The sequence below is a fragment of the Solanum dulcamara genome, chromosome 2 (genome assembly GCF_947179165.1).
Source record: "Solanum dulcamara chromosome 2, daSolDulc1.2, whole genome shotgun sequence".
NCBI lineage: Eukaryota > Viridiplantae > Streptophyta > Magnoliopsida > Solanales > Solanaceae > Solanum > Solanum dulcamara.
This window is the reverse complement of record NC_077238.1, coordinates 8,818,533-8,869,462: the sequence shown is the minus strand read 5'-3', so window position 1 is coordinate 8,869,462 and position 50,930 is coordinate 8,818,533. Positions and strand designations below refer to the sequence as shown.

At 33.0% G+C, this 50,930-nt stretch overlaps 4 protein-coding genes across 11 annotated transcripts; 3 read left to right on the top strand and 1 right to left on the bottom strand.

Moving 5' to 3' along the window:
• Nucleotides 1–586: 586 nt before the first annotated feature.
• Nucleotides 587–7,085, top strand: LOC129880237 (uncharacterized). Its single transcript, XM_055954189.1, has 5 exons — nt 587–1,036; nt 1,541–1,894; nt 3,874–4,482; nt 5,931–6,221; nt 6,829–7,085. Exons 1-5 carry the CDS (start codon nt 797–799, stop codon nt 6,886–6,888), a joined length of 1,554 nt encoding a protein of 517 aa, XP_055810164.1. The 5' UTR covers nt 587–796; the 3' UTR covers nt 6,889–7,085.
• Nucleotides 7,086–13,074: 5,989 nt separating this feature from the next.
• Nucleotides 13,075–19,426, top strand: LOC129880235 (uncharacterized). Its single transcript, XM_055954185.1, has 6 exons — nt 13,075–13,351; nt 13,976–14,328; nt 15,867–16,463; nt 17,240–17,519; nt 18,317–19,072; nt 19,177–19,426. The coding sequence occupies exons 1-5, from the start codon at nt 13,120–13,122 to the stop codon at nt 19,057–19,059; spliced, it is 2,205 nt and encodes a 734-aa protein (XP_055810160.1). The 5' UTR covers nt 13,075–13,119; the 3' UTR covers nt 19,060–19,072; nt 19,177–19,426.
• Nucleotides 14,815–21,666, bottom strand: LOC129880236 (pentatricopeptide repeat-containing protein At1g59720, chloroplastic/mitochondrial). 2 transcript variants are annotated; one of them, XM_055954186.1, is made up of 2 exons: nt 19,927–21,666; nt 14,815–15,319 (listed from the first exon to the last, which is right to left on the bottom strand). In XM_055954186.1, the coding sequence occupies exons 1-2, from the start codon at nt 21,569–21,571 to the stop codon at nt 15,090–15,092; spliced, it is 1,875 nt and encodes a 624-aa protein (XP_055810161.1). In that variant the 5' UTR covers nt 21,572–21,666; the 3' UTR covers nt 14,815–15,089. The 2 variants fall into 2 exon arrangements, with proteins under 2 accessions (XP_055810161.1, XP_055810163.1); XM_055954188.1 differs by lacking the exon at nt 14,815–15,319 and having other exon boundaries at nt 19,717–21,666.
• A 13,925-nt stretch (nt 21,667–35,591) lies between these two features.
• Nucleotides 35,592–47,333, top strand: LOC129880233 (uncharacterized). 7 transcript variants are annotated; one of them, XM_055954183.1, is made up of 14 exons: nt 35,592–35,942; nt 38,605–38,783; nt 40,995–41,360; nt 41,690–41,772; nt 41,894–42,029; nt 42,730–43,214; nt 43,331–43,378; nt 43,587–43,761; nt 45,256–45,368; nt 45,480–45,576; nt 45,652–45,871; nt 46,104–46,257; nt 46,482–46,928; nt 47,030–47,333. In XM_055954183.1, the coding sequence occupies exons 3-13, from the start codon at nt 41,150–41,152 to the stop codon at nt 46,878–46,880; spliced, it is 2,121 nt and encodes a 706-aa protein (XP_055810158.1). In that variant the 5' UTR covers nt 35,592–35,942; nt 38,605–38,783; nt 40,995–41,149; the 3' UTR covers nt 46,881–46,928; nt 47,030–47,333. The 7 variants fall into 7 exon arrangements, with proteins under 7 accessions (XP_055810158.1, XP_055810157.1, XP_055810154.1 ...); XM_055954182.1 differs by having other exon boundaries at nt 47,015–47,333; XM_055954179.1 differs by having other exon boundaries at nt 38,610–38,783; nt 46,482–47,333.
• Nucleotides 47,334–50,930: the final 3,597 nt, after the last annotated feature.

Here is a 50,930-nt window from a genome sequence, read left to right as displayed (position 1 = left end):
TTGCCTCGAAATTTCATCATTTAATAAATTCAACGGTCTGCCTTCACTCTCCTATTTTCTTATGGCTTCTTCTTTTTCACATCTCCATCATTTTCACCTCTTATGTGGAACTCAACCATTAGCCATAGTCTTTACACTAATCATCATTACCAAATTGATTTTGAGTTCAAATTTATAAATTCAGTGTGACAAAAAGTTATCTTTTTACTATTATCATCACTTAATATATACGTACTTTATTCGTTCATTTTTTTAATTTTTTTTTCACACCCCTTAAAAATAATGATTGATATCAATTGTTTATCATAATACTCATATTAATTCACATTTAGTATTGAGTCTTGAATTTAGAGAATAATTTATTAATACAAAAAGTAAAATATAAAAGATTTTATTTTTTTGATAGTTAAAAATAATAAATAAAAATAAAAATCTATTTTTAAAATATCGTAAAAGTGATCAGAGGTAATAATTATGCGCTTACAAAATAATTTAAGTTTGGCTATTAATAAATCGCCATAAATAAGAAATATAAAATGAATAAGGAGTCCACTATATTATATTACAATAAATATGAAATGGACTTTTTTGTCCCTCTGACCTCTTCCTTAATCACCTTAGCAAAGAATACAAAAACCATCAAACAAAACCTATCTTTTCTTCCCTTTTATATAAACAAAATCACTACAATTATTTAATTCTTCTATATTTGATTCCTTAATAAATCCATTCTTCTTCGACGATTTTTTTTACTTAATTCCATATATTCCATACTACTAATTACAAAGTTTTATTAATGGATTTTTTCTACAAAGCCAAAGCTGTAAGATTAAAAAGTCATCTAGACAAATATCTCGTAGCCGATGATGATCAAGAAAACATCCGACAAAGCCGAAACGGCTCATCAAGAAAAGCACGGTGGCTTGTTGAGCTTGTCGACGCCGAAAACAGCCACTTTATACGGCTCAAAAGTAGCTCCGGCAAGTATCTCACAGCTTCCGACGAGCCATTTCTTCTTGGCATGACCGGAAAAAAGGTATGTTAAATTAAATTATAATTAAGTAGTAATATCTATTCGATTTCGATATTTTTAATTACTTAATTATATTTTCAAATGCGAAAACAGGCGTAGAAAGGTTTTAATTGAATTTTTTTTATCCAAAAAATTGTTATATATTATTTAAATTGGGTAAAAGATTTTTTTAAAATTGTTGTTGTTATTATTCTATAAATAGTTAAATCGTTTCGACATAAGAAAAATATTCATTCAGTAATAAAAGGATTTAAAAATTATATTAGGGCACATGTTTTAATTCTTATTGTGGATATTATTTTATTTTTGAATTTTGTTATATGAAGTTCTGATTTTGCTACTGTTTTCGTGGCAGAACATATTTCTTTCGAATCAAACAAGAGATATTTTTTGTAAAAAAAAAAAGAATAGTAGTGAGATTAGACTAAGAATTTTCACTTATGCTTTTATATATATATATATATATATATATATATATATTTTATTTATTTAATATATTTTTAATAGGTACTTCAAACGTTGCCCGAAAACACGAAGGACTTGAGAATAGAATGGGAAGCAATACGGGATGGATTTCAAGTAAAATTAAGGGTGTTTGGAGGAAAATATTTACGTGCAAATGGAGGGATGCTACCATGGAAAAATAAAGTGACACACGATAATCCTTATAGTGGTAGCACAAAAAATTGGATTTTGTGGAACGTTGAACCCATCGATGTGCCAGAAAATGAATCGTTAACGGATTATTTAAGGATGGTTTCGAATTTTTCATCAGTTTCAGATGAACTTTCAAGCTTGGATTTGGGATCTCCAAATTCTGTACATTCAACTTGTTCTTTCTCACCTACTAGGATGGCTAAGGTATGTTGCAATTTATAATTATCAAATAAATGAGTTTCCCTGAATAATTGAAATTCACATTAAATAAGATTCATCAAAGAAAAACCTTAATATTCAAATCTTTTAATTAAGAATAAAGTATTCATCCATTACAACATGATTCTAATAATTAACATAGTAGCATGTGCTTTGTGTTTAATGTTACCTCTTTGATTTGTTAGCTAAATGGGGACGACTAATTACTAATTAGGAAAATTAATTACTTCTTTGTAGGAGTTTATGTCTCATGTCGACATAATTAAGTGGAAGTTGTTTTCACTACATAATTACAACTAACAACAAAAAAGAAAATTGAGAGAAGAGGTAATACATAAAGGACATAATTATGATTGCTAGCTCAACTAAAAGTATTGTGTGAAGTAATTAATTAACTATATATCACCATTTAAGTGTATTGAACAAGTCACTTTTTTTTTTCTTTTTACTCTTTCAAGGTAAAGTTAATTAAATAGATAGTTTGCCTTGTTTATACAAAAGAGCATACAAATAGAGTTATAGTTTGTTTGATCAAGTTTTCGAAGGTAAAAAACTGTTTTATTTTAAAAAGTTAATTTAGAAAGTTATTTTCAAAAATTGAAAAAAGTAATTTCTTTCTAAAAGTATTTTTGAAATGATTGCTTCGCAAATTATTGTTATAGTATTAAAAAGGTATTTTTAGAATTGATTAATCAAATACAAACTACAATTCACTAAATGTAATCTTTCAAAAAACGCTTTTGATTAAAAAAAAGTTCTCTAAAAAAATAGGATTTTCAAAATTTGCCCAAATTAAGCTTGAATGTCGAATCGTACAATTTTGTTTAGAAATTGGGTGTAGCTTGTTTTATTAAACATTTTGGATAAGATTTTTTTAAAAAAAAAAAATTGAAAAGAAAATTTTGTTGAGAAGGATACAAAACTAACCTCCTTTTGATTATTATTTATTGCCTTATCATTTTGATATTATATTTGAGAAGCCTTACTTTTGTGTGATAATTGTTTACTCTCTTTTTTGCCTTTGCCTTTTCTTGTTCATTAAACCAATAACCTACATTCCAATGATTCTACTAGAATGACCAGAACGATTGATGGTCGTGATAGAATGGTTGAAATCCTTATAGTTTTATATAGAGATTTTGAGTTTGAATTCTAAAAATTATAAAAAAAATTATGTTAAAAATGTTATTTTCATAAATAAATTTTAGAATACATAAATTCAGATCAATCAAACTCTAATACAGATATTCGTACATCTATAGAAGCAAAAAGAACACCTAGAAAATAAGGGTATCATATAGGTATCTTCATAACAATTTCTTAAACTAACTTTTTTCTTCACGTTATATTAGATTGTAAACGTGTAATATAGGTCAATTTTCAGATCAACACAATTCAAACTAAAAGAATTTCAAAGTATTGGAAGTCAAAGCTTTTGACATAAAGTCTCACAAGATAAATAGGCATGGAGAAAAAGTTGATCCAAAAAGATCTCCAATGTCAAAAAAGACAACATCCTTTCCAATTTTAAGTTATATATATATTGAAAATATAAAAATCATTACGCTATCAATATAGTTCTAAAGTAGATTTTTTGTTAGGACAATTTACTATTTTTGCACCCTCACCAATCAATTAATTATGAAAAAAACAAACTATTATTATCTTTAAAAATAATTTAACCAAATATGAAAAGTATACATTTTTTTTTTCTGTTTCTTAATGAATCCAATTTTGACACTGTCTATAAATAGAAAAACTTCAATTGGTAATATATATATTTCTCACGTGTCAACATTGATTTTGTCACGTGCCAAATATTTAACGCGCTTTCTTTAAAGCGTGTCATCATTTCCTAAATTACTATAAAAATACTCAAAAAAAATCCAATCTTTTTTCAACCCCAAGTTCTGAATCATCAAAATTTGTCATAATTTCATCATTTTTTCTTGTTTTTTTGACAGAATTCTTTACCAAAAAGATCAGCAATGGAGCTATTCCACAAAGCAAAAGCTGTTCGTTTACAGAGTCACCATGAAAAGTACTTAACAGCTGAAGAAGATGAAGAATCAGTAACTCAAGATCGTAACGGAGCTTCAAAAAAAGCAAAATGGGTAGTTGAATTTGTTGAAAAAACCGAAAATGTTATTCGATTGAAGAGTTGTTATGGGAAATATTTAACAGCTTCGAATCAGCCATTTCTTCTGGGTATGACTGGTAGGAAAGTTCTTCAAACTTTGCCTAATCGACTTGATTCTTCAATTGAATGGGAACCCATTAGAGAAGGGCATCAAGTTAAGCTAAGGACGAGATATGGACAATTTTTAAGGGGAAATGGGGGTCTTCCACCATGGAGAAATTCTGTTACTCATGATATTCCTCAGAGGACTAAAACTCAAGATTGGGTTCTTTGGGATGTTCATGTTGTTGAAATTTTGGCTCATTCGGCGCCGGAGACGGCGGTGACAACGGCGGTGGTGGGTGGTAATTCAGATTCATTTGCTTCTGAATCTAGTTCTCCGACTACTATGACTACTGGTTCATCTAAATCTCACAGCTTTTCCAGACAAGAGGTACTACTTTATTTTTCTATTTTTAAGTTTAATGATTTATTGATTTTTTTCAAAAAGTTTGAATTTTTACCTTATGGGGGGGGGGGGGGGGTTATCTTAATTTTACAATTCAGTATATTTTGGAACCATTTTTCCGTAGGGAATCGTAGTAGCTTCGTTAGTTGTTAACTTCCACAGTTAAAGTTCGATTTGTTGGTGACTATCTTAATTTTACCCTCTATATATATTGGAACCATTTTCCGTTGGGAATTGTAATAGCTTAGTTAGTTGTTATGTGAACTTTCACCTTGTTGGTTAGTGTTCGATTTGTTGGTGAGTGTCTTAATTTTACCCTCTACTATGTTTTGGATCCATTTTTCCATTGGGAATTGTAGTTAGATCAGTTAGTTGTTTATCTAAACTTTTACCTTGTTGGTTAGAGTTTGATTTGTTGGTGAGTATCTTAATTTAACCCTCTACTATATATTGGAATCATTTTTCAGTTGGGAATTGTAGTAGCTCAGTTAGTTGGTACCTCACCTTGTTGGTGAGTGTTCGATTCAGTGCCTAGTAATTCCCTCCCCATTTCCCTTTCTGTGTTCCCAATTAAAAAAGAACATCTATTTTTCCGTTAGCAAATTGTCTTGTACTTGATGTTGATTTTTAAGGGGTTGTTTGGATCCTAATCCGGGATAAAATTTGGGATTACATTTATTCCTTGTTTGGTTATGACTATTAGTTATTCCCTTCGTTCCAATTAATACGATGTAGTTTGATTGAACACAAAGTTTAAGAAAGAAAGAAAAACTTGAAATTTAAGATCTAAAATAAGTCATAGATGTTTGTGTGACTACAAATCATCTCATCAGAGGTAAAATGAATATTTTAAAGTTAAATTGTTACTAAATATAGAAATGTGTCATTTTTTGGGACTTATTAAGAAAGAAAGTGTGTCATATAAATTGGGATGGAGGGAGTAATACTGTACGAAAATCTTGCTCTTAGCTATCACACATTGTATGTGGGAGAGCTAATAATCCTGGGATTATTATTCCCGGCATACTTCTCTTTGGTTCACCCTAAGAGAGCTCTGGCGTGGACCGGATGGAACTCATGTGCCAAACTATTTCGAAAAAAGATTTAAATTTATCCCTCTAGTGCTGACTGTAATTTGAAATTAGGCTCGGTTGCACTTTAGTTTGGAGCCTTGTTATGGTTATGGACAAACACGAGATGATTTATTTTATTTGAATAGTTTCGTGTAGTATACTAGTGATTTTACCCTTTTTGGCTTATGATTATTAGGAGTATTCTTTTAATATGTTGGTGTTCGAGTCAACTTATTTCATCACCTGCTATAATCAATCCATAAGTAGAAGTGTTGGGTGAACCTGTTAATTTGGGATGTGAATTTTATGATTATTATGTTATGGTACTCAATTATCTGTTTTTTCCTTTCCTTTTGGCAGTCAAGTGATTCGTTGATTAGTTCGCCGCCTAAATTGGTAGATGGAAGGCTTATATATTATCACATTATGGATGAATTTGGAGAAATTGATGAAGGAACAGAGGGACTTTGCATAACTTTCAAGGGAAATAGTGTTGAGGATCTAAAGAAGAGATTGGAGGAGGAAACTGGGCTTGAGGATATTACTGTGTGTACTCGGAGTCCTTTGAATGGGAAGCTTTATCCTCTCCGTTTGCAGCTTCCTCCCAACAATGCAAATATGAACGTTATTATTTTGCATCGTCATCTAAAGGTGAGATTTTACTGTTCTACTTGTCTTGAACTTGGTTTCATTTTGTGGAACTTTGGATTTTTAGGTCCATCGTCTGTTTGAGAATTTTGGTTCATAACGAGCTTATAATGTTTATATCAATCAAAATAACTTGGGGTCCTTTAACATGGAGTCTGTAGACAAATGAACAACATTATTGTGCATATTCATCATCACTTATTGATCCCTCAGCTCCCATTTGGAATTAACCAAATCACTAATGTCCCATAGAGTCATTCACACCTTTGTTCTTGAATAAAACGTCATCAATTCCAGCCCCCGATTGCCTTCTAACCAACGTCACATAGACAATTAAGGAACTTACTGAAAGCTCGTCTTAAGCTTACTTTGTTGCATCAATTTGGCTGTCAATTGATGGCTTGAATGCTCGTTCGAGGGTATCAATTGATGATAGTACTTCTTGTGTTCTATAGCCAACTAATATTTATATTACCACCCTATTTCATCATTCTTCCCCGTTACATAATTGGAGTCGTGTTGAATCCCATACACAATATATGAAGCTAATCTTACTGTTGAATTCGTCTTTGTTGCTAACATGTTCAAACTTCTTGTTATGGTGTTTCAGAGGCTAGAGATATTGCATAACCAAGAATGCCATTGTAAGTCCAACTCGCGGAGCACATAACGTGGATTGTTGCAGTAGCTGGATTTTTGTATCAGTAAAAGATGAACGTCGTGTAAACATATATCTCCATTGATTATTAAGCATTTGTATATAAGGTTTTGAGTGCTGAGAGAAATATAATAGTTACTAGAATATATGTTCTTGATGTTAATATCATCATACACTATTCCACAAGAATAATTGAAAATTGAAGAGAATCTGGTGGATTTTTTGGTTCATCAAATCTCATACAGGAGGAGATTTCTTCAACTGATTTATTTTTTTCTGGCAAGAATTTGTCATTAGCGTCTTAACGTTTGCAATAACGTCTACATTTTCAGATATTAATCTAACGTAAGATTTTCAGTTTGTTCAAAAAGATTCTTATAGCACCATTGAGAATTAAGTGCACCACTTCTCTCCAATCTTTCTAATAAAAGGATAAGCATGGAGGTCGTACTTTTTTTTAAAAAAAGTTTTTCTCATTTGTAAAGGATTTTTTTTTAATTTAAAAAAAGGCATCTTACTTAACATTGTTTGGTACATACTTTAAGTTAGGGCATAATATATAGACATGATCTTAATTGATATTTATGATTTTTAATTTTGGATATGTATAAACAGACATTTAAATTTAATAAGATTGAATAAATAGACACACATTCTACGTAACAATTTAAGTAAAATGGACTCAAACTAATTTGTATATTATATTTTAATTTGTTGCTTGTATTTCATTACGTAACAGCGCCTGTATATTGTCACGAATGCAATGAACAATTGCAGAATATATATTAAAAATATTTTAATTATATATTCACCATATTTATTGAAAGATGTCTATAATATGTATTATAAATTGATTTTAAAATGTACTATAATTATTTTTTTTTATCTTATTAATAGTGCTAAAATATATTATTATATTATAAATATTTTAGTTATATATTCACCACGTACATTGAAACATGCCTTCAAAGTATATTATAATTATTTTTTTATCTTATTAACGTAATATATTTTTGTCTAAAAATGTTTTAATTATATATTCACAACGTACATTAAGACATGTTTATAATATGTATAATATATTGAATTCAAAATGTATTACACTTTCGTTTATATTTATTTCTTTTATTGTGTTAGAAATGCATTATATATATATATATATAAAAAATATTTAATTTAAAAAGTAGTAAAAACATCATTTTTATAATATTTAATTCAAAATTAAGTTTTAAATTAGAATAATTAATTATTCCTTTTAAAAGAGAGAGTAACTGGTTAAGTTCTTGTCATGTGATCAGAAGGTTACTGGTTCAAGCCTTGGAAATAACCTCTGACAGAAATGCAAGGTAACGCTGCGTACAATAGACCCTTGTGGTTGAGCCCTTCCCCGAATCCTGTGCATAGCAGGAGCTTTAATGCACCGGACTATCCTTACAGAGAAAGAGAAAAAAATGAATAGAAAAAAAAGAAGGAAAAAACGGACAAAAAAAAAGAGAAGGAGAGAGAGAGAGAAAACAGAAAGAGGAAGAAAGAAAAAGAGAAAGAGAAAAAAATGAATAGAAAAAAAAAAGAAGGAAAAACGAACAAGAAGAGAAGAAGGAGAGAGAGAAAAGAGAAGGAGGAAGAAAGAGAATGAGGAAAAAAAAGAGGAAAAAATGGAAGAGAGAAAAAGAGAAAGAGAAAAATTAAAGGAAAAACCAAAGATAGAGAAAAAAAAATATTTTTGATACTTTTACTATTTTGAATAAGAAGAATACTGTTATTTTTTATAAAAATAAAATATATATTAAAATTCATAATTAATATTATATACTATATTATTTAAGTAAATGGACCAACATAAATTATATATAAATCTTAATGCTGCAGGTTTAATGCTGCAGGCCCAGGTATAAGAGGCTGAATTGACAATTGGATTGATACATTATTTTCGCCATTAATCTTTGGAGGTACAGGACCCTTTACTAATCAGCAATTGGATTGATACATTATTTTCGCCATTAATCTTTGGAGGTACAGGACCCTTTACTAAAGTGATGGAAATTGGAACCCAAAGAGGGACGGATTTAGAATATTAAATTTATAACATTATTTTATTTATTAGATTATGGACAAATTATTTATATATATTAGGTGAATTTTTTATTATAAATATAAAATTTAGGTCAAAGTTATTAAATTTTGCTGAATTTAAAATTTTTATCATAGCTCTGCCCCTTACCTAACACAATCCCTAATATTAATTGTATTTAATGATTGAAATAGAAAATAATATAATAACTATGCAATATCGACTGATACTCTATTTGTTCATTTTTACTTTGTCCAAATTGAATTTTGAACACTATTTAAAAAATAATGATTAACATGAATATTTTATTAAAATTCAGAACCAAAAGGGCCGGGCCACTTTTTTCTTCTAAAATGCACAAAGGACCACATATTTTTTTTCAGTTAACCAAAACGGATATTTCGCTTATTATTGAGCGACTTACATAAAAAAAAATTATATGCAAAAATACCAACAATGGAGCGAGACATAAGAAAGAAGAAGAGATGATCGCTCATAGTGGAGCGAGAAGCTTTAAAAAATAAAAGTATATAAATGGGTATCTCGTTCTTATGTGAGTGAGTGCAAACTTTAAAAAGAAAAAAATTAAAACTTACTCACTCATAATTGAAAAAAGAATTCACTGAAAAATCGCTCAGTAATAAGCGAGATGAAAAAAGAAATAGACGGCATCTAATGTCAGTTAAATCAAAAAGACAAATTGATCACTGTTGAAATGTCCGTTTTGATTAACTGGAAAAAAAAGTGTCCCTTTATGCATTTTAGAACTAAAAATGGCTCTTTTGGCTTGCATACTTTATTTATTACAACATATTAATTGATGTTTGGTTTTAAATCTTAAGTATAATTTGGAGAATATGTAATTAATATTAAAAGTAAAAACTAAGGGCCTAAGGGGAATGATTATTGTTATTTTTCCGTATCTTTAATCGGATTTAACAAAGCAGAGCGTCTGTAATGGCTAAATAGAAACAAAACAATAATATTAATATAAAATTCAATTCGGAACATAAATTATATTGTGTGTTTTTAATGAATTCAGTTTCCTTATAGTTTTGAAGGGTTTTGAATTATTTACTTTCAGGATAGAACAGAACAAATAATTTTATTATAGCGATATTTTAAATTATAAAATTTCCGGCGATTCAAAGAATGGAGTAAATTACACTCGATAATTACTTTTTTTTAGAAAAAAAAAACAATGCAAAAGGAGAAAAAAAATATGATTTTGAATTTCAAAAGAGTTAAAAGATTTATTTTCCTAAAGTTTTTAGTTTTATTGCGTGTTCAATACGAAGGAACGAAAAATGCTTTTTTAAGAAAATAAGTGAATTATTTTTATTTATTTTTTTGCGTTTGGTACATAAATAAAAAAATATTATTCTAAAAATATTTATATATAATTCAGATAAATATTGTTAAAGGTAAGATTGTGGTGGGATGTGACTACGGGGGTGAGTGTGAAGATGAGATTGTGTTGAAAAGTAGGGAGAAAACAATTAAAATATTAAATGCCACTTGTGTAATTTATTTTGTCGGAAGTCATTTTTTCCCCTCATTCTTAATAAATTTATTTTTCTAAAAAAAATACTTAAAATTTCAATCAAGCTAACATGAAAAAATTAAAAAATATTTTTTCCGGTACCCACCAAACACACCCTTTTAAGAGCCCATTTGGATGAGCTTAAAAAAATATTTTTTATGTATGAAGTACTTTTAGAACTTTAAAGTGCTGAAAGTTATTTTTATAAATAAGCAGTTGAGTGTTTGGATAAAAGTGCTTAAATGAGGAAAATAATGTGAATTTTAGGGTTAAAAGAATAAAAATGGTAGTTTGAGAATTTAGTTAAAATATAAGAGATATAAAAGTAATTTTCATGATTAAAGAAAAAGACTTTAAACACTTAGAAAAAAAAAGTTAGGAATTCTAACTTTTTATTTTTGACTGACTTTAAAATCTTTATGGCTTAAAGTTACCATTAGACATATACTACCTCTCAACATTCACACATTCTAACCAACCATATTATGTCTGAAGTGGTAAAGTAATTATTCATCTCAATTAAATTTTTAAATTTTGAGTTCGAAATTATATTTATTAAAGAACATTTAATTACTTCTTAATATGAAATTTTTGATGTAAATTTAAATTTAATCTGCCCCATATATCAAATACTAAATTTTTTTAAAAAAACATTTAAACATTCTAGGGCGTTATCAGAATATATCATGAAGAAATTATTAATAGAGAATTTTTTTAATAGACTATACAAGGTGTGAATATATTATTTAATCCGACCATCAAAAATATACAATATGATTATAATTAACATCTTTTTGGATGGTTGTTGGCTATTATTACTTAAATATAATATTTATTTTAATTATAACTTAAATTTAATTGTATCATATTATTAAATTATTATTATGTAATGATGAAAATTAAAAAGTACCGTTTATCGTAATGAACAATTTTGTGTAATTGTGTCGTTATATTTTTTATTCCCTCATCTTATCCTTATGTTTTACCTTTTTTCTGACTTTTTTTACACTTACAATTCTATTTCGTATCCTACTTTTCTTTTATAATATTACATGTATATTCTTAAGATCGTTGATGCATGACATTATGAAACGACAAAAATATTACAATTTATCAACATGTTATATTTATTAAAAATATTATACAATATAATATATTATGAAATGATATGTAACAACCATCTTATTAAAAAAAAAAAACTAAAAACTAAAGTAATCATATGTCCATATCAATATTCTAACTTAAATAAAGTTAGTATTACCTAAAACATTCTTTCTCCTTTTTTCTTTATTTATTTCTAATAATAACTAATTCCCTCACATCCTTTTCAAAGGCGTGGATAATTACATCAATATTTTGCCCTTCTACACCATGATTCAGACAACAATATTAGCCACCAATTGAAAATTTAATTCGTTCTTTCAATGAAATCAAAGGTCTGTATTTTAATTTAATGTTATTAATTCCATGGCTTCTTTTCATATAGTCCATCATTTCCCACCCCTTTGAAGAGCTCAAGCATTAGCCATGATCTTTAGTTTCATAATTTTAAATAATGAATGAATAATAACAAAAATATATGCATCGCGATTTCATAAATGAGGTATGGGAAGGATCTCTATGAATTTTTATTACTAAGTAGGTCTTTTGCTATTCAATCATAAAATTAATTTCAATCAAACTGAAAAAAGTCAATCATATATGTGTTTGTTATTAGTAAAATACTACAATAATCTTATTCCTATCTTGTGAGAGAAAATTCTAGATAATGATGTGTAAAATTAGATATTTTTGAAATCAAATCACTTAAAATATGACCAAAGGTGCTTAGAACTTAAAGAGTCATACCTTTTATCAAAGTTTGCTTCTCAAGGAAAATTGAATTTTTATTACGAGTACTATTTTCTAAAATAAATTACACCGCAAAGTAATTAAGTAGTTAATAGTTTGTTTGGCCAAAATTTTAAAATCGGCATATTATGAAAAGAGAATTTTGATAAAAATATTTTCTAAGAGAGTACTTTTGGAGACTAGTTGTTTATATATGTTTTGCTAATCAATTTGAAAAATTCTTTTATCAATATTATATATAATTTGTGTTTGATCAAGATTCTAGAAGTGCTTTTGTGATTTTTTTTTACAGTTTTTAGCTTATGTTTTTAATTAAAACACTTATTTTGCTCCTAAAAAGTTTGGTCAAACACCTTAACTCTCTAAAATAGGATATTTTTAAAAAATAAAAGGATAAGTATATTTGACTTTTCATAAGCTTGATCAAACAGACTATAAGTAAATGATTGAAAATATTATTGTAATTTGCTTAAGTTTGACTATTCATAAGTAACCAATTAAATTGTAAATTATTGAAAGAAGTGTCAACCAACTATATAGTATATTATTAAACCCACGAGTAATACATTATACAATATTATAATGGTTTTTAGTAACCTTGTCCCTCTTGCTTAATCAATTTGGCAAGAATAATACAAGAATCATCAAACAAAACCGATCTTTTTCCTCTTAAACAGTGACATCAGTAGGATTATTTTGTTCCTCTATATATACTACTATTTGACATCCCATTTGCTTAATTAATCCATTATTAATTAACACAAGTTAATTAGTACTAATGGAACTATTTTATGATGCCAAAGCTGTAAGATTTAGAAGTCATTTAAACAAATACTTAGTAGCAGATGATGATCAAAGAACTATCCGGCAAAGCCGCAACGGTTTATCAAGAAAAGCAAGGTGGCTGGTGGAGCTCGCCGACCCCGAAAACAGCCACCTTATACGTCTGAGAAGTAGCTCCGGCATGTACCTCACGGCTTCAGACGAGCCGTTCCTTTTGAGCTTGACAGGTGTTGTAACTTATAGTACTTCTCGTATAGTTGTTTTGAATGTCTATCTAAAATTTAACATGTTGAGTTGATCATCTTATTCAATTTATGCCTTCAAAAATTGGTTCAAATTAACTCCCGGGAAATGAAAAGTTTCACGTAAATTGGGACGTAGGGAGTACTAATTCTGAGTTTTAACTTATCGACATGGTCACATTTAATTACTTGTCATGACGAATAACTTGTCTTATTATAAAGATTACAGATCCTATTTTTTATGGAAAGTTATCAACATATATCCTTTGAATGACTTAATTTATCTATACTATCGACATATATATTATTCACGTAAATTGGAACAGAGAGAGTACTAATTCTGATTTAACTTGTATACGCAGATAAAATATATATTTTTTTATGGAAAGTTGCATAAACATATCTTTTGAATGATTTAGTTTATCTACACTATATATATGTATATTATTACTAAAAGCTCCATACAAGTCTAAAATCTATCCTCAAGTAGTAGCTATAGTCTATATGAATCTTTTTCTTTCCATTGTGTGTTATCTCGTTCAGAAAATTCCGAATTCATAAAATTAAAATTCTGAATCTGTCTTTTATATCACGTGTCATTATTGGTAGGAGAAAAGAAGGTTATTCAAACATCACCGGAAAATATGGAGGATGTGAGAATTGAATGGGAACCATTAAGGTATGGATTTCAAGTGAAGTTAAGAGGTTATGGAGGGAAATTTTTAAGTGCAAGTGGAGGGACACTAAGATGGAGCAATAGAGTTACTCATGATAGTCCTTATAGTGCCACTACACATAATTGGATTTTGTGGAACGTTGAACCTGTCGATGTGCCGGAAGATGAATCGTTGACGGATTATTTGACGATGGTTTCCAATTTTTCGTCGGTTTCCGATGAACTTTCTACCTTGGATTTGGGTTCTCCCATGTCTATGCATTCAAGTCTCTCTTTCTCGCCCAAGGTAATATTAGTTTTTTTAACTGTTGTTTTTTCTTTTCATGACTACTTGATTTGCCTCTCCTCCACGAGCTAAGGTCTCGTATACTTTACCCCTCCCCGACCCTACTTATGGATTTAAGTGTTAATGTTGTTGTTGTTATAATTACGTTGACTTAAGGTCCTTTTTAGTGTCATTTTTTATTGTTTTTAGAATTTTTCCTAAGAGTTGAAAAAAGTTACTAATTTCTACTTCTATTTTTGATTAATTTACAAGTATATGATAAGCACTAATTAGTAAATATAACAAAAATAAAGTATTGTAATTAACTTGCTATAATAAGTTAAACTATACTCGTGACCTGTGGGAAAAAAAAAGAGTTATATAGAATGATCCAAATAATATTTAATGTTTTGAATTCAAAAATGAAAAAAAAAAAAAGAATTCAAAAATGTCGCCAACTAGATTGTGTCAACATCATAGCATTAGGGGCACTTTGTATAATCCGATGTCTTTTCTTCAAATGGTCGAACTCACACAAATAATGCAATACTTAAGGGTGACAATAGTGGAAGTAGCTAGTATGAAATTTTTTGGGCATTTACCCGCATGATTTGGCCACTCTTTTGGCAGATATCCTTCTATCAAATAGCATTTCGGTAGCACTTCTCCATTCAACCATCCAATTTTAATCCTATGAGTAACATCTTCATCTATTATCTCATTCTCTTAAACAACAAGCCTAGATATCTAAATTTGTTTGCTTTTTGATGCTGCAATCTCATCTATAGTCTCTTATCAACTACTCTCATCTCATGCTGACTAAATCTGCAATGCATGTATTCAGTCTTATTTCTACTTATTCGAAAATCCTTACTCTGTAACGCGCTTCTCCCTAGTTCAAACTTTTGGTTGACACCCTCGCTAGTTTCGCCATTTAACACTGTATCATCAGCAAATAATATACATATTGGGACCTCCTCTTGTATTGTGTTGGTTAGCTTGTCCATAATCCCTGTAAACAAGTAGGGACTTAATGCAAATTCCTGATGTAAACCTATTGCTATGGAAATTCTTATGTATTAGTGTTTTCATGCTAGTGACGATTCCTTCATTCATATCCTTTATGGCGTTTATATATTTAAAATACAAATTCCTTTCTTCTCAAACACCTACCAAAGGACCTTGTGTGACACTACCATATGCTTTTTTTAGATCAATAAACACTATACGCAGATCTTTCTTTCTTTTCGTGATAGATTTACACTAATCTTCTTAGTAAAAATATAGCTCCCCTTGTAAATGTACTAGGCATAAATCCTAATTGGTTCTCCTTCACTCTTATTGAGTTCTTTAAGTCTACACTCTATCACTCTTTCCCAAAGTCACAAACTCTAAAAAACTTTTATCTTAATCTTTGTGCCTGTTAAAATAAGTTCACATAAATTGAAACGCAAAAAATGGTGATAATGGTATAGTCAGTAGCTAGAGCAAAAATGGTTTTATCAGTTATAAAGAACAAAATGAAAATAGTTAGTTAAACATATTTTTGTTTTTGGCAGAGTCCTCTAACGAGAAGACCAGCAATGGAGCTTTTCCAAAAAGCAAAGGCTGTTCATCTACAGAGTCGCCATTACAAGTACTTAACAGCTTCGGAAGATGGAGAATCCGTCACCCAAGACCGTAATGGCGCTTCACAAAATGCAAAATGGACTGTTGAATTCGTCGAGAAAACTGACAATGTTATTCGCCTAAAAAGCTGTTATGGAAAATACCTCACAGCATCAAATCAGTCTTCTCTTCTTGGTATGACTGGTCGGAAAGTCCTGCAGACTCTGCCTAATAGACTCGATTCTTCAATCGAATGGGAACCAATCAGAGAAGGGAACCAAGTGAAGCTTAGGACTCGATATGGGCAGTTTTTGAGGGGTAATGGTGGAATTCTTCCATGGAAGAACACGGTGACTCATGATATTCCTTATCAGACAGCTACACAAGATTGGGTACTTTGGGATGTTCATGTTGTTGAAATCTTAGGTGATTCCTCTGTTGTTCCTAAGAGGCCATCACCATTGGGTCTTCCTTCAGATTCATGTGCTTCTGAATCAACATCTTCCTCTGTTGTTTCCTTGGAATCCTCCAGCTTTTCTAGACAAGAGGTACTAAAGTTTCCAGCTTTACTTGGAATGTGAATTCTTGAGCTGACAAAATCAACTTATTTTTTTTTGGTAATTCGTTCAATCTGTCCAAGTTTTTGAACTATTGGATTGTGACCCGTCTGTTAACCTGACCAACGGATTGAAGTCAAAATGACCCATCAAAATATTGAGTTAAAATTGGGACAAAATGCAATTTAAAGTCAAACTTACAAAATCAGTTTTGGAGATTGGAGATTATATGAGTTTGAAAAATTTTGTGTTAATATTTTACGAAAGATATGAGTTATTTGTTTCGACAGTTCTTTCTTATGAGCTACTAACTTTTATTGTTGAGTTAGACCAATTAGAGTCGAGCCCATGTTATTGTGTGTCCAAGTGTTGTGTGCCCATATTATGTTGTCAACGCACCAATTGGCTTGGCAAGTCTGGAGGGTGTTAATTGTCCCACAATATTGTTTGTCTCCTAATATGATCTTTGACAATCACCTTATGGCTTAAGTTTCTTCACAAACATATTAGCTCTCACTCTTTTTTTTTCCCAAAAACAAAATAAAAAAAGAAAAGGAGGTTGGACGGGTTGGGTTTGACCTGTTATTTGACCCATCTTGACTTAACCTACTTTGATTTAACAAAATTCTGGACTGGTTGGACCATGACCCAATTATGAATTTGATCTGTTTTGACTTGCCCGGATTTGATCCATGCCATGTTTTGCCGCCTCTAATGAATTCAGTGATTTTGTTATAATACTCAGTTTTCTCCCTTTTTTCCTGCAGTCAAGTGATTCTTTTGCTAAGTTGGGAGATGGGAGGTTTATATTTTACTATATTGCTGATGAATTTGGAGAAATTGATGAGAAAATGGAGGAACTTTGCATAACATTTGATGGAAATACTGTTGAGGAGCTAACTAAGACATTGGAGGATGCAACAGGGCTTGAAGAAATTATTGTGTGTACTAAGAGTCCTTTGAATGGGAAGCTTTATCCTCTCAGCTTGCAACTTCCACCCAACAATACAACTATGAATGTTATTGTATTGCCATCTTCATCTAAAGGTGAGACTTTTACTTGTCTTGAGTTTGTTACATTTTGTGGAAGTTTTGTAGGTTCATGACTTGTTTGAGCATTTTGGTTCCAAATGGACTAGAATGTTCATTGCCATTAAAATAACAATGAGCTTGTTTTACATAGAGTTTTGTGTAAAATTTTATGTCCTTGTGTTGAGTGTAAACCCATAAAAGACTATTATAGGTAGGTTAGGTGTGCTTAAAATCAACTACAACTAGAAGGTGCCAAATCAATAGGGGATCCTTGGAGTATTGCTCGGACTCTCCAAAAATGTTGTCGCACCCATATCGGATCCTCCAAAAATATTGTTGATGGAGTATCCGACACGCACTCATATATATTTTGAAGAGTCCAAGCAACATAAATAAAATAGAGCAACGATAAAGTCGTCTCTGTGTGACCTATAGGTCACGGGTTCGAGCCATTGAAGCATCCATTAATGCTTGAATTAGGGTAGGATGTCTACATCACACTCCTTGGGGTGCGTGCCGACTCTTTCCCGAATTTTGCGTGAACAGGGGATGCTTTGTGCATCGAATGTGTTATTTTAATATCTTTTAATTCCCAACGGTGTTAACATTTTGGTGAAGATACTTACAGACAATTTTAATATTATTTATCATTTATAAGTTGTAATAACTGAACAAAAGAAAATTATAACTTTTAGGTTAATGGTAACACATCATATTCTGTCCAAAGGACAAACAAGGTGAATTAGTTATGTTTTGGGTTTTTACATAGTAGTCACAATATTTATTGACTTGTAATATTTTTTTTCCTCAAGCTATTACCCCAGATTCTCTTTCAGACCATATGTCCAGCATTCCCGAGTTGAATGGTTCGAATTTCAGTGAATGGAAAGAGCAATTACAAATTACTTTGGGATGTTTGGATTTAGATTTGTGTTTCAAAATTGATGAACCTTTGGAAGAATGCGCCAACTATGCTACTTGGGAACACTCCAACCGCTTAAGCCTCATGATCATGAAGTTTAAGATTGCTAAGAACATCGACAAATCAATACCAGATTCTACTCGAGCAAGAGAGTTCTTGGCATCTGTTGAGCAACAATTCAAGGCTTCTGATAAGCCATTAATAGGTACGCTCATGGAAACATTTACGACTAAGAAATATAATGGGACTAGTGGTGTGCGCGAGCACATTATGGAAATGGCTGATATGGCAGAACAACTTAAATCGATGGATATGACCATTTCAGAATCCTTTTTGGTGCAATTTGTTCTCAATTCTCTTCCTTCTCAATTCGGTCCATTTAAAATTAGCTATAACACAAATACGGAGAAATGGACCATGGATGAACTCATTGTAATGTGTGTTCAAGAGGAGGAACGATTAAAGAGAGAAGGATTGCTATCGGTTCACTTAGCATCACAAGGTCATAAAGGAAAAGGACCAAAGGAAGGGAAACAAAAGGGAAAGAAATCACCAAATCATGGAAACCTGAAGTGCTTCTTTTGCAAAGAGAAGGGACACTTGAAGAAGGATTGTCCGAAACGCAAGATTTAATTTGAAAAGAATGGTAATTCAATTGCTTATGTATGTTATGAAATCAATTAAGTTGATGCTTTTTTTATATTTGGAGGTTAGATTTTGATGCCATGATACATTTAACTTTTTTTGCAGGTATTGGTTACAACCTGAGACCTAGAGTGAAAATATTTTCATGGGGAATAAAGCTCCTTGAATTAATTCTATAGAGACCGATAGCTTATTTTAAGTAGTAGTTATTGACAAAGTTTGAACAATACCTACCTATTATATGCTTATATTTCTATGAATTTTGTTTCTCTGCCCTGATGATCAAGGATATTATGTTAAGTTTGGAAATAAAAGTATCAAGGTATATAAAAATAATATTTTGATTGGGGTGGTATTTTCGTGTATATAAAATTTTGTATTTATTCTTCCCTTTCTCTTAATCATTTTTTGCCTTACATGTGGTAACAAATAATGGCACCAAAAAAACACGTCAATTAGACTTCATCTATACTGTGGTATAAAAGGTTAGGACACATCTCTAAATTCAAACTCTGGCAGTAGCCAATTCCAGAATTAATAGTTCAATACCACAACTTGTTAGCTTTTACACATTAAAAAGTCTTACAAACGTCCTAAATAAATCTTGGATTAACAAAAGGGTAATATTTCAGCAGACCAAGATAGAAGTGTATGAATTGACAATTGGATTTATAAATGTAAATATACATTATTTTCACCAATAATCTTTGCAAGTACAGGACCCATTCCTAAAGTGATGAAACCGAATACGATCTCTAACAATAATTTCAACATCAAAGACTTTTGAAATTAATTTGGTTACATTGTGACAGTCACTGCATATACGCAAATTCTTGAAAATGCGTAAAGGAGTACCTGGTTTTTTCAGAAGTCCATAAGCAATGGCAAGTCTCTCACTATGCAGTTTAAGCGACTGTCTCTTCCCATTATCAAGTTCATCAACCGTTGATGCGTGTGACAGGTCAGGAACATACCCTGCTGCTTTGAGTCTTTTTTCTATAACATCCAAAAAGTCGTAAATTTCTCTAGTATGCAAATGAGAAGTATCTCCAGCGAAAAATTCATGGAAAACACCATTAATTTCAATGGAACTACAACCCGGATCTTTTCTAATACCCTTATCGGTCATCAATTTCCTAATCATTCCAGCTTCGTCCCATCGGTTAGCTGTTGCATATACTCTTGAGAGAAGAACATAAACACCGCTAGTGTCACTGCCTTCAGATTCAATTACTTTCCTAGCCATTTCTTCACTGAACTCTATGTCAGCATTTTTCTTGCAGCAACCATCAAGAAGACTCCTCCATATTGCTGCATCAGGTTTCATTGGCATGTTTGATACAGCATCAAGAGCTTTGTCAATACACCCCGCACGTGCCAGAAGGTCAACTAGACAACCATAGTGCTCTAAAACAGGCCTAATCTTATACTTGGAAACCATTTTATCAAAATAGCTACGACCCTCATCAACTAAGCCCCTATGATTACAAGCACTCAAGATACCAACGAATGTGATCGAGTCAGGCACTACTCTTTTATTAACCATTTGGTCAAAACAACGAAACGCTGCTTCAACCTCGCCATGAATTGCAAATCCAAGTATCATTGCATTCCAAGAATTCAAATCACGTCTGCTCATCCTCTCAAAAACCTGAACAGCTATATCCACCGAACCACATTTACAATACATGTTCAGTAAACAATTGTTCACCAACAAATCAAAATCCAAGTAACTCTCATACTTCCTCAAAATATAAGCATGACCCCACATCCCTAAAGATAACGCACCCAAACCAGCACAAGCATCAAGAACACTCTGCATCGTATACCCATCAGGCTCAAACACCTTTTGCATCTCCGAAAACATTCTCAAAGCATTTTCAAACTCACTCGATTGAACCAGAGCATCAATCATAACATTCCAAGAAACCAAACTTCTCTCAGGCATTTTATCAAACACCTTCCTCGCATCCTTCAAACACCCACAAGACGAATAAAAATGAACCAAACTGTTATTCACATACACATCTGAATCAAACCCAAGTTTCAAAGCAACCCCATGTGCTTGTTTCCCTTCATAAAGAGCAAAAAGATAAGCACAACCCTTCAGCACAAATGGGAACGTATGTTTATCAGGCTCAACACTCTTAACCATTCGATGAAAAAGCAAAAAGGCTTCACCTTTACGATCATTACTATGAGCACAAGCTCTAATAAGAGTATTCCATATGAAGGAATTGGGGTTTTGTAAATTACCAAAGACTTTAAAAGTATAATCAAGATCATTCAAGGAAGCAAAATGGATAATTCTGCTGTAGAGGAAAAGGGCATCTGGGTGGTCTAATGGGATTGTACGAAGAGTATAGGCGTGTACTTGTTTGAGCTGAGAAATGGAAGTGCATTGAGTTAAGATTTGGAGGATATGGCGTCGATGCTCACTAGTGTTGGTGTTGATGGAAACTAGAGGAGTTGGCCTTTGTGGTGTAGTTGCTAGAATCATCTTTTTCTCATATCCCTCTATAACGGGTGAATGTTTAAATTATCCAAATATACGTAAATATTATACGTAATGTATCAATCTTATATAAAGGTGTATAATAGTACATAAAAGATGTTTATGCACAAATATGAACTAAATCGGATACAATATTATATACTTTTTCTATCCCAATTTATTTGATACAGTTTGAATTGATACGAAATATAAGATGTAATACCTCAAGTTCAAAATATTCAGTATTGAAATTTTCACGAACAAGACAAAGAAAGAGAAACTTTTGAAACTTTTAATCTAAAATAAGTACTGCAAAATGAAATTCAAGATGTTTGTATAGCTATAAATCATTTCATTAAAGATAAAATAAATATTTTAAAGTTAAATTGTTATTAAATAAAAAAATGTGTCATTTTTTTTAAAACTAACTAAAAAGGAAAATGAGTCATATAAATACAAAGAGAATGATATTTTATATGAGATTAACTACTATCCACTGACAGTGGACAAGAAAATTACACGATTAGCTCATTTTTGGACATACTTATTTTTTTTTAATATATTCAGATATTATTAATATTTAAATAAAAATAACAAAAAGAGTATCATATGATAACTTGGACTGTAAATTAATTATAGAAATTTTGTTTAGGATTCTTTCACCACTTTTTACGTCCTCATTATTTTCATGCTGAAGCAACTAATCGTTGCATAGAACATTGAGGCATAAAATTATCTAAAACTCATTGTCACCACAACATATAAAATTCTTCATACATTGAAACAATTTTTTTTTTTCAAATAATGTTCAAATATTTGATAAAATTGACTTTGAGTATTATTTAAGTTGGAGTATATATGGTGGTATATGGAACAAAGTTGGTTTTCAGTTAATTTGTGTTGTTGATTGAATGATCAACTAAGAAGATAAAACACAGTCTGAATCAATGGAAGCATCTATCCAAACACTTTTCCTTGTTGAGAAGAAGACTTTTTAAGTTATGAATTTTTTTATGAGCTTAAGTAGTCTAGATTCTGAAAAAGAAAAAAATAATAAGTAAAAAGTTACAATTGATGATTATCTCAAATTGCTTCAATGGTCTATGTCAGTTGCTTCAATGGTGTTGGCAAAAAACAAGCGTGAAAATAATGAGGACAAGAAGGCGGTGAGAGAATCCTTCTATTTTTGGTAAGCCAAGTAAGAATCCTAAACAAAATTTCTATAATTAATTTAGAGTCCAAATTACCATGTAATACTCTTTTTTTATGTTTATTTAAATATTATATATATATATATATATAAAAGAGAATCTTAGACCCGCCTATGTGGCACTCTCCTAAATCAGTTAGAATTTTTTCGTTCCTCTTTCCTTTAAAAATTGATTAAATAAGGTTATTCAGAAGAAAAAAATTGGGTATTCAACAGTCGCCTCTTTTCATTGAAATTTAACCATTGCTTTTTTTAGTCGCTGCTTTCCATCCTCTTAATTAGGGTTTGCTTATTTTCCTCCTTCCACCAGGTGGGTCTCTTCTTCTTTCCCGCTTCTTTCTTTTAAAGCCATAGACTATAAGTACTCGCTTCTAAAGTCAAAAAGGGCTGCCAGCCCAGAATGCAAAAGTCAAAAAGGGCTGCCAGCAGCCTTAAAAGGCAAAGTTGGCAGCAACGTTTTTTGACAAATTTGTTGTCAGCAACCTTCTGTCTTTACACGTTTTGTATACGCGTTTTCTTTCTCCTATAAATAAAGGACCTCTTGCCCTCATTTATATCATTCAAAGAAAGTGAGAGTAAAAATACAAAGAAAGTTATACACCAAGACAAATATTGTAGTCTTGAGTGTCCTCTTTAGTAGTTGTTCTTTTTACAAGAGAGAAGTGTTAATTATTGTTTTCTCCTTGTATTTGAGAGCAGTGTACTCCATATTTTAATAGTGAGATCCTTCTACCCGTGGTTTTTCCCCTCTATCAGTTAGAGGGGTTTCCACGTAAAATTCTCGTGTCCAATTTATTTTCATATTAATTGTCATATCAAACTTTAGTTGTGGTGCTTCCTCCCCCAACAGTGGTATCAGAGCCTTCAATTATTCTGTTTGTTTTATGCAAAGGTACTATTCATAAATAGTAAATTTTTGTGAATAGTAAATTTGGTGAAAAGTACTATTCACGTGAATAGTAAATTTTGGTGATGGTACAGTTTGTCACGATTGTTCGCAAAAATATTCAGAAACAATCTAGAAGGGTGTGAAGCAAATAACAATGTCGAATACAACAAAGTTTGACGTTGAAAAATTTAATGGGACTAACTTCTCATTGTGGAAAATGAAAATAAAAGCGATATTGAGAAAAGACAATTGCTTAGCTGCAATTGAAGGCAGACCCACAAACTTTGTTGATGACAGCAAGTGGAATGACATAGACAGCAACGCAGTTGCTGATCTACACTTGACACTAGCTGATCAAGTGTTGTCTACTGTGACTGAAAAGCGGACAGCGAAGGAAATATGAGATACTCTTACGGGATTGTATGAGGCTAAGTCTTTGCATAGTAAAATCTTCTTAAAAAGAAGATTGTATACTCTTCGAATAGCAGAGTCCATGTCAGTTACTGAACACATCAATACTTTGAATACTTTGTTTTCGCAACTTACAACAATGGGTTGCAAAATAGAGGGGACTGAACGTGGAGAGCTTCTACTTTAAAGTCTACGTGACTCTTATGATCAACTAATCATCAACTTGACGAACAATACAGACAGTCTAGTTTTCGATGAAATTGCAGCCGCTGTCTTAGAAGAAGAAAATCGACGCAAAAATAAGGAAGACAGACAAGCAAGTTCGCAGCAAGCTGAAGCTTTGATGATGGTGAAAGGAAGACCAACGGAACATGGCCCCAGTGGGAGTCACAATCATGGTAGATCTCAATCAAAAAGCAAGAAGAATATCAAGTGCTACAACTGTGGCAAGAAAGGGCACTTCAAGAAAGATTGTCGGTTCAAAAAGAAGAGTGAACACCCTGAGCCATCAAATGCTCAAGGGAATGTTGCATGTACCTCGGATGATGGCGATATTTTATGTAGTGAAGCAATATCAAATAATGAAGGCAGAAAACGTTTCACTGATGTCTGGATCATGGACACAGGAGCAACATGACACATGACTTTCCGGAGAGAATGGTTCCATCAATATAATCCTATCTCAGGAGGGTCTGTGTTCATGAGAGATGATCATGCTTTGGATGTTATTGGTATTGGGTCCATCAAAATAAAAATGTATGATGGCACAATACGCACCATCCAGGAGGTACGACATGTAAAAGACTTGAGGAAGAATCTATTGTCTTTGGGACAATTACATGATAATGAATGTTCATATAAGACTCATGGTGGAGTCATAAAAATATCCAAAGAAACGCTTGTAGTGATGAAAGCGAAAAAACTTGCTGCAAATCTATATGTGCTTAAAGGTGAAACATACCAAGAAGGAGAAGCATCAACCGCGTCAGCAAGTTCATTTGAAGAATCAACGATGATGTGGCATTGTAAACTTGGTCATATGTCGGAACGAGGTTTGAAGATTCTTACTGAGCAAAAGCTTCTTCCAAGACTCAAAAAGGTTTCACTACCCTTTTGTGAGCATTGCGTTACCAGTAAGCAAAATAGACTGAAGTTTAGCAGTTTCTCTGCTAAAAGCAAGGAAATATTAGATCTGATCCACTCTGATGTTTGGCAAGCACCGATGGAGTTCCTAGGAGGAGCAAAATATTTCGTGTCATTTATCAATAATTACTCCAGGAGAAGTTGGGTATATCCAATCAAGAGAAAGGCATATGTTTTTCTAGTTTTCAAACAGTTCAAAGCGCGGGTGGAACTTGAATCTGAGAAAAAGATCAAGTGTTTGAGGACAGATAATAGAGGAGAATACATTGGTGATGAATTTGATAACTTCTGTAAACAAGAAGGTATTAAACGACAGTTCACGGTGTCATATACTTCACAATAAAATAGAATAGTAGAGCGGATGAATAGAACCTTGTTGGAACGAACAAGAGCTATGTTGGCAACTGCAGGGTTGGAAAAACAATTCTGGGCAGAAGCAGTCAAAACCTCATGTTATGTGATCAATCGGTCACCATCAACCGCAATTGATCTGAAAACACCAATGGAGATGTGAACAGGAAAACCACTTGATTATTCCCGCTTACATATATTCAGAAGTCTTGCTTATGTTATGTACAACACCCCAAAAAAATTAAAGTTGGATCCAAAATCCAGGGAATACATTTTCTTAGGGTATGCTGATAGAGTCAAGGGGTATTGCTTGTGGGATCCCACTGCCCGCAAGGTGGTAATCAGTAGGGATGTTGTATTTGTTGAAAACAAGATACAAGCAAAAGAAGGTAGCACTTCAAAAGAAAAATCAGAGACTACTACAGTTGAAGTTGAAGAAATAGAAGAAGTTTCAGTTTCTTCTGAAGCAGCACTAGAGCACAAAAAACAAGAGCAAGCTGAGATCGAAACTCCACAAGTTCGACGGTCAACTAGAGAGAGAAGAGAATAGCTTGGCACTCAGATTATTCTATGAAATAAAAGGCCCTAGTACTCAAAACAACCTAATAGATCGTTATATATTTGTACATTATTTTTAGTATTAGATTATCGAAGAAGAAAAAGAAAAGAGATTGATAATGAATACGGAGCTTTTTATTCACCAGCATGGGAGATAAAATAAAGCCAAGTTCACGTAAAACACAAGTGAATACATGACTTCACACTAATTGTATATTCTTTTAAAATTTAATTATATAATTCATAATAATCAATTTGTTAATATAGTTTGAAATATCGTTGTGTTTGAGACTTTTCGTTGTTATTTAACGATTAATTTAACCAATACGATATAATAAAATTTAAGTAACACTTAATCAAAACAAACATGTATTTAAATTAACAATACAATACAATATAATGGGTAACAACCATCCAAATAAGATGTAATATTTTAGAAAGTGCAATATATATAATTTTATTTTTTTATCTAGACTAAATTTACATAAGAAAAATATCCTATTCACTAATAAATTTATTCGTGCGGCTATGTTCACTAGGGTATTTTTGAGCTATTTCCAATAGGTTAGGTCATAGGTGTATTCTTGGCCATTTTCCCTTACTATTATTATTATTTAATTATATACTTGATCATCTTCTCTAGAGATCTCAGATGAGGGAATCCTACGAGAGCCGCTGCCTCCAACTATTGTTCATATACGAGCCAGATTAGATCTGACAGATCTCCCTCTCTCTCACACACAATTGTTTTACCCCTTTATGTATACTTTTAAATTATCTATTATTTGCCATATATATAAGAAAATTTTATCACATTAACTCGCATTAAATATAGGAGAATTTTCATGTGATACATGTGTCCAAATGATTTAATGTGCAACGTTGTGTAATTTATAAGTATGTTCAATTCACATAGACACTTGTGGAATATAAAGCGGATTGTTCGAGAGAAATTCACCCAAACACTTATGAAATATAAAGCAGATTGTTGGAGGGGAATGCACTTGGACACTTGTGAGTATAAAGCGGATTGTTCAAGGGGAATTCACCCAGACACTTGTGAAATATAAAGCGGATTGTTCGAGGTAAATCATCTCTCTTTATATTGATATTGATCCATCGCCTTGAAGTCTCCACCACATTTATTTTATGCTAGGCCTGTTAGAACCTCTCTACTGTTAGAACCTCTCTACAGTTCTCGATTCTGATTGAACTAAGGAGGATAAATATTTTTTGGCGACTATAGCAGAGCCGAAGAAAATTCTTTCAATCGAGATTTGCCTCAATAAAGTACAAGTAGCAGCCCTCAACCCCTTGTGGAGTATGACCTACTGTCTCGTAGAAGTAGGAAAGCGACCTGCCTACTAACCAAACTGCATTATGTGTTGATAAAAAGAATGTTAATCAATTCATTTTAGGGAGAAATCGGTGTTTTGCTCTACAGTTTCGAGGACATCACAATCCAGCTACCAAACCGTTTGATGAAGGATGAAAACGTCATAGCGCTATCGACACGGTATTTGATTTACTTATATAATTTTTTTGTTGTGTTTTTGAATTACTAGTGCATCCAAAAATCAAATTTGAAAAGTTTGTCTCTAACACATATTATAACTTGTGACTGTATATCAAATTATTGAAGAAGAGAGTAGAGTTCTGAAACAAAAGGTTATCAAAATTAGAAATAGATTAGTCCAAGCGTACCTTAAGCAGAAAAAAGGCAGAAAACACTAGACATAAGACACATAACTACAATTGTTCAAGGTATTATAGCATTACATACAAAAAAATAATCCAATCTAGCTTTTGTTATATGGCAATTTTGATACAGCACAAAATGTGAAATGTTCACAAAAAGAGTTAAATGTCATCATCATGTATAAACAAGATTCAACCACGTGCCATCTTGCCAGATTCATGATGATCATTCACAATTTTCAAAATTTCTTGACATACATAAGCTATGTCAAGATAATTGTCTATAGTGTTCAAAAAAAAAGTAGTAGGGATAAAATAGTTTCGGGCTACAGAAACTTATTCAATCAACTCAATCAATTTTGTGCTTGATCCTTAGCCTCCCAGATGTCCTGCTGAACTTTTTCACCCAGATTTCAAATATTTTGACAGATCTTCTCACCTCTTCTACTCTGCTTTGGGCTTCTTGGAAGCACTTTTAATCCATTTCTCTGTTGCTAAGAAAGAAAGAAAGTTTTGGCATTGGATGATTTATAGTGACAGTTGACTGTAATGTCATCATACTTGGCAAAAATGGCAGCAAGTATAAGATCATTGCTAACTAACAACATCATTGCATACTTGCTGCCATTTAGCTATACTTGAGAAATGAATTCCTCAATCCTTTGTTTGCTACTATTTGTGCTGAGTAAGAGCTTGGGCTACGTCAAGCTAAGTCATTGCACGCTAGCAGTTACTCTTTAGAGATATGGGATTCCAAGCCAATCAACAGGTCCAAGGAGTACTTCTGTACTTACTGCCATTTTTGCTGAGTGTGGTGACATTACAGTCAGTTGTCATTATAAATCATCGACTGCCAAAGCTTTCTTGATGTGGTTAGTGATGTAGTCAGGCGGCTGAAAACTAGTTATGTTAATTTTTCTTCCATTAAAGTTATAAAATCTTTTGTCTCTGATGTTGCGGATGTTAAGTTTCCATAAAGTCTTCCTATCTAATGGAGTTAAGCGAGACTGCCATGCTTGTCTCTAAAACAGCTAAGAAGGATTTGGTAGAAAGGAATAAGGAGGTCTTAGCAGTAGAGGAACAACTCAAAAAGGTTGAAAGGCGCTTGCAAAGGGTCCAAAGCTGAACAGGAGAGATGAAAAGTTCTATCAAAGTATTTGAAATATTGAGAAAAAATTCAGCAGAACATCACGATTTGACTGAGTAGGTTGAATGAGCTCATGTAGCCCGCAATTATTTTATCTCTACCACTTTTTCTAAACACTATTAACGGTAAGCTTGACATAGTTTGTTTGCTGAATTATCATCACCAAGATGGTAAGATGGCACATAATCGAATCTTTTTATACATGATGGTGTTTGGATCCACCCATGTCCCCTCCTCCCCAACCTATCTTCTTTGTTTTCTTTGTCTTGTTTGATGATGCTTGAGATAATTAGACATTTTATGTCTGGATAAAATATAAGTCATATAAGAAAAAGAAAATATGTCCATGTTTTTTAAACATTCGTCATCAGAATTGTTTAAATATTATTCTTTGTTAAGTAGTGGATTGTCCATTTATTTGTGTGGACACACCACTTTGCAAGTTGCTCAACTTGCCTTCTTTTGTATAACTATAAATATGACCATTCTTGGCCATTGTGAATTGCTAAAAAACACACAGAATACATATACACGCTACTTTCCTTTCTTTTCTGTTTTCTCTCCATATTCTCTTACTTTCTTTTCTGTTATAATATTGTCAACTTAGTTATTTTATAACACGTTATCAGCACGAAGTCCTAATTTTCTCCAGAAAATTAATCTCTATATCAGGTATATCTACTAAAGAAATTTTATTTTAGTTGTCTTTTCTATTTCTAAAATTAATTTCTATCCCAGTTTTATCATGTCAAATATATCAAAACTTGAATTTGTGGCACTTGACATTTCTGGAAAAAATTATTTATCATGGATCCTTGATGCTGAAATTCACCTTGACGCTAAGGGTCTAGGTGATACTATTAAACAAGATAATAACGCATCAAGCCAAGATAAAGCAAAAGCCATGATTTTTCTCCGTCATCATATTCATGAAGGATTAAAAACTGAATATTTAACTATAAAAGACCCTCTTGAATTATGGACTAATTTGAAAGATCGGTATCACCACCTGAAACTTACGGTGTTACCAAAAGCCCGATATGACTGGATTCACCTTCGATTTCAAGACTTTAAAACCGTGACAGAGTATAATTCTGCGATCCACAAGGTAAGTTCCATGTTAAAATTATGTGGAGACTCTATCACTGATGATGACTTACTTGAGAAAACTTTTTCCACTTTTCACGCTTCAAATGTGTTGTTACAACAACAATATCGTGAAAAAGGATTTAAGAAGTATTTTGAATTAATTACATGCTTACTTGTGGCTGAGCAAAATAATACTTTGTTGATAAAAAATCATGAAGCCCGTCCCACTGGATCTGCTCCATTCCCTGAAGCGAATGTTGTAGCAGCGCATAATCAGTCTGAATCAAGACAAAATAATTATCGCGGCCACGGTCGTGGCCGTGGTCGTGGACGTGGGAGAGGACGTGGTAGAGGACGAATCAATTATCGTCATCATGTTGAAAATAAACATGAGAACAATAAAGGTCCTCAAAATAATTCTTCCAGAGGTAAATCCAATTTTTGTCACCGGTGTGGTATGAAGGGTCATTGGGCACGTGAATGTCGTACGCCCGAACATTTTGTGAAACTTTATCAAGCCTCTCTCAAAAGGAGAGATAATCATGTGGAGGCAAACTTGAGTTTTGGAAATAATGATGATGAAGCAACCCCCTCAAATAAACATGAAAATATTGAGGCAAATATGGCTTATAAAGATGATGATTTCGCAGATCTTCCAAATATTACTCATTTGGATGCTGAAGATTTTATGAGTATTGATTAAGGAATTTATCATCTGACAGGGAATATATCTTATAATTAGTAACTTTTACAAAGAGACATATAGTTTGTAATAATGTGTAAAAGTTGAAAGCTCTATATTATGTAGTATGGTGTGTTATTTATTTTTGTTACTTATTTGTCATTTTTATGTAGTATTATCACACAATATTACTTGATGTTTTTTTAGTTGTATATTTGTACCATTCAAAAACCTAGATTAACACTTCTCACTATGACACTTGTTACCAAAATAAATTGTTAATTGAGTTTATTTATTAAAAGTTTTAGTGTATTGAGTTATATAAAGAAATATGAACCGAATTTCAAGCGTGTTAACATAGTAATTTATTTACGATTTGCAGCCAGTATCTGATGAACTTTATTAACACATATAATAATAAATGATCGAAGATGCTAAAATATGTCAAATTAGCCATTAAGTTATAAAATTAGTGTATACTGTGTATATATGATTTTCACATCATTTGATAATGGCACATAACAATCTGCATAGATATATGTTATCGCATGTGTTATAATTATATTCAATTAAGGTCATATTAGTACTAATGCTTTTTTTTTAATACTTTATATATACAATATTGTCAAAAATACATGTGAGTAAAGAATATTTTTCACACACATTCATGATATTATAGTTACTGTATTTTTATATTAAAGCACTTCAATATCTTAAAGTTTTTATGTTGTTAGTTTTTCACACTCTTATAATGTATCTCTTTTCATTTATGAAGAATATGGAAATTTCCCAGTCATCAGTTGGATCCAAAATCAATTATGATGATATGTGTCTTATTGATAGTGCCACAACACACACTATTTTAAGAGATAAGAAATATTTCTCTTATTTGATTATGAAAGAAGCTAATATTAATACAATATCTGGTAGTACAAAATTAATTGAAGGATCCGGAAAAGCTAAAGTTGTACTTGTTGGGGGAACAAATTTAACAATTAATGAAGCATTATATTGTAGTAAGTCTCAAAGAAATTTATTAAGTTTCAAAGATATTCGTCAAAATGGTTATCATATTGAGACTACAAATGATGAAAAGAATGAATATCTTTATATTACTACAATGATGTCGGGCAAAAGGTTTATTCTTGAAAAGTTATCCGCTCTTTCATCCGGCTTATACTTCACAAGTATTAGCATGGTTGAAACACATGCCATAGTAAACCAGAAGTTTACTAACTCAAATGATTTTATTATTTGGCATGACCGGTTGGGCCATCCCGGTTCTAATATGATGCGCAAAATAATTGAGAGTTCACATGGACACTCTTTGAAGAACCAAAAGATTCTTCAGTTTAAAGAATTCACTTGTGCCGCATGTTCTCAAGGCAAATTGATTACTAGACCATCAGTAATCAAAGTGGGCATTGAATCCCCAACATTTCTGGAACGAATACAGGGTGATATATGTGGACCCATTCACCCATCATGTGGACCATTCAAATATTATATGGTTTTAATAGATGCATCTACAAGATGGTCACATGTGTGCTTATTATCAACTCGTAATATGACATTTGCGAGATTACTTGCTCAAATAATTAAGTTAAGAGCACAATTTCCAGATTATGCAATAAAGGCAATTCGTCTTGATAATGCTGGTGAGTTCACATCTCAGGCATTTAATGATTATTGTTTGTCCACTGGGATAACAGTTGAGCATCCGGTTGCTCATGTTCATACTCAAAATGGTCTAGCGGAATCATTAATTAAACGTCTCCAATTAATTGCTAGACCAATGCTTATGAGAACAAAACTTCCCATTTCATTATGGGGTCATGCTATTTTGCATGCAACAAGTCTTGTGCGGATCAGACCCACAAGTTATCACAAAGTCTCTCCATTACAATTGGCTTTTGGTCAGGAGCCAAACATTTCCCATCTTAGAATATTTGGAAGTGCAGTATATGTTCCAATTGCTCCACCACAACGCACAAAGATGGGACCCCAAAGAAGATTGGGGATATATGTTGGGTATGAATCTCCTTCTATCATAAAATATTTGGAACCTATGACTGGAGATTTATTTACTGCAAGATTTGCTGATTGTCATTTTGATGAATCAGTATACCCAACATTAGGGGGAGAAAATAAGCAGCTCAAAAGGGAAATAGATTGGAATGCATTACCATTATATCATTTAGATCCTCGTACAAATAAATGTGAACTGGAAGTTCAAAAGATAATTCATTTGCAAAATATTGCAAATCAACTGCCAGATGCATTCACTGACCTATCAAGAGTTACTAAATCTCATATCCCAGCTGCTAATGCTCCAATTCGAGTTGATGTCCCAATAGGACAATTAAATAATGCAAATGAGTTTAAACCACATTTAAAACGTGGTAGACCAATCGGTTCCAAAGATAAAAATCCTCGAAAAAGAAAAGGAGCAAATAATCAAGATGGTCATGATATGAAAGAACCTCATGATATGAAAGAACCTGCTCAAGATGAGCAAGGAGACATAACAATTGATGAAACCTTGGAAGAGGTTAAGGCGCCTGAAAATGATAAAGAAATTTCAATAAATTATGTCTCATCAGGAAATATATGGAACCGAAATAATGTAATTATCGACAATAGTTTTGCCTATAATATTGCTATGGAAATAATGCAACAAAATGAGGATCTTGAACCAAAATCTGTCGATGAATGTAGACAGAGGAATGATTGGCCAAAATGAAAAGATGCAATTGAAGTTGAATTAGCTTCGCTTGAAAAACGCGAAGTTTTCGGACCGATAGTCCGAACACCTGAAGGTATAAAACCAGTGGGGTACAAATGGGTCTTTGTGCGGAAAAGAAATGAGAAAAATGAAGTTGTAAGATATAAAGCACGACTTGTGGCACAAGGATTTTCGCAAAGACCCGGCATTGATTATATGGAAACATATTCTCCTGTGGTGGATGCAATCACTTTCAGGTATCTTATAAATCTGGCAGTTTATGAAAAACTTGGCATGCATCTGATGGATGTCGTTACAGCCTATTTATATGGTTCTCTAGATAACGATATCTTTATGAAAATTCCTGAAGGATTTAAAATGCCTGAAATATATAAAGATTCCCGGGAAACTTGTTCAATAAAACTTCAAAAATCTTTATATGGACTGAAACAATCAGGGCGAATGTGGTACAATCGTCTTAGCGAATACTTGCTAAAAGAGGGATATAAAAATGATCCAATTTGCCCTTGTGTCTTTATGAAAAGGTCTGGATCTGAATTTGTTATAATAGCAGTGTATGTTGATGATTTGAATATTATCGGAACTCCTGAAGAACTTTCAAAGGCAGTAAAATGTCTTAAAAAGGAGTTCGAAATGAAAGACCTCGGAAAGACAAAATTTTGTCTTGGTCTACAAATTGAATATTTTTCAAATGGGATATTTGTCCATCAATCAACATATACAGAAAATATTTTAAAGAGATTTTACATGGATAAAGCACACCCACTGAGTACCCCAATGGTTGTGAGATCTCTTGATATTAATAAAGATCCATTTCGACCTCATGAAAATGATGAAGAGCTTGTTGGTGCTGAAATACCATACCTTAGTGCAATTGGTGCATTAATGTATCTTGCCAACAATTCTAGACCAGATATAGCCTTCGCAGTAAACTTGTTAGCAAGATTTAGTTCTTCCCCAATGCGAAGACACTGGAATGGAATTAAGCATATATTCAGATACCTTCGAGGGACCATTGATATGGGTTTGTTTTACTCGAATGAATCCCCGTCACAATTGATTGGTTACGCAGATGCGGGATATTTGTCTGATCCCCATAAGGGTCGATCGCAAACAGGCTATTTATTTACATGTGGTGGTACAGCTATATCATGGCGTTCAACAAAGCAAACTATGGTTGCCACTTCTTCAAATCATGCAGAGATAATAGCCATTCATGAAGCAAGTCGAGAATGTGTTTGGTTAAGATCAATAACTCAACACATTCAAGAAACATGTGGCCTTTCTTTGACAAAAGACGCTCCAACAATATTGTATGAAGACAATGGTGCATGTATAGCTCAACTGAAGGGAGGATACATCAAAGGAGACAGAACAAAACATATTTCACCAAAATTCTTTTTCACTCATGATCTTCAAAAGAAGGGTGAAATAGATGTCCAACAAATTCGTTCAAGTGACAATTTAGCAGATATGTTTACCAAGGCATTGCCAACTTCAACCTTTGAGAAAATGAGATACAAAATTGGAATGCGTCATCTTCGAGATATTAAATGATGTCTTCATCAGGGGGAGTATAATACGCGCTGCACTCTTTTTCCCTTAGTCTAGGTTTTGTCCCACTGGGTTTTCCTAACAAGGTTTTTAATGAGGCAGCATTCAAGGCGTATTACCAGATGTGTGTACTCTTTTTCCTTTACTAGGCTTTTTCCCACTGATTTTTTTTAGTAAGGTTTTTAATGAGGCACAACATCAATGGATGTTCAGGATAACTATGTATATATATATTTTTTACTAGCATTTTTCTTTACATGTGGACATCCAAGGGGGAGTGTTAAGTAGTGGATTGTCCATTTATTTGTGTGGACACACCACTTTGCAAGTTGCTCAACTTGCCTTCTTTTGTATAACTATAAATATGACCATTCTTGGCCATTGTGAATTGCTAAAAAACACACAGAATACATATACACGCTACTTTCCTTTCTTTTCTGTTTTCTCTCCATATTTTCTTTTCTGTTATAATATTGTCAACTTAGTTATTTTATAACATTCTTGACCTTATACAAAAAGATAAATAACTTCATTTAGATTATGACATAATTAATTTGATATTTGGATGTAAAAGTAATTCAAAAATACAATAAAGAATTTGTACAAGTAAATCACATTACTATGACTCTTTCATTGTTCATCGAGCTGTTTGGCAGCCAAGTTATGATATCCTCAATATTGTAGAGCAAAACATCGAAAAATTAATGGTGGATAGCCAATCAACCGGCCTGAAAGTAGTAAATGAGGACTCATTCAGGGATGAGGATGTCAAAAGTGGAGCAAAATGGAAAACCTCAGGCCGCGTTCTAACTATTTTTCAAGATTGAGCTCGGTTAATGATATGAAAGTTAAATATCTATCTTTCTTTCTTCTCCAGACAGTATTTTTCAGTGATTCAGGTGTATATGTTTCTTCCCTCTTTCTTTGTTCTTCTATCTTGTGCATCACCCAACCCGGAATTCCCTCATCCCCTCCACGTAAAATCTTGAATATTAATGGTTTGATGGTAAATTACATGGATTGAAAATTCATGTCAAAGGTGAAGTCTTGAGTAACCTATTGTTTATTCTACTATTGTTTCTTGATTGCTTATGATTTGGGGAGGTTGGGGCACTTAAATTTTGTGATTTGAGTAGGAGTAGAGTTGTGCACACCAACTGTTTGTCAAAATGTATGAAAAAAAATTCAAGTAGAGATATAAGCAATCTTTTGCTGCACCTATTGTTTACCCTTGTGTTTGTGTTGATTGAACTTAAGTGGGAAGGATTTTTAATGCTTGGTATGCTTGATTGCTGAAAGTTTGGAGAGATGAAGATACTTTGAATTTTTTTGAATTGAGAAGGAATAGAAGTTGTGCATGAATGAAGGTGAACAAGAATGAACCTTTCAAGCTTCAATAGTGATGTGATACTCTGAATTGTTTTGTGTCTTATTCCCTCATGTCCTAAATATGATGTTTGCTTTCTTGGTATGCTCTTTTATGATTGAGTCATCCAATTTTTAAGGGTGAAATATAGGGTTAGAGAATCTGCCCCCGAAGATCCCGAGGTCTTTGGACTTCTCAGAATGAGTTATGTACCCTCATATAATTCTATGCAATGTGGACGATGCATATTTTGTGTATGTGTGCGTGCGGGGTACCTTTTTTTTGTGATGACTCTAGATTTTTGATGATGATTGTGGATTTTTGGTGATGAATGTGGAAAGTAATTGATCTTTTTGCTCTTAGTCTTGTGATTTGTTTGATACCGATGAAGTTTAAATTTTGGCATATGAGTTGTTGATTTTGACATGGAAAAAGAGAATGATTGGAGTTGATGATTCATGTTGTGACCTTAAGGTTCAATTTTTGGCTCTTTGTTCACTAAGTAGTCTTCTGCGCTAGATGTGACTTTTTGAGTTCATGTGCTATTGTGCTTCAATTAAGCTTTCAATACATATTCTACTTGAGTTTTGCATGTCCCATCTGTGGTAAGGTTCTTTGTTGAGTTCTTGTCTCTCTTGTGGTCTAGAACTTGGCATAAGTGTGCTTTAAGGAGAAATCCTAGGTTGCACTCGGTTTAAAACATGATTTAAGGCTTCCCTTGGAACAGTTGAGATTGTAATGATTCCTTGGCTCACCCACGTAGCTACCAAGCAGCCACCTCCGCCAAGAAGATAAAAACGGGCACATTCTGGAATGACCCACGTACCATATTCACCCACGCAGCATACTCACCCACTCAGCTCACCCATACAGCTGAACGTGTGTGCGTGTGGGGAGTGTGGGGGGTGGGGGTGGGTTGGGGAGTTGTCATGTTTTTGCACAAGTTTAAATAGATTTTAGGCATTTACTTATAGGATCTTTGTACCTTTGAAGCTTAGAGAGCAGACATAGATACTTTTGGGAGGTTTTGAAGGATTTCACCATAGAGTGTCAATTTTCTTTCCTAGTTACTCCTTGATTATGTCTTTCTTTTCCTTTCATCTTGTATTCTTCATTTCTAGTATGAGTACCTAAACTCCATAGCTGGGGTTGTAGACTTTATGGCATTAATATGAATGAGTATTAATTTATCTTGCTTATTATTACTTGGACTTTTATTAACTACCTATTTTTATTTTTATTTTGTCAATTTGGTGGCTGCAAACACTAGATTAAGCCCTACACACCCATTTCTTACTTGGAAGAGTGAAAATTGGATTGGGTATTGAACAAGTAGGAAGGAATTGTATATTGAGAGTTATTATGCTTGATTAATGGAATCAAACTAGGAATAGGGAGATTCTTACTTGGATTTATCAATTGGGTTTTAGTATTTCTTTCTCTTGAGTTTGGAAGAACTTGCAGGGATATTAACTTGATAGAATAGGAAAATTCTAGTAAGTAGTGTTCAATTGAGTGATAATCATCAATCCTATGTATGTAAGGAAGATACTTACCCTGGTTCTATTTAAAATAAATGCAAGTCATATTTTCTTGCATTCCAAGTGTTCGACTAAATTTCTAGCTTTAGTAAAATAGCCTAGTTTTAGATTTAATTGTTCACTCACTATCTTGTTTGAAAATAACTGCGAAATTCACTAATTCACACTCTCTTAGACACCTTGACACATATGTACTCCTCATGGGATCAACCTCAACCTTTGCTGGGTTTATTGATTCTACGATCGTACTACATTTCATTTTGAAGTGTAGGATTGGGTGTGACCAAAAAGCTACAATGTTTGCTAGTAATTATTACATGAATTTAGGCTTTTAGTTTCTCGGGAAGAGATTTGCGGTCTTCCATATAATATTTTGGACAACGTAGTTGTTGCATCAGTAGCTCTGCTATGTATTTCTGATTTCATGTTCCAAGTACTCATCTTTTTTCCTAAGTCTCTGATTTTGATGATTTATTTTTTAAGTGATTGAACGTGTTCGGGTCAGTTTGTATGTACTTTGATTTTTTTTTTTAAATACTCATTTATGCTTTAATTAATGAAGAATTTTGGACTCAATTTTCTGAAAATTGCCTGCGAGCTATATTTATTTTTGTGTTATTTGCTTCAATAGTATTGAGGTGTTTGTGTAATTAGCACAGGAGACAGTTTTGAATATTAGACAAGAAGAGGTATCTGATTGGATCGTAGCATCTACGCACTCTACGAGGAGGTAGGGCAAGGAACGAGTGTCTGCGTTCATTGCTCTCTTTGTATCCTCTGAATGAAATTGCATTGTCAAAATCCTAGACTTCGAGCGCGATAATTGCAATCTGGTAATATTTCTCTTTTTCCTCATTGTTTAAACAGCTTTATCTAGAAGGTTAAGTTTTTGTTAGAAAAGGGACATACATTTATTTGCTTGAGATATTCAAGTAAACACTCTATGCTTTTGTGTACTTGGTCACTAATTGCATTTATAACACTATCGAACGAAGGAAACGAAAAAACATTGTTGTGGGAAGTTTTATATCACCTATGTTGTGATGCTAGATGTCATGCCATGAAACTTCGATATTGAACGACACAACACTATGGCAGAGAAGTTCTTGCCTTGCACAATGTAACTAAATTTCATTTGGTGAGAACATAAAGGAGGCACATGAATTATACATACTAATTTGGTATTGAAAGTAGTATTTGAAGTGGATGCTTGATATTTCCTTGTATCAGGTCACCAAGTTCCTCTTATCCGTTTAATTTAAATTCTCTCAAGCAGTGATTTTTTTGTTCACTTCTTGATGTGTGGATTGCTGACATTTTGTTTGGAAAAAAGGGATTATATGTATTAGTAACATGTTTAACCCTTAAATGAGCATGTCACAAAATTATTATGCTACTTCCCTTCAAAGAGGTTTTGAATGCCCCAACAACAATTAGTCTTCAACAATTAAGTTGTTTCCCTGAGTGTGGTTCATAGTCCTTACTGGTTCATTAGCTGAAACTTGAGTGAGCTTGGAATCTCTATAGATTTTCCAAATGGAGAAGCTACAGTTTTTCTTTCAATCCTCTAGCAAATTGAAGAATGCATATAAGTGTATTTTCTGTATCGTTTTATTCCAATAAGAAAATACTTGCTGTTAGTATATTTAAGTTCTTGAAAATGTGATCTTTCAGCCTCATTGAGTTGTGTTGATGCTTTCATAATGTACTTCTTATGGCACATGTTGTTAATGCAGTGAAATCATCATATCATATCACATCATCATCATCATCATCATATATTATTAAAAGTGAGAAGCTCCAACCTCCAAAGTTGGATTACCATTTTGCCCCTACCCTAAATTAAAATCTAATTAACTATTTAAATAAATAGTTAATTAATTAAAGTCTTATTTTATTCACATAAATGCAGAACTATTGCATTTTAACTCATTAGTTATGACACTTTTTTGTAAAATTGATTTTCATCTATAAATTTTGTATTTAGAAGCACAAATCAGTTTTGTTTCTTTTTATCTTCCACATAGTGGGATATTTTCATAGTCTTTTGACATTCTCAATTAAATTCTATGTAATTATCTAATTAGTATATAAAATCAGTATTAGTTTTGTGTTGCTTCTGTCAAAAATTACTCTCTCCTAAAAAATTGATTGTTTTTTTTACTTGGGGCACTTCATTATGCAACATCCCAGGTTAATTCCCCCCCCCCCCCCATTTCTTCTCTATTAATGTTGTATATTGATAAAATAGTGTATCTTTGTTTACTAATGACTGATTCAAATTTTATTTTGATTCTGATATGTGATTTGTTGAGTTAATGTGTATATATTAACATTCTTCCATAAGTTCGAATATTGTGGACTTCATGGTTTCTTATTTCATCATTTTCATATTTTATAACTTAAAAGGGGCAGCCCGGTGTACTAAGCTCCCGGACCCAGCCCATAGAGGGAGCTTAGTGCACCGGGCTGCCCCTTTTAAGTTATAAAATATGCATATTTTATAACTTGAACTTTTTAAATATATAGAAAATTTTACAATATTGATGAGGGGAAAACGTGCAAAGTACGTTCCCAGAAACTAGTATTTAGAAAAACACAGCAATCCCTTCGGGTGATGAACAATTTAAGATAGTAAGAACATTTTATAAGAGAGAAGCAGATTTACACAAAATGCAAAAAATATATATAAAAAAAAGAAGAAAATGAAAAACAAGGAATGAAAAGCGGCAAAAAAAGTAGAGAAAGAAAGGTCAAAAGTAAGACGGAGCATGCTATAATTGATTTTGTTAGTGGTGGAGTTTTCAAACCTTGGAATCAATTCTTTTCCCTTTTGTCTTCTTTCAATTTTATGTTTACCTATTATATGAAAAATATTGATTGTAAATAATTTGCAATTCTTATGTTTATACTTAGCAGTTAGTATTATGGGTACGGATCTCCTCTAGTAATTTAATCTCCCGTATATCTTCAATGCACTCTCAGAATGAAGTCACGTGTGCATGAAAAATCAACAGTCTTGATTAATCCATGTTGCTGTGAAGGTTCGCAGATGTGGCATGTTTGGAGCTTAAATGGCCATGGGTGCACATGCAAAATTTTCATCAGTCACATAAACCCATGCCAGTGAATTTATTCGGTCCATCCAATCAGTCAGTTGGGTAAAAATAAAATCATAATAGAGTTAATCCCTTTCTCAATGGGAATTTGGGGGATTAGTGCAAGGAGGAGGAATTGGCTTGGCCTCTGCAACGTTAGTTGGAGAATGAGTAGACAGTCATTCAGGCAAATTGGTCAAAGAACATTTTCAGATTCTTACACCGTCAAAGGTGACGATTCTGTCTTGCCGGTGTTGATTATCGGTGCTGGTCCAGTTGGGCTGGTTCTCTCCATACTTCTAACGAAACTAGGTATTTCTTGAAGCCCTCCCCCAAATTGAAAAAAATATTATTTTTCCGGTGGTTTATTGAATATAAAAGTGTAAGGTGAAGTACAAATAAGTGGTATGGAGCAAGATTTGGGATTAAAGTCATAAGTGAGGGGTAAAAAGTATTTCCCTTGAAACCAGTTTCAACATCCCAAGCTAACCTAACACCAGAGGAGAATAATTTTCTGCATACCAAATGCACTCAGCTTATTGTCAAACTCTGGATTCTGGGGTTCTCTTTTCGAAATTTGTGACAGTCATTTCTGTTGGTATTCTTGTTGAATTCTTGAATTTTTCCTTGAACTCCTTTAGGTGTAAAATGTGCGATCTTAGAGAAGAACAAGGCCTTTTCCACACATCCTCAAGCACACTTCATCAACAACCGGTCTATGGAGGTTGGTGTTGTCAGTTTGAAACATACCTTTTTGCCTTTTTCTTCTGTTGCGTAGAAAGAAGTTGAGATTTGAGAGTGCATTGATTGAAAAACCTTTGTTTTGATGTAGCTATTGTTTCTAGGTATTTCACAAATTGGATGGTCTTGGAGATGAGATTCTAAGGTCTCAACCACCCGTAGAGTTTTGGAGAAAGTTTATATACTGCACTTCACTGACGGGACCTATTTTAGGTGCTGTTGATCATATGCAGCCTCAAGGTAGGATATATATGTGATTTATAAGTGATTTTTTTTCTAGACGATTTGCAAATGGTTTTGCTTTAAGTCGATATGTTAGTCATGGTTATTGTTATTGCAACTTAAATACTCTCTGTCAAGTTTTATCTTAAACGGTCTGAACTAATGCAAAATTAAGAAGTGACGATGAGCAGCTTTTCAAGCAATTTATCTCTAACAAAATGTTATAGTAGCTCTTCTACTTCTTAAAATGGACACTGCAACCTAGTTTTCACTTTCTTAACATGCTGCTGAATTCAAATTGTTACATGGGACAATTTGCACTTCATGGTTTCTTAAGTCGTCAAACTGCATTTTGTTCACTTCAGATCCTCTTAACATATGTAATTGAATTATTGTACCCAATCCCAATATCTAAAAAAAAGCTGTAAGTTCATATATTTTTAAGATGGATTGCAATTTAGATTGAAATTGAAATTTCAAGTGATCAAATCCATGAAAAAGGGGCAGGTTTATAAACTATTATATTCTATTGTCAGATGTGTCTAAGTACAAATTGGAAGTATGTATCCTTAAAGGAGATGGGGAGAGCAGTATAATATCCATCTTATTAGATACAGTTAGTGCATCAATTAAATTGAGTTGCTTCGTGGAATATACATCTTATATGCTTACTTATGATTGTTTTGTTTTCTGCAAACTTTTTCCCTTTTGTTGTCAGATTTTGATCAGATTGTGAGTCCTGTCTCTGTTGCACACTTCTCCCAGTACAAACTCTCCAGATTGCTGCTTAAGCACCTTGAGAAACTTGGTTTCCATATGATAAACTCTGAAAAGCGTGAGCATGGTTCTATTGGCGAGAGGGAGATCTTTATGGGGCATGAGTGCATTGCAATCAATGGTGCTGAGCGTGGTGTCACTGTTACAGCCTCTTTCCTTTCTGAAGGGAAGTATATAACGAGAGATATTCAGTGCCATTTCCTTGTTGGTACAGATGGTGCAGGAAGTAGTGTCAGAAAGTGTTTAGGAATTAACATGAGAGGTGAAAAGGACTTACAAAAGCTTGTTAGTGTCCACTTCCTGAGCCAAGAGTTAGGGCAGTATCTCATTAAAGAAAGACCCGGCATGCTGTTTTTCATCTTTAATAAAGATGCTATTGGTGTTCTTGTTGCCCATGATCTCAAACAAGGGGAATTTGTCCTGCAGGTAATCCTTTTTTGTAATAAGTGAGAAATTGGCATAGCTATAATATCCACCTGCTCGTATTAATAAATCTAAATCTGTTGACATTGGTTAACAGCAATTTTGTAAAATGTTTGCAGGTACCATTTTATCCACCTCAACAGAAGCTTGAGGACTTTAGTTCTGAGGTATTTTTATACTCTTTCATTGATTTTCTTGTGTACTCTATTAGTCAATACTTGACTTTAGTGGAAGAGAATGAATCGATGTCTTTACGTTCTCATTATTCATTTATTTTGTGTACCCCAATATGGATGCTATGGCTGCAGTGCATGACATTTGCACCAATATGGTTTATTTATCATGTTATTCTTTATACTTCATGAATGGTTGTAGATGTGTAAGAGATTGGTCTTCAAATTGGTCGGCCTAGAGCTTGCAGACGTCAACGTGGTGGATATTAAGCCTTGGGTGATGCATGCTGAGGTAGCTGAGAAGTTTCTATCTTGTAACAACAGGATAATACTTGCTGGTGATGCAGCTCATCGCTTTCCTCCTGCTGGTGGTTTTGGTATGCAATCTACTTGCTCATTTATTAAGTTTTTGTTATGCCAACTTAACAATGATAATTGTTACCTTTCTAAAAAAAATGGTTTATCTTGTCATGTCTTGTATAATATTAAGAATAAAGTTTTTGCCATTCTTTTTCTATTGGGAGAGTTGGGGGAGGGGAGAGAAAACAAATGACTGTCCTGTGACCAGGAGGTCACAGGTTCAAGCCTTGGAAATAGCCTTTGGCAGAAATGCAAGTAAGGCTGCATACAATACTCCCTCGTAGTCAGGTCCTTCCCCAGACCCTGTGCATAGTGGGAACTTTAGTGCACCGGGTTGCCCTTTTTATTTGTACAAGACTGCTTCCTAAAATGTTGATGTAAAGGTAAAAATAGTAAAGTTATTTCTGTGGGAGGGAGATAAAAGATTTCCACGTAGCACAAAATATTGGAGCTATAATCAGCTTAGTTAAGCTTGGGAGAGCAGCACTTTTTATTCATCAACGGCCGTGTGAACCGTGGATCTCTCTCTGATACTATGGATGATGGGGCAAAGGATGTTGCATTTTGACTTTGTCTCCCGGGATCCACCACAGGTTGGGTTTGAATTAGTTAAGCTCAGGAGAGCATTTGTTGGTTGGAGGACATCTGAACTGCAATTAGTCTCCACATTATGATGTTGTTACTATGCGTTGCCCTTGTGATTTTAACACGGTTGATATTGTATCTGATTATATGTAGAGAACCTGATTTCAATACGGTAATTTTTAAGGGACAAAATTAAGTTTGTAATAGTGTTCCCTCTCTAACAATTAAGCCTTTTAGATGAAATGGTTCACACAATTCAATACGTAATCAAAGTGTGTCCATGTTCTTTCTCTCATTGCTACCTGTCAAAAAAAGTATTTCTGACATGCTTGGCCATAAGATCCTGGGGAACACTTACAAGGAACTCTAAAGACATAAGGTCACCAAAGGGTGTGACGTAAAGATTACTGGAGTGGGTATAAATTTTGGAGACCAGGGTTCAAATACCAGCAGAATGAAAAATGTAGGTGATTTCTTCCCATCTATCTATACCTTGATGGATAGAGTTACGCGGCACCTGTGTTGGTGGGATGAAGTAAGTAACCAATGAAATAGTCTAGGTGTGCACACACTAGTCTAGACTCAACCATTAAAAAAATAATAATACATAATTAAGTATATAAATAGTGTCATTTCCCCTCTATACTTGATTGATCATTTAGATGAGATTGTTCAATTATGAGAAAAATATCTCAAAGAGAAAGGGGGAAAATAAAAGAGAACTTGACAAATAATTTTCTATCCTGCAGAGACAAAAGAACTGGTCTTGATAACTTTTAAATTAGGTGGTGAAAATTTAAGGTGTCATGTAAGATGCATGCAACTCCGCATCATGGAATATATCTGCAAGTGTTGTTTATTTTAGGATTTAATAGTTGAGACTGGGGAAAGGAGATCTGCTCAAGATTCTTTCTTCTTTTATTCAGGGATGAATACTGGTATTCAAGATTCTCATAATCTTGCTTGGAAATTAGCTTGTGTAATCAAGGGTGTCTCACCAATATCAATTCTCAACTCTTATGAACTAGAACGCAGTCAGGTATTCATTTCCTCAATTCTTGGTTTCATAATATATATATGGCAGTCTATGTATTACAATGTTTTCTGATCTTATTATTATGAGCTGAACACACTCCTTAAAATGTTTCAGATAGCCCAATTTAATACAGCACTTAGCGTCCAAAACTTTAAAGCAGCAATGAAAGTTCCTACTGCACTTGGTCTTGATCCAACTGTAGCAAATGCAGGTAAAGTGAAAACCTGAAACTTATTTTTTATTACATTAATATTTAACTGAAGACATTATGTGTTTCTTCCTGCAGTACATCGAGCTCTTAATGATACTGTTGGTTCCATTCTGCCATCTGTACTTCAAAGGAAAATATTAGATGGAATATTCAGCATAGGTCGTGCACAACTCTCAGATTTTGTATTGAATGAAAATAATCCACTTGGATCTGCAAGGCTAGCCAAATTAAGACAGATATTTGAAGAAGGACAGAGCCTTCAGCTCCAGTTCCCTACTGAGGATCTTGGTTTCAGGTTGTGTATCTACTTTTACTATATCCATTTCATGCAAATTGGTCAAGCTGATTTTTCAATTATGATTGCCTAATTCACGGCTCTTATAAATGCTGGATGCTGTATCAACTATGAATAGAACTCCAAAAAAGCCATCTTGGATGTACGCCAGATGATTGTTTGTATCTTAACTATAATCCTGTTGGAAGTACTTGTTTTCATCAGTACTCTAATTTCAAGATGTTTACATTAGGTATCGGAAAGGAGCATTGGTGTCTGAAGATGATAGTGTGTTGAATGTGCATGAAGCACCAACAGGACGAAGAAGGGATTATATTCCTTGCTCGGAACCTGGAGCAAAGCTCCCTCATATGAATGTTAAACTGCTTTCTAACTCGTCAAGCAAGGTATGGACTCTTTCAAGGGAACATTACCTTGGTAGGAGCCAGACTTTGTTAGATCATGGTCTTGTTCCTTCATCTCTTGAACATGTGGAGATGCCAAATAACTGAATCAAAAGGGGATTTTATTCATCTTTAGCCTTCTTATAGATTACAATATTCAAACTTGCAGCCATCTTGTTTCAAGTTCCCATTACTATTTCTTCCTAACAGAATACAATCTTATGCAGGAAATATTCTCTACTCTGGACCTTGTATCTGGAGATAAGGTTGAGTTTGTCCTTATAATAGCACCATTGAAGGAGTCCTACTGTCTGGCTCGAGCTGCACTAGAGGTGGCGAACAAATTAAAAGTGCCTTTAAAGGTTTGTATAATGTGGCCAAGTGGAAGTATTGGTGGAACTGGAATAAGTGAGGCTGCATTGACACCCTGGAAATCTTTTGAAGAAGTTGTGGAAGTGAAGAGGTCATCAGATTCACCATCCTGGTGGGACATTTGTCAGATGACAGACAGAGGAGCCATATTCGTGAGACCCGATGAACACGTTGCTTGGCGTACAAAATCCAGAATTGCAGATCCCATCATGACAATGAAAAGCATTTTCCACATTGTTACAGGAGTGGATTGATTGCATCTGATAGCACCTTTCCAGCAACTTTTTTCCCATTAATGTATGGTAAGTCTTGACATTCCTTCTCTGATTTACATTGGCTAGAAAACAAGGTTGGAGTACTTTGCTTTTGATTGGGTCGAGTTACCCAGTATCTATGCTTGCAGCTTCTCGTTGAAATAATTGAGGTGGAGCAAGTTTTCGGACAGCACATAAAGAAGTACCTTCATAATAATAATCAACTTACTATAAATTGAATAGTTTTTTGTTTATGTTAGCATACTAAAGAACAAGAACCAGTTATGCTGGTTACCTCCATTCATTTAAGTTCTTGAAGTTATAGTTTTGCTTACCTTTTAAATAGCGCACTTGGAAGGAAGACTATAGAGTTTGACATAAATCTGCAGTCATATCTTGGTCTTGAATCAATTTTGTCATTTTTCCTATGCAATTTATTTATTCTGGCCTCAATCAAGAAAAAGAATGCTCTATACAAATACAATTACACAAATACAATTTTTGTAATTAATATTGAAGGAACAATTAATTATTTCCGAGTGCTAATTCAACTTTTGATGGTTATTTTAGTAATTCGATTTTGCATTTTGGAGCTTCCTACTTTAAATATAGTAGAACAATACTATAACATATATAATACAGAGTCTGCGCGCGCATAACCAAGGATATGAAAAAAATGGTTCTCTTATAACTCAAACATGCCTTAGGACTTGGTGTTGGCTCTAATTTGTACCACAAATGCAAATTCCTCTAATACAATTTGCTATAGATTTAGGAGGACATATGCTTATACAATCACTGTCTTTGTTGCAAGCAGCACTCTTCCTTATTTCAGGTGGACACGTACAAACTCCAGCAACACAATGCATACTTTCACCTTCACAAGCTATAGGATTACAATCTTTTGAAGTTTTACACTCTGGTTCTCGTCCCAACACCATAAATGATGGTGAACCTACAAAAACCAAATGAAATATTAAGATTTTATTATCATCGATCGCTAATAAAATCCAAATAAAAACTATGTATATGTCTATTATACATAGCGTTAATTAGAATTGCATGCTAAAGGCTACAACCAAGGGTGCAGGGGGTTCACCTAAATCTCGTTTGTATAAGAAAATCACATTATATATATAAAATTCCGTATATTCTTTTAAAATGAATATATATATATATATATAGACAATGAACCCTCCCGATGAACTCTATCTTAGATGAAAGGCGAGGGCGTGGGGGGAGGGGGACCTTACCTAACAAAACAAACAAGACAATAAGAGAGAGCAAAATAATTGATGTCTTCTCCATTTTCTATACTATATCTCAATAGACAATGATGTTATTTTTTTCCTTTGTGTACTTGTATGCAGTGTTTTGGGTTGATATATATAGAGAGATAGATGGTGCAACAACTTGCCTCAAACATTGATAGAATATCCAAAATAAACTAGCTAATTACTTATAATTTGGAATGTGGGAAAGGAAACAAATTTATATCTACTTGTGTTTAGGATTTTAATTTAAGATATATTTGAAATCAGGACTATATACTTGATCTCTTTATTATTTGGTCAAAGGAATTATATTTGGTCAAAAAGCTTAATTATATGAATATTGAGTAATAGCTTTATATGGTAAAGAACTCATATGCTATTAATTTTGGTCAAATATCCAATGGTCAAACGTTTTTCCACTTGATTTGGTAAAAGGAATTTTCCGTAATTGATAATTGTGTTTAATGGTCTTTATGGCATTTTACTACATGTTCAAATTTGATTTGGTAAAGTAAATGGAAAAATTATTTAATTACACACTTTATTTTACTATATTTTTAAATATTTCTTACAATTTGAAAAAATATCAAAAATCCTTTTCTTCTTCTTTTTCTCTCTAACATCCGGATACATCACTCCCACTACTTTGTGAACTACCCTAAAATTACACCTAAATCCACACCCATGTATCATATTTTTTTTTTGAATTACAGTCAGTCTATTCGAGTCTTCTTCTCCAATTTCAATTTCTACAAAATGTAATACAATTTCTCCATCTCTGTCTTCGCGCTTCGTTTCATCTTCTTCACTTTTCCATCGAATTCCACAGTAATTTTTTTTGAGTTTTCATCTCCAATTCCTAATACATATAGAACCCAATCCATCTTTTAGTGGTGGTCTTACATAGTTAAACCCACAATAAGGAAAACTTGTTTCTCCTGAGTCTGATTCGACTGGTGAAGATTATGATAAGATTAGATCCAAACACCGTAACGATCCTCTAGTTATGGATACATTACATGAGAAATCTAAATCTTCAGTTGCAAAATCGAATTCTCCAATTCAACAACCCCCCAAAAAAGCAGAGAAATTTTTTGAAGGTGTTACAACACGCCCTACTCTTCTCAAGGTATACGTTATTCCAATGTATCTTGCAATTTTTCTCTTCAAATTTCAGGAATAACCATTACATTTCAATGTATCATATTAAAAATTCTTAATGATAATATAACCCTAATTGTTATAGACAAAATGTAGCAAGTATCTTGTTCGTTTTTTTACTGTTGATACACAAATCATTGACTTAATTAGATTCTTAGTGAATGTATCATATGATGATACATAGGGTTATGTTTTTGCAATGTTAATTGTTGGGTATGGTCATGATACATAAGGTGTTTTATATGATAGGCCATGTTGAATGAATGTATATAATTTCATGATTCATAAAGTTTATATATATAATCTTCATTTTTTATGATGTTCACTATACATAACTTGTTATATATGTATATGGAGTCAAAAAAATGTGTCTCATATCAAGATACATAATTATTTATTGTGTATAATATATCTTATTGATCATGTACATGATACATAAGTTCAATATGTATCAATTATTCTAATGTATCTTGTTTACACACTGATACGCTATGTCAGCTATGTAATGTATCATAGCTCATTTGTTTCATTTTTTTCGTTCTATCAATGCAGGGGTTGAAGTTTATCATCAAAAAAATTCCTTCTCACTCTTTGAGATTTGGCACAGCCTACACCGCTAATTTGATTGATGATTTTCAACCATCAATAAGTGAAGAAGGGATTCAGTTATTTAGGCAAATAATTTTCGGTCATTATCTAAATATGCCACAATGTAATTTTCAAGGACAAATAACCAAATGACTTCTACTGCTTTTGTTAGAGAAGAAAACCCAATGAATTGCACATTCGTCACGTTTAGGGGGACGTCCTCCATTTTTCAATCAAAGAATTTTCTATCATTACCAATTTACGTTCTACTAGTAATATCAATGACTTTCGATACCCAGATGCACCCCCTATGTCACGACCTCGACCCGTTATGACTGACACCACACTAATCCTCCGGTGGAAGAACTATTCTTACAACCCAAGTTAACGACATTTACAAGATATACACAATGTAAACATACGGAAGCAGATTTAAACAAAATAAATACTGAGTTCCCATAAACTTAGAAAACAATCTAGCAATCAAACTTAACATGCAAAAATATCCTAGGAACTGAAAGTCATCGTACCAAAATTCTAAAACTAAGCAAGTCTAAAAAAAGGAATGCAATTCCCACAAGAAAGTCATTAACGAATAAAACAGTGTTTGAACATCTAAGTCCCGGATGAAGGACTAAGATAAATGAGGAAAAGTCCACGACAGCCTGACAGAATAGCTCACCCTTGGACTCGAACAATATCACTACTCCTCTAGGTGAGGTCTCTTCGCAGCTGGCTGAATATGCCATGTACTCAACAAAGACAGAGCAATTGTAGTATCAGTACACAAAATCAACAGTGTACTGATAGGATCACGCAGTTAGTCAGTAAGCGGATCATAGACAAGTAAACTCAACATAATAAGCACATATATACAGAATAAGTTAACCATTTCCACTCAATTCAATACTCAATAAGATCACAGTTCAATCCTCAACTGACATAACTTCACATAAGAGTCCTCTCATGGGACTACAAACACTCAACTTATATCTGAATGTGACACCTGATCCAAGATTTGTGTCAG

What these genes read in the sequence shown, in the direction of transcription:
- LOC129880237 (XM_055954189.1), top strand. Translation starts at nt 797, where the DNA reads ATGGATTTTTTCTACAAAGCCAAAGCTGTAAGATTAAAAAGTCATCTA. An exon ending in TTGGCATGACCGGAAAAAAG is followed by an intron (nt 1,037 to 1,540) that starts GTATGTTAAATT and finishes TATTTTTAATAG; the next exon opens with GTACTTCAAACGTTGCCCGA. An exon ending in CACCTACTAGGATGGCTAAG is followed by an intron (nt 1,895 to 3,873) that starts GTATGTTGCAAT and finishes TTTTTTTGACAG; the next exon opens with AATTCTTTACCAAAAAGATC.
- LOC129880235 (XM_055954185.1), top strand. Translation starts at nt 13,120, where the DNA reads ATGGAACTATTTTATGATGCCAAAGCTGTAAGATTTAGAAGTCATTTA. An exon ending in GTTCCTTTTGAGCTTGACAG is followed by an intron (nt 13,352 to 13,975) that starts GTGTTGTAACTT and finishes CATTATTGGTAG; the next exon opens with GAGAAAAGAAGGTTATTCAA. An exon ending in ATTGCCATCTTCATCTAAAG is followed by an intron (nt 17,520 to 18,316) that starts GTGAGACTTTTA and finishes TTTTTCCTCAAG; the next exon opens with CTATTACCCCAGATTCTCTT.
- LOC129880236 (XM_055954186.1), bottom strand. Translation starts at nt 21,571, where the DNA reads ATGATTCTAGCAACTACACCACAAAGGCCAACTCCTCTAGTTTCCATC. An exon ending in TGGACTTCTGAAAAAACCAG is followed by an intron (nt 15,320 to 19,926) that starts GTACTCCTTTAC and finishes ACTTGTTTACAG; the next exon opens with GGATTATGGACAAGCTAACC.
- LOC129880233 (XM_055954179.1), top strand. Translation starts at nt 41,150, where the DNA reads ATGGGAATTTGGGGGATTAGTGCAAGGAGGAGGAATTGGCTTGGCCTC. An exon ending in TTGAGGACTTTAGTTCTGAG is followed by an intron (nt 43,379 to 43,586) that starts GTATTTTTATAC and finishes GAATGGTTGTAG; the next exon opens with ATGTGTAAGAGATTGGTCTT. An exon ending in TTTCTAACTCGTCAAGCAAG is followed by an intron (nt 46,258 to 46,481) that starts GTATGGACTCTT and finishes AATCTTATGCAG; the next exon opens with GAAATATTCTCTACTCTGGA.